At 46.3% G+C, this 66,715-nt stretch overlaps 2 protein-coding genes across 2 annotated transcripts; one reads left to right on the top strand and one right to left on the bottom strand.

Annotated features, from left to right (window-relative positions):
• The first annotated feature begins 6,362 nt into the window (after window positions 1-6,362).
• Window positions 6,363-33,739, top strand: LOC123188502 (receptor-like protein 4). The gene is made up of 9 exons (XM_044600651.1): window positions 6,363-6,744; window positions 7,526-8,584; window positions 8,967-9,114; window positions 31,248-31,319; window positions 32,548-32,619; window positions 32,694-32,765; window positions 32,858-32,935; window positions 33,099-33,283; window positions 33,378-33,739. Exons 1-9 carry the CDS (start codon window positions 6,654-6,656, stop codon window positions 33,506-33,508), a joined length of 1,908 nt encoding a protein of 635 aa, XP_044456586.1. The 5' UTR covers window positions 6,363-6,653; the 3' UTR covers window positions 33,509-33,739.
• On the bottom strand, window positions 33,718-35,293 carry LOC123188504 (GTPase activating protein 1). Its single transcript, XM_044600652.1, has 5 exons — window positions 35,081-35,293; window positions 34,884-35,000; window positions 34,496-34,675; window positions 34,317-34,412; window positions 33,718-34,201 (listed from the first exon to the last, which is right to left on the bottom strand). The coding sequence occupies exons 1-5, from the start codon at window positions 35,291-35,293 to the stop codon at window positions 33,914-33,916; spliced, it is 894 nt and encodes a 297-aa protein (XP_044456587.1). The 3' UTR covers window positions 33,718-33,913.
• Between the last annotated feature and the right edge of the window lie 31,422 nt (window positions 35,294-66,715).

Here is a 66,715-nt window from a genome sequence, read left to right as displayed (position 1 = left end):
CGGGGGCTTAGCTGCAGTCCAGTACTTGCCTAAGTTTGAAAAATCCTCCCGAGTGGTGAGCAACCCTCTCACTCGGAGGCTTAGCTGCAGTCCAGTACTCGCCTAAGTTTAAAAAATCCTACCGAGTGGTGAGCAACCCTCTCACTCGGGGGCTTAGCTGCAGTCCAGTACTCACCTAAGTTTGAAACACATCCCTATCCGCAAGGGCGATGAGATGCAGGTCGACTGCAACCTTCTCATCGGAGCTGCGCCACAAATACAATGTGCGGACCATCCTCATCCGCAAGGATGATGAGGTGCAGGTCGACTGCAACCTTCTCTTCGGAGCTACGCCACAAATACAACGTGCGCTCCATCCTCATCCGCAAAGACGATGAGGTGCAGGTCGACTGCAACCTTCTCTTCGGTGCTGCGCCACAAATACAACGTGCGCTCCATCCAAATCTACAAGGTCGGCGAGGTGCAGGTCGACTGGGACATCCTCCTCGGAACTGCATTTCAAGTACAAAGACTATTCCGAGTGAAGAACAAGTTCCACTCGAAGGCAAACACAAGCACATTCAGAAGATAAACCAAGTTCAGACAAATCCTAAAGTTCCAGAACGCAAATAAAAGTACTCAGCATCAGGCCCAAAGGAGTTTAACGGTTACAAAGTCACTCGGCATTCCGAGGCAAATTTAAGGCGAGATATAAAGTTTGTCCACTCCGCAGGAGGAGGGCTTGCAGGCTCGATGAACTCGTCTAGATCGATTTCGTCAGCGATCCGAGTGGCGGTAGCAATGAAGGTTTCCATGAAGGATTGGAAGTCATGCCTTTTTGTGTTGGCAACTTTGATCGCCACCGGCTTCTCTTCTTGGGCTTCTTTGCAGTGGACCCGAACCAGCGACAGAGCCACGTCAGCACCACATCAGGCAGAAGACTTCTTCCATTCCTGCACTCGACCAGGAACCTCATTGAGTCGAGTCATCAGGGACTCGAGGTCATTTTGAAACGTTGCCCTTGGCCAAAGTGATGTATCAATGTGCGACACCGCCACCTTCAGGCGAGCAAGATAGCTCGTAACACTGGCAACACGAGATTCCAGTCAGAGCACGTTCATGGCAGCCTCATCGCCGACAGGAGAAAGGATGGGGTCCAAGCCTGTCTCGATCCGTCCAGTTTCTTCTTCAAAGTTTTGGCAGAATTCTGCAGATTCGAGGAGTTAATGAGTCGACCGGTTCATGGTGACTTGCAAATAGTAAATCACTCGGATAAAGAAAAATACCTTCGAGCATAAGGAAGAGCTTCTTGGCGAGTGCTTTCAGATAAGCTTCTAGGTCGTTTCTCCTACGAGACATGCTTTCTAGCTGCTCGTTAAGAGTCACCTTATCTTTCTTCAGACGAGTCGCCTCTCGATTGGACTCGGCAAGAGACGCCTTCAGCTTGGTGATTTCCTCCTCTAGCGCACCAACCGAGGCCAGCTTTTTGTCAGCAAGTGCAGTCTTCTCCTGAGCCTCCTTTTGCGCAGCTGCAAGATCGAGGTCCTTCTTCGCCAGAGCCTGCCTCATTTTCTCTGCAAGATATACACTTGGGTCAGACAGAAGAAAGAAGAGATAACTTGAGGGATGATTAAGATAAACAGTCGACAGGTCGTTACCTTCTGTACCAGCTACTTCGTCTTTAGCCTTTTCAAGTTCTGATTGGCCAGCTCCAAGTCAAGGTTGAGTTGTCTCTGCTTTTCCTCGAATTCAGCAAACTTGGAGATAAGTGCACATGATTTCTGCAATCAGTAAAAGATATGTCAATGGACAAGGTCAAAGATCATTCGCCTCCAAGGGTATAAAACTCTAAGACTACTGCAGAATCAAAACATTCTATAGTAGTCTCGGGGACTACACCCAGTGGGTGCACTTATCGTGCCCCCACTAGTTCAGATTCCACTTGACATGGTCCGCCCAGACCGAGTGGAAGAAAAAAGAAGAAGAAGAGAGACATACTCAGACCCCAACTGACTGCCAGCAGTCGACTGCGGTCTCGGGGACTACACCTAGTGGGTGCACTTAGCGTGCCCCACTGGTTCAGATTCCACTCGACATGGTCCGCCCAGACCGAGTGGAAGAGTGAAACAACAAAGATATCAAACACCCACTGGGTGCGCAGATGCGAAGTGCAGAATAACAAGAAATTGCACAGAGAAAGGTTTTTAGGTAGCATATCCTAATAGAACAAACAACAAGATAAGAGTTCAGCCGGAAGCCAACTTACCTGGACATTGGCTCGAAGGGCCGCGCTGGCATCATAGGTAGCCTTACTATTTTCGTGCACCGCCTTCACTCGCTCCATCATTATGCCAGCTTGGCGAATGGCTTCTACAGCGGCGTCCGCCTAGCTTTCCGGAACGTGATGAGTGGTGAAGAATGGGACTGACGGTGCAGATGTAGCAGCTTGAAGTTCCGAGGCATGAAGCTGGACGGTTGAAGCAAACACTGGTACAGTCGACGATGTGGGGCGTTCACTCTATACTGGATCAGCGAAAGTAACAGAAGCCCGAGTCACATCTTCAGGCTGTTGAATCGTTGGCTTTGTCACCAGCACCGATTGGAATGTCTTGCCAGTTGATGCCTTCTTGTTACTCCTGGGCCTCAGCGGCACGTCCTCATCGTCGTCTGGAAGTTCAATAACATTGGGAGGAGCTGCAAAAAGAATCAATCGCCAGAATTTAATCGACCGATAAAATGACCGAGTAATTGAAGACAAGATTACGAGAGTTATACCCGGGTTGGAAGTGACTGCATCTTCCATTTCTTCATCTTCATACTTGTGGGTGGAAGTCACGAAGGTAGAAGCACTGCAAATTTCAAGATTCAGTCGGTCATGTCTATCACGGTGGGTCGACCAAAACTCGATTCGTACTAAAACAAGGAATCCGGTCCGACTATTACCCGAAAACAGTAGGAATGGCCACTTTGATCTTGGGCAAGGCCTTCTGCGGTTTTGACAACACAACTTTCAGTTGTTTCGGTGCCTTCTCAGTCGGCGCTGGAGATGGCGCAGCTTTCAGTTGCTTCGGTGCCTTTTCAGTCGGCACTAGAGAGGACGTCCGAGGGCGCTTTGACGACTGCCCAGCCGGCGCAGTCACTTTGTCATGGATGCTTGCCGGGTCGTGAGTGTGCTTGGATCGCCTTTCCCTACGGGGAGGTGAGTCAACCTCTTCTTCATCACTCGGGTCGTCACTCTCCTCATCCTCCTCTTCATGAGAGTGCCACTCGCCGCTCTCGCCTCCGCTCTCGTCCCCCTTCGGATCTTGCTCCCGCTCCCCGTTGGGCATCGAGTACATATCAACAAGGGCCTAAAAGACAACAAGCGAAGAAAAAATTAGTCGGTTGACAACAAGAAGTTATATGATAAATCAAGAGAACACTCGGCAATTTAGAGTTGGACCTTGTCTGGTTGGCGCGAGTTGTCGAGTGGAGGGACTCTCCTAGACCCTCTGGGGTTATCTTTGTTGCCAGTGATACCCCTCAGCCACTTCTCCACTGTATCCTCGTCGACCTCTTCTGGGTGGATCCGAGTGGAATCCTCAATGCCCGAATACATCCACATCGGATGGTCACGAGTTTGAAGTGGTTGAATGTGTCGCTTAAGGAAGACCTCCAATAGATCCATGCTAGTCACGCCATCACGGACGAGTTGGACCACCCGCTCGACCAGCACCTTCACCTCCGCTTTCTCCTCTGGAGTCGCTTTCAAGGCGGAGGGCTTCTCGACTCGAGCCATGGAAAAGGGGGGAAGTCCGGTCGACTGACCTGGAGTCGGCTGGTCTTTGTAGTAGAACCAGGTCGACTGCCACCCTCGGACTGACTCAGGAAGGATCATGGCTGGGAAAGTGCCTTTACCTCTCATTTGAATCCCAAGACCCCCACACATCTGGATCACGTGCGTCCTCTCATCACTCGGGTTGGCCTTCTTGACCGACTGAGAACGACACATGAAAATGTGCTTGAAGAGGCCTCAGTGTGGTCTACAACCCAAGAAATTCTCGCACATGGACACGAAGGCAGCGAGGTACACGATGGTGTTGGGGGAAAAGTGGTGGAGTTGTGCTTCAAAGAAGTTCAAGAAACCTCGGAAAAAAGGATGGGGAGGCAAAGAAAACCCGCGGTCAACATGGGTGGCGAGAAGAACGCACTCACCCTCCTGTGGATGCGGTTCGGTCTCGCCCTCCGGGAGTCGCGCCGATTCCTAGGGGATCAGTCCCCCTCAACCAGATCATCGATGTCGTCCTGGCGAATCGTCGACCGAATCCAATCGCCTTGGATCCAGCTGCGCGGCAGGCCGGACCTCGACGAAGATCCGCCCCGGCTGGACTTCTTCCCCTTCGCCTTCGCCGTCGCCTTCTTCACGTGCTCCAAGGCCACCATCTTCTCCTTTCCCATTGCAGCGGGCGGAGCTCGAACAGAGCGGCGGCACCGGGAGCAGAGGTGGATGTGGCGGAGAAAATGGGGGAGAAAAAGGATGAATGGGAACACATTGTGCAAAAAACCCCGATCCGGCACCTTATATGAGGTCGTTTCCGAGTGGCTGACCAGTGGGTCCAGACGATCCTATCGAATCCCGCAACAGTCGCGCGCGCGATACGTGGCGAAAAAGGTGGCGCGGTGATTGAGGCGACCCTGCCTTATCCAACCCGATTACTGCGGCCTCCTCCGCCCCCCGCGCTTCCCAAAATTCGAATCCCACAAGATCCGCGAGCAGCAGAGCAACCTGTCAGACGGAAGATTTTTCCCATATTAGCACTCGAAGCTTAACAGTAAAAGTTCACTCGACAAAACCAAGAATGAATCAAGGCGACTGAAAAAGAAGTTGAAGTCATCGTGATTGCTCATTTGGTCCCAATAAGACGCTTTCGAAGCGCGAAATTGAGTAGGAGGTGTTCTCAACTCCTTCTCCACTTGAACCCTAAACCATTCGGGGGCTAATGATGAAGCTATGTACCTAGGGTAGGGTCATAGGCCTAACCTAGACACCCTCCCCTAGGACGTCACCCTAAAACCAGAAGCATTCGAGGGATAGCATAATCCACTCGACCTCAAAGCATTCCACTTGGAAGACTCGAAGTCACTCGACCACGACAACTATCACTCGATGGACAGAAGATCTAAAGTCACTCTGCACGACAACGGTCGGACGTTTACTTCAGACTTAATAGGCATTTATGTCACTTTATTGCTAGCGTTACCAGTAACGCCCCCTCTTGATGTACCTTAAAACCTTTGTAACATGGGCCGGCTGGGGTCCAGGCGCACTCTATATAAGCCACCCCCTCCACTGGCACAAGGGTTCGCACCCCCTTGTAAACACACATACATAATCCAGTCGACCGCCTCCGGGCACCGAGACGTAGGTCTGTTACTTCCTCCGCGAAGGGTCTGAACTCGTAAACTCGTGTGTACAACTTCGCCATAGCTAGGATCTTGCCTCCTCATACCTACCCCCATTCTACTGTCAGTCTTAGATCCACGACAGTGCGCCCCCCGAGCTTGCGCGGCGACAGCCCGCAGGGCAGCTCCAGCAGCAGCCGCAGCTCATGGGACGGCAGCTTGGGTCTGGTGGTCGCCGGCCTCGAGGCATTCTGACAAGGTCGCACTCAGGGAAGACCGTGGCGGGAGCTGAAAGTTCACTCCCGCCAACCATTTATTATTTTGCAGGTCCATGCAAAAATTGCCCCCAATCTCGTAGATACGAAGAAAATGAGCTCGCGGATTCAAGATCCCATATAATTTTTTTGGATGGCCGAATTTGTGGGATCTATTCAATCCGGGTTTACAGGCTCCGTCTTGTAAACAATGATTATTTTATCGGATGGCCCGGTTTATGGGATCTGCTAGAGATGCTCTAACGTGCTTGCATCGATGGGTTCCCTAATTTTTGTTGGGTTGATGGGGTGCACGACATTTGTCCCCCAAGCGCTTAACTCGCCGCAACAATTGGGTGAGCTGAGCATGAGCCTTCTTCTTCTACTAGTACAGTACTGGGGTACCCGTGAATCTGCCCTTTGTTTACGCCACGGCACGCGCATTAATCACCGCCGTACCAGTGGACGAGACTATGAACTGTACCTGTGCGCACGTCTCAGCTGCGTGCAAGCGCCCAAGATCCGGCTCGGATGGTTGTGCCGCACTACAGCGCTACTGCGTCCATCCAATATTGTTAGATCCAGGGGGTGGTGTGTGTGTCTCATGACTTCGTGAGTTGTGGATCGTGGCCAAGAGCGTGACCGGCTCCCATGCCTCCATTAAAACGGTGAAAAAGGGATACACAACAACCGCTGCAATCATCATTATTAGGGCATCTCCAACAGTACCATGTCATTGTTGGTTAGCCATTGCTACACAAGCCAAATGCTAAATGAAAGGGTAATATAATTCTTACTACATGCAAGCCAATGCAAAAGCCAAATCCTACTATGTGAAAGAGTAATCTATTGTCCTGATCCATTTTCAGTCTCAGCTTTAGACAGCTCATTCTGATTTCCCAGGCCAGGCCTTTTGCGGGAGAAGAAAAAGCAAAAGAGATACTAGTACTATCTCGGACTGGACTGGCGTACCAAAGCAAAGGAGAAAAGGCTCGTCTTTCTTAGAGAGGGAGGGGGAAGGGGCGAGAGGGAGGCGCGATGCACAAGAGATTTCTTCTGTGTCCGCTGCTGCTCGCTGTCTCCGCATCGTCAGCTCTTCTTGGTGTTCTCGCGGCCGACCTTAGCAAAGGTGAGCTTTCTTGCTTCCTCTTTCCTTTCCCTCAAAATTTGTTATTTCTGCTCAATCCTGCTAAATGTAGCATATTGTGAGGTATGTTTTTGCATTTATTTATGCGACCGATATTTGCAGTCTTACCAAAATCAAGAATCCAGAATCCAGATTGAGTAATTTTGTGCCTACTTTGCCATCCTGCTTTCCAAGTTTGCTGATGTAACGTGAGGTGGATCTTCCCCAAATTGATAGATTATCCGCCGTCCTTTTCTACGGCTAGCGAAAATTAGAGGCCGTTTGGTTTCAGGCTAGCCAATTTCTTGGAATACCATTCCGTTTCTAGATTTGCGGAGAGAGCTCCCCCTTCCTCGCATTTGGGGCGCTATTAGCACTGTGATGTTTGACGGAATGAAGAATTTGATGGAGACACATTTTCACAAGTTTTGGACACCCCCACCCCACCCACCCACGAATTCTATCCATTTGCTCATGTAATCATATTGATAGCTTCCTTATCCCTCGAAAGTAGTCCATTTACCGCCCCTTCCCGCTCATATGTGCAATTTGGTTTGCTAAATAGTAGTATGTCATTTAAAGATAGATATGCTCAGGCTAGGAAGGAGGCATGGGAAATTTAAGTAGGAGGAAACGAAAGAAGACGTCCAAGCTTTAATTTATTTCTCTACTATATTGTACTTTCATGATTCAATGAACCAAATGGTACATTGATTTTACAGTAATTGCTTACTTGATGCTTCCTAGCATTGCTATTCAGTTCTAAATGCTTGCTTGTTTTCAGAACCTTTTACCATCCGTATAAGCTGTGGGAGTTTCGACGATGTCCACACGGCACCTACCAACACGTTGTGGTACCGAGATTTTGGTTATACTGGTGGCAGGTTTGCAAATGCCACTCGCCCGAGCTTTATTGTACCCCCACTGAAAACTCTTCGATATTTCCCTCTGTCTGATGGCCCTGAAAATTGTTACTACATCAACAATGTTCCCAATGGGCACTACCAAGTCAGGCTTTTCTTTGCCCTTGTGGCTGATCCTAATCTTGATAGTGAGCCAATATTTGATGTTTCTGTTGAGGGCACTTTATTCAGTTCTTTGCTTTCGGGCTGGAGTAGCGATGATGAGAAGACATTTGCGGAAGCCCTGGTTTTTGTTCAAGACTCAAGCTTATCGATTTGTTTCCACAGCACCGGTCATGGCGATCCATCGATTCTTTCTATGGAAGTTCTCCAAATAGATGATAATGCCTATAAGTTTGGTTCCCTTTGGGGAAAGGGAACAGTGCTTAGAACTACCAAAAGATTGACATGTGGTTCTGGAAAGCCAGCTTTTGATGAAGACCTAAACGGTATCCACTGGGGTGGTGACAGATTCTGGTTAGGGTTGAAAACTTTATCATCTAGTTCTGATGATCAACCTATATCAACTGAAAATGTTATAGCAGAGACATTGCTTGCACCAAATTTTTATCCTCAAAGTATGTACCAATCAGCTATTGTGGGCACTGATAGGCAGCCGACGTTATCCTTTGAAATGGATGTTACTCCAAACAAGAACTATTCTGTATGGCTTCATTTTGCAGAGATTGATAATGGAATAACTGCAGAAGAGCAAAGGGTATTTGATGTACTTATCAATGGTGACACTGCTTTCAAGGATCTTGATATAATCCGCATGACAGGAGAGCGTTTTACTGCGCTTGTTCTGAATAAAACTGTTGCTGTCAGTGGGACAACGCTAAAAATCACCTTGCAGCCTGTTGAAGGGACACATGCCATTGTTAGTGCGATTGAGGTTTTTGAGATCATTCCAGCTGAAATGAAGACCTTGACTCAAGAAGGTTGGTGCTTGACACTCTCCAAATTATCTTCCTTTTATTTCAAGCAATAATAAGTTTATGTTATATAGTAAATATGCTTGTTGCTTGGAGACCTTTTTTATTGGTGAACCATATGAAACAGGCATTTGCAGTCCTTGGTTGACATTCTTGCTATACATAATATGGTTCAGAAATCATCTAGGATATTTTCCATTTCAGGGTGTAATAATCAATTGATGGTTGACAAAATCTACTTTTCAATAAAGATGCTTTTATTAAATGCAAACAAGTAGGACAGCTTTTCTCTGTCTTCAGTTTACAGCTATTCGAATGAGTATCACCAGAGGCCAGAGTTTAGCAACTAGGTATCTATATTGAGTCTCTCCTTTGCCGTGCTCTGTAGTGACTGCTCTGCGGACTTTGAAGGGTTCACTTGGTCTTCCTCTTCGATTTGGCTGGAATGGTGACCCCTGCATTCCTCAGCAGCATCCGTGGAGTGGAGTTGATTGCCACTTTGACAATACCAAAAGGCAGTGGGTCATTGATGGACTGTATGTTCTCTACCTCATACCACTTTATATCACAAGCATTTGTAGTCTTTTATGATCAGGATGCTAAACTTCATGTGTTGTATTCAGTTTGTTAATTTTGTATGTGTTAAAATACCTGTGCAATTATCCCTAATCTATGCAAATAACACAGTGATGATATGCAGGGACTATCTGCTTATTGATTTGAGGTTGAAAAATCTCCCTGTTGGTTGGGTTTCTGTTACTTGAAACTAGACTTGTCCATGTGCAGTCTGACCAAAAGTCTGACTCAGCTGCAGCCAAATAGATTTTGCAAATATATAGACATAATGTGTTATTTAAGATGAAAATAAATTTCATATTACATATAACATAAATAAATAGGAAATAAAGACTTCTGGGTTCGGATCTAGCGTGTACAAGCCATGCATTATCATGCCTGGCCTGGGTCATGAAAACAGTACACAAGTACTTGAAAAATAGTGCATTGGTGTGCTTTACATGAGCAAGATTAAAGATGCAATGTGAATTGCCAACTTCACCATCAACAAAGGGCTTATAAGACCAATGAGCAGAGACAAAGATTGTACCTAGGTGCACTAGTCATCAACTAACAGCCCTAGTTTTCAATGAACTAACACAAATGACATCACTTACAAAATTCCATGTATATTGTGAAGGCTGTGGTAACTGGTAAGCTTAATGGAAGTTGTAGCACCTATTTTTTGTAGAATACTAAATATAAGAGCTTCATCATGTGTTTTGGGAGTTAACAATTTATTGTCCATCTGATATTCCATTGGGCTTGCTAGTGAAATTTTAGGTCTTACTTTCTTGAGAAATGCAAAAGCATCACATGACACATGTTGATGCACATCAAAATATCAGGGCTTCAATTGAGAGGTTTGGGGGTTTTGATCATGGGAAAATTGCTCTCATTATTATTTGAACCCACTTCACTCGCATGGCAGCATGGTGCACGTAGCTCCCTCTCATGCATGGTCCGGAGAAGGATCCGACCACTTTGGGTCTTTTCTATGCAGCCTTTCCCTGCATTTTTGCAAGAGGCTGTTTCCAAAACTCGAACCCGTAACCTCATGGTCACAAGGCAACAACTTTACCGCTGCGCCAAGGCTCCCCTTCACTTCACTCGCATAGCGTTCTCGGAAAATGAGTTTGCTAAAATAACCCTACTTAATCGCATCACTATGCTCTGTCTTCCCTTCACTTAGTCTTTCCTCTCCCCTCCCTCCCCCCCCACTGCCATGTAGGAAATGTGCAAGGGCAAGGCTGTCTTAATCCCTTTGCTCTCTCCTCACCACTGAAAAGTAGTCCAGATGAAGCCAAGAAGAAGTCCGAAGCCAACCTCCATTGACGTGATGGCTCATGCTGTTGCTCCTGTGCCTAACCTTCTCTTCTTCTCCCATGGTGATGCGGTCTGTGATCGTGATGTTGATGTTGTCGAAAGGCAATAATGGCTGGCATGATCTCGTCGGCATATGGCTCCTTCTCTGCTTCACATCGAGCGTGTATCTTGTTAAAATATGTGCTGAATATTAGTTGTACGAGTTGTGCTCCAGTTCGACTTGTAATTAGCAGAGGGTTAGGTGTTTTAGTCGAACACGTGTAACCCGGGCCTATTATATAAAGGCACCATGGGGTAGCCAAATATACTAGACATAAGCTGGTAGGCTAGATAGAGATTGTGCGATAGGTGGAAAGCGTCTTACCCTCGTATGAGAGGGCGCCGTGCATGTTTATAGGCAGGGGCGCACATCCCTGATGACAACGCATACAAGATTACATCCTTGGAGGAGAAGGGATAAGAGAGAATAAGAGGAGTTCGGTTTACAGAAGATAAGCTATCTATCCAGCCGAAGCACTTAAGCATCTATCTCTATCTATCCCTATGTCACGTACAATCCTACGTTTAACAACCTCCCTTAATCACAACTTCATCAAGTTGAGATTATGCTTGAAGTCTTCAAAACTCCGTGTGGGCAAAGCTTTGGTGAATCCATCTGCAACTTGATCTCTAGAGTGCACAAACCGAATGTCAAGTTGCTTATTAGCAACCCTTTCTCTGACAAAGTGGAAATCTATCTCGATGTGTTTTGTTCTTGCATGAAACACATGATTAGCAGATAGATAGGTAGCACAAGATTGTCACACCACAAACATGGAGCTTGAGTATTTCTCACACCAAGTTCCTTAAGAATGGATTGAACCCATATAATTTCTGCTGTTGCATTTGCCAATGCTTTGTATTCTGCCTCTGTACTGGATCTAGACACAGTTGCCTGTTTCCTTGCACTCCATGATATCAAGTTAGGACCAAAAAATACTGCAAACCCACCAGTGGAGCGCCTATCATCTAGGGCCCAATCAGAGTCTGAGAAGGCACTGACCAAAGTAGATGGTGACTTGCTGAAATTAAGACCAATGCTCAAAGTATTTTTGACATATCTAACTATACGTTTGGCAGCAGTCCAATGAACAGTAGTGGGTGCATGAAGGAACTGGCATACTTTGTTGACAGCAAAAGAAATATGAGGTCTCGTCAATGTTAAGTACTGCAGTGCACCTACCAAACTCCTGTATTTAGTGCTGTCTTCTTTACTTAGAGGTGTACCTTCTGTGAGAGACAGTTTCTCAGAACTTGACAAAGGAGTAGGTGAGGGTTTACAACCTTGCAAGCCAGCCTTTTTCACCAAAGTAGTGGCATATTTTTCCTGGAAGAGATGAAGCCCATCATCATGTTTCTTCACTTCAATCCCTAGGAAATAATGAAGATCTCCAAGATCCTTAAAAGCAAAATCTGCACTCAAATCCTTCAACAATCCAGCTATTGCCTCATCAGATGAACTTGTAACAATAATATCATCAACATAAATGAGGACAAATATGGTTGTGTTCAATTTATTGTAAATGAACAATGAGGTGTCAGACTTGGAAGGAACAAAGCCAAGTGTTTGCATCTTATGGCAGAGACGTGAGTACCATGCCCTTGGTGCTTGCTTTAACCCATAAAGTGCTTTGTCAAGTTTGCATACAAATGAGGGTGCATTTTCATTCTCAAACCCAGGAGGTTGTTTCATGTATACCTCCTCTTCCAGAATGCCATGCAGAAACGCATTCTGTACATCCAGTTGTCTGAGAATCCAACCCCTGAAAACAACAATGGACAAAACAAGACGTATGGTTGCAGCTTTAACAACGGGAATAAAGGTATCCTCATAGTCTATTTCATACCGTTGCTTGAAACCCTTGGCAACAAGTCTTGCCTTATATCGGTCAATGGTTCCATCAGGCTTCCTTTTTATTCTGAAGACCCATTTGCAATCAATAAGATTTTTACCTTGCTGTGGAGGAACAAGATGCCACGTGTTATTTTTCTCTAGTGCCAAAAATTCTTCCTTCATTGCCTTTTTCCATTTTTCATCATGAAGTGCTTCCTCAAGAGTGCTTGGCTCACCTGGTTCACCTGTGGAACAAAGTAGGCCATATTTCGTTATATGCTTATAATCAACAGGTTGGATCACACCTTGTTGTAGTCTTGTTCTTCGTTGTGACGGTGCAGCAGGATCAGTTGGTGCAGAAGATCCCGAAGCAGGGACAGGAGTTCTGGATGCTGCGACACCCGAGGCAGATTCGCCTCGTGCTTCTCCTGTATCTTCTGTGGCTGCATCTCGTGACCTAGGCGCTGTAGAGGCTGCAGAAGATCCCGGCCAGCCGACCGGCTCATCATGGGCTCATGATTGCGCGGGCCCGAGCAGACCAGCACCGGATCCAGCGCCTATCAGCCGCGGCTCAGCGCGCCGCTTGTAGCAGCGCGACTCGTCGGGGAAGCGCGTGCCGCGTTGGCCACTTGGGGGCTGCCAGGTGTGAGGCGACGAGCGGAGTGGAGCGGGCGCGGGGCCACCTCCAGCTGCGGTCGGTTGTGTGGCGCGTGCGGAGTCGCTGGCGGTTGCGCGGGCGTGCGGCGCAGCTGTCGGCTTTGGCGCGTTAGCCCGCACCGATCCCGGCGCAGATTGCCTGCGCTGCTGCTCTTGCAGCAATCCCGAGGCGGATCCAGCGGGTTCCAAGGCAGATTTGCCCTCCACGCCATGACACATGAAATATGGCATTTGGGAAGTGATTTGTGCATCATTTTCTTCTCTGTTTTCACTGCTGTTTTCTCCTACAACATCACAAAGCTCATGGGTATGGTTAAGAGGGTTAGTCAGCATCTGATCAGCATAATTATTTTCTCCCACGTGATCAAGGCCGGATAGATGAGATGGCAAAAGAGGAATTGATAGGTGTAGGATTTTGAGTTGAGCATCACTTGGAAAAATTTTCTTAGTATTTCCTAGACCTCCTTTAACAGTACGGTGTTTCCTATGACTCAAGAAAGAGAAAATGAAACTACGAAAACAAAAGTCTTCACGTTTCATGTTCCTCGAATGAATACCAAGTCTTCAGAATCACACCAATTTCTTCACTTTTAAAGTCTTCAGAAAGTCTTCAGTCGAAGAACTTCATTTTTAGGGGCCGACTTTCTCTGTAAATATCAAACTCCTCATAGACTTATAGACCTGTGTACACTCACAAACGCATCAGTCCCTTAACCTATAAGTCTTCAATACACAAAAATCAATAAGGGGCACTAGATGCACTTACAATCTCTCCTTTTTGGTGATTGATAACAATGTAGGTTAAATTTTCAACGGGGATAAACATATTAAGTGTAAGTACTGATATTGAGGAATTTGATTGCAAGATACAGAAAAACTCCCCCTGAAGATGTGCATAGTGAGGAATTAACTTTTGAAGCAATGCACACTTAAAGAGTAGAATCATGGAGATCTCCCCCTATATCTTGTAATCCATACATGCATTTAACATATAATATGAAGAATTTGAAATGCATGATGAAATATGGTGACTGATGTAATTCAGCATGCGTGCATTAACATATATGAGGAATAAGCATGCAGAAGAACACAACAAAAGTATCAGACCGCTATCGGGTTTAAGTTTACAACTCGATCCAGCAAAGTCTTCAAAAGAACGAGAGTTGTAACTTAGAAAAAAACGCCCATATAAGTAGACCCGCTTGAAGACTAACTCAAATTCCCCCCCTTTGTCATCGAATGAGCAAAAGGAACGAAAAATAAGGACTAACACCCCTGAAGAATATCATCACTGAGTCGATGAAGGAGCGCTAGCATTGTTGGGGTCGGTTGTTGAAGTAGGGCCTGCCGCAGTGTCGTTCAAGTCTTCATGTTCATCTGTCGCGCGTGATGAAGAATATGAGTTGTATACCAAGGAAGGAACTTTAGTCTTCTTGAATTTCTTCGTCGGTGGCGGCTGAGACCATTCAAGGTCCTGTTTGAAACCCATTTGCTTCAGATCATCTTCACCATACATATGTGACAAAACAGCCCAGGTGCGACCGAAGACTTCATGGAGCTAGTAATGGTTTTTCTTCACTGCATTGTGTGTAGCAGTCATGTTGTAGAGAATAGAACCAAATTGACGCTTAACCCATTTGTGGTTGCGATCAACCTTCTGGTGAAGACTGAGGAGAAGCTCACGATCAGTCGTCACCCTTGGAGCTGTGCCTTGAGGATTTTGATTTGAAGCATTTGCGTCAGGGTCATGAGTGGCAGAGTCATCATTGGTGAAGTAGGCTGCAGCTTTGTGGAACAAACCATCCAATGGACGAATGCCTTCATCAATAATTGCAGTAGCCTTGCCCTTTTCATCAGATGGGAAAAGTGTCCGCTTGAGAACTTCAATGGAGGGCAAATAACTGACATGATTCTGAAAATCAGCCTTGTAGTTGAGTGAAGACCTTGTTCTGAGGAATCTCATAATTCAAGGAGCATATAGGAGAGAGTGCAATATTAGCCCGAGTTCTCATGAAGAAATCATGGTAGTTGATAGGAATGCCATGTATAATATTGAATAGCAGATTGTTCATGATGCCAACAACTTCTTCATCATTTGAATCATGGCCTTTGATTGGACTCAATGTCTTTGTCAGAATGCGATAGACAGTTCGAGGCACAAACAACAATTCCTTCACGAGGAATTTGGTCCTTGGAACTTGACCGGGCTTCAGCTGCTTTATCAACACTTGCATGTAGTGAGCAGTAAATTCAGGTTCATGATAGATGCAACGAGCGCCTTCAAGGGGAGGACTGACAGGCAGGGCATGAAGTAATTCAGAGGCCGGTGCTTTGAAATATGTGTTCTCTGTCATTCAGTCCAATACCCAAGTGTTCACATCTTCAGCTTCTCCTGTGATGTGCAGCGTCGCATAGAACTGAAGAATTAGCTCTTCATTTCAATCAATAATGTCAGTGCAAAAGTTGAGCAGTCCAGCGTCATGAAGAACACTGAGTACTGGCATGAAGCAGGGCAGTGATTCCATGTCCACGTGAGGAATATGCTCATGGTCGAAGACTTTGTTTTTGTTGAACAGCAGTGAAGAATAGAAATTTGCTTGGCTGGCAGTCTAGAAGCGCTTCCTTCTAAGGCGAGCAGAGTCATAGGGGTTGTAGTCTGTGAAGAAAACATACTCGTGAAAGAAGTCATCAGACTTGAATTTTTGGTTCTTTGAGAAAGGATCCTTTGGCTTGGGTGAGGAGTGTCAGTCAATTGCATGACAACCTCAGGAATTGCGATCTCAGGTTCCGCAGGCTGAGAAATTTCAGTTTCTTCTTCAGTGGCAGCCTGGGTCTTCAATTCTTCAGCGGCAATGTCATCAGCACTAGTGGCTGGAATCTGTTTAGAGATGGATGGAGTGGGGTGTGGTTCTTTAGAACCCATTTGAACTTCAGTAGTCACTGACGACTAAGGAATTTGTTGCATGGAGTGAACAACGGAGAATTGGGGTGCTGACTTTCCTAAAAGTCATCATTCAGAACGGGCGTTGTGCACCCAATGTCCACATCCTCATTTTCTCCATTCATTTTTCTTCACCGCCGACCTCTTCAGCAGTAAACTGAGGCATAGATGATGAAACAACTGGGGTTGAAGGGATTGCATCCACTCCAATTTCTTCATCCAACTGCTCTGAGGAAGCAGCAGAAGGAATGTCTTCATCGGATCCGCTTGGAATAACGTATTCTTCATCAAAAGGAACGAATTCCTTTGATGGCATGCTTGAGGCTGGAACAATATCAATCGGATTGTCAAACGAGCTGGTCAATTTCTCCATCTTCTTCGGAGTTGAAGAGTTTGATGAAGTTGATGCTTTCCTTTTCTTCACAGCTGCACGCTCCGCAGCCTTGGTCTTCTTAGCTTCTAATGCAAAAGGAAGAATTGGACTTGGTGCAGGTGCAGGAGGAGCAGAGAAAATTGGGTCCATGTCTTCAGGCACAACAGATATGGTTGCCCTGATAGAAGCAGTTTCTTCAGGCACAGCGGTTCAAGCTTCAGTTGTCCTGGCAATTTCTTCAGGCGCAACATTAGAGGTGCCCTGACAGTTCATCAATGGCTGGAATGCAGTCATCAGCCCTGGTACTAGTATTTTCTTCAGCAGTCTGATTATTATCAGCAGTGCTGGCATTTTCTTCAGTAGGCTGAGCAGATGCTTCAGCCTGAGGAATTTCTTGTTGCGTAGGGGCTGTAACATTGATAGTGAATTTTTCAGTTATCTTTACAAATCTGACTTTGGCTCCAAGCCAGTCAGCATAGTAGCGATCAAATTCATCACTCAGTTTCTTGATCTCTGATTGCAGAGCTACAAGTTCGTCAGATGAAAACTTCAAGAAGTTTTGCTTCAGAAAGCGCTCTTTCTTGTACTGTGCTTTCTTCACCTTTTTTCCCTGTTCACATTTTCATTTTTCTTCGTCAATGAATTGAGTCAGCACATGACTTTGACCAGGAGTGAGGTTCAGCTCAGGCAGAGGTGTGTTGGGGTAGTTGTGCCACAAGTCAATGAAGTCGAGGATCAACTTTGGATCCAGCATCAATGGCACATTACTGCCTTTGGCTCTAGCGGCCCGGTGCTGCCTATCTCTGATGATTTTAGCGAGTTCTTCATCATCAGCTTCGTCGTCATCAGGCGGTACTTGGAAGACGACCTGCTTTTTTTGAGGGCTTGGTCTAGTGCCTCGTCCTGCAATGGCCTTGGTTTTCAGTAGAGTGGGGTCAGTTGAAGAGTACAGAGGAGCTGATGAACTTGCAGAGGCTCCTGAGGCAATTGAGATGTCTGTTGTCCTTTGGCACGAGGCGAGATGCACAGGTGCTGAGGACTTGGAAGGAGGAGCTGAGGATTTTGAAGGAGCTGGTGCGGCTTGAGGAATTGGCCGTGAGGGCTTAAAAGAGCTTGGCCGTGAGGGCATTGAAGAAGAAGAAACACTGGGCTTGTGTGCGGGCTTCTTAGGCATGACCTTCTTTGGCTTGCTAGTAGAGGCCTCAGCAGTGGCAGCAGCAGCAACAGAGTCTTCATTAAATTTCCTCACTGCTTTTGTTGCTACTTTGGTCAACTTAGCTTGACGCTTGGCCCATTCATCAGGATAGTCCTCACCACGCTTGAGGCTAGTGGGATCAGCTTCTTGGCCAGGTGTCAATGGATGTCTTGGGCAAGGAGGGTGAAAAGCGATTTTTTTCATATATTTTGGAGTGACATAGTGATATTCCCTTCATTCCCGTGCCCATCTCATTTCTATCTTCTGTATGCGTACCTTGCGCTGATTTTTGGTCTTCTTGCCATGTTTGGCCTCGTCAGGTGTGCAATATTCATCATAGATATCCTCACGGATTTTAAATATAGTGTTGACCTCCAGTCTCTTGCCCCCTTATGAGGTTTCTTGCCATCTGCCTTTTTCTTCAGCTGACGGTTTTGAACTATTGAGTTTTCTGAAGAGGTATGCAACTTTTCTTCGAGGAACGCTGCAAATGAGTTAAGTTGATGAGAACCTGGAGATTTAGCAGCGGACATGTGTACCTGTGAACAGAGTATAAGTGCGAAGAATTTGAAGAGGTCATATGCGTTCTCAAAAGTTTTTGCAAAAAAAACAAGTTTAAGGAATTTGACCGGACGAGTCTCGAGGAATTTCACTAAGCGTTCTTTGACTTAGGTTCCAGAGTTGTACAGATTTGAAAATCCACACAATTAAGAAATCTTGAAGAAAAAAAATGTTGCTTAGAGAAACAGATTAAGAGCAGATGATATGTGAGGTGTTTAGTGTGTGTAGAGTTGAGGAATAAACACCTTTTGAAGATATAAAGAAAACATCAGAATAAAAAAGGACAGTAAAAGTAACTTTTAATTACCCTTGACGAAGAACACGATGAACTGTGAAGTGTAGATTTAGAAGCTCGTCAGTTCAGATCTTCTACACCCTAACTTGGCTGAGGAAGACAACTACGGCGACAGTGGAGTGAAGAAATCCACGGTCGGCATGAGTACGGCGGCGACGAGGTCGAGACAGTGAAACTCTTCCTCACTGGTGACGATGAAAGTAGCGGCGGCGCTAGGGTTTGAGAGCTCGAGCGAGGGAGTGAGATCGAGCGGAGTAAAAACAAAATGAGAAAGGGAGAGGGTATTTATAGCCGAGGTGAAAAACTACTTGTCCGAAGAAATTGGACGAACGTTTCCCTGACCCTTCTCATTCGCATGACATGTGTCATTCACGTACTGTGAGATGAAGATCGTGGGTGAAAAGATAAATATTATCGTGGAATGTGTAACGGTTTGAGCGACAAATGCCGAAAATTCAGATAAGATAAGCTTAAAGTTTCGTTTGCAATTTCTTCAGCTGACAAAGACACAATGAAGACTTTGAACGAGTTTCAAATAAAACGCACATGAAGAATTTGTGAATAGACTAAGTAGAGTTTACTATAGAGAGGGAAGGATCCGATCACATTCACTTAGCAGAACAAGCAACTTGAAGAAATAGCAATAAGTGAATGCTGTAGAGGAAAAACAAAGTTGAAGAAAAATGATGGAAAGAGTGAAGACATAACAAAGTTGAAGAACAACTGAGGAATTTCATAATAAGAAAAAACTCAGATTGAGGATTTTTAACTTTTAGTGGTGGCGTGACCCACCGTATAAAAATAATGATTTCAGACACTGCGTACAATTGTCGTAGGATTCTGAGAATCAAATTCTTTATTAATTTCTTCATACTTAGAGGATTAGTCTTCATCGATTAAAGAAAAACTTTACTTTGTGTATTGCATATCTAAGTCATCAATTTTGTATAAATGTTAGGATGTGTGTCCTTTTAAAAGGACATTCGAAGATTCTAGGATATTTAGCTCACACCTCAACTTGCTAAATCTCTTTTCATCCAAGGGCTTAGTGAAGATATCGGCTAACTGTTCTTCAGTCTTCACATGCTCAATAGAGATGTCGTCCTTCAACACATGATCACGAAAAAAATGATGACCAATCTGAATGTGCTTTGTCTTCGAGTGCTGAACTGGGTTATGAGCAAACTTGATGGTACTCTCATTGTCACAATAGAGAGGTACATTCTTCATGTTGACACCGTAGTCCTTGATGGTTTGTTTCATCCATAGTAATTGAGCACAACAAGAACCAGCAGCAATGTACTCAGCTTCAGCAGTAGACAGTGATACACAGTTATGTTTCTTCGAGGACCAACAGACTAAGGATCGTTCGAGGAAATGGCATGTGCCAGATGTTGACTTGCGGTCCACACGATCACCAGCATAGTCAGAGTCTGAATATCCAAAAAGATCAAAAGCCGAGCCCTTGTGATACCATAATCCAAGTGTTGGTGTGTGAGCTAGATATCGAAGAATATACTTCACATCCTTATGGTGTGATTCCTTCCGTGTAGGTTGAAGTCGGGCACACATGGAAACACTAAGCATAATATCTGGCCTAGATTCACATAAATACAATAGAGAAACAATCATGAAGTGGTATATCTTTTGATCGAAGTCAATACCGTTTTCATCAATGCATAGATGGTCATTTGTGGGCATAGGGACTTTGACTCCTTTGCAATCTTGCATGCCGAATTTCCTCGGTACATCCTTGAGGTATTTCTCCTGAGATATGAATATGCCATTTCGTTGTTGACGAATCTGAAGACCTAAGAAGAATTTCAATTCTCCCATCATAGACATTTGATATTCTTCACTCATTATATAGGCAAATTCATCACACGCCCGAGGGGCCTGCTTGAGGCCATAGAGGGCCTTATTGAGTCCGAAGACTTTGTCGGGATGCTTTGGATTTTCAAAACCTGAGGGTTGAGCAACATATACTTCTTCCTCAAGCTTACCATTAAGGAATGCAATTTTCACATCCATTTGATATAAGATGATATCATGATGGTTAGTATAAGCAAGTAATATGCGAATAGCTTCAAGTCTAGCAACAGATGCAAAAGTTTCATCGAAATCAATTCCTTCAACCTGTGTGTAGCCTTGAGCTACAAGTCGTGCCTTATTCCTCACCACAAGGCCATTTTCATCTTACTTGTTGCTAGGGATGGGCATAAAAACCGACGAACCGAAGACCGAACCGATGCCGAAACCGAAAAAACCGAAAGTTCAGTTTTTATTGTTCCTACAGAAAAATTCTGTTTTTAGCTATGTTAACCGAACTTAATTCCTTCGGTTCGGTATTAGCATGGTTAACCGAACAGGAAACCGAACATTGATGGGCGACACGTGAATCTGCAGCGATGCTCCCGCGCTAGGCAGCCTCGAGAGCGCGCGTGCGGTCGCGATAAAAAGATTCCATGGGCCAAACTGCCTGCCTGCATGCAGGCCCAAACTTACAAGCTATTATGGATTTATGGGCTTCTTTTTCACGTGAGGTTGATGTAGTACGCTTGCGCTGCAGTTTGATTGTTTAGTCCCACCTCGGCCAGCCACGCACAAAGAGGTGGATGGCTAGGCTATAAGACAACGCAGGTAGAATCGCTGGGAGGCACTCAGCCTATTCTTTGGCACATTCAGCAAATACGGTACAAACCGATTATCGAACCGAAATGCTCGGTTAACCGAACTATCGGTTAGCTCATTTTACAAGCTATTTTCGGTTTTTATCTTTGCTAACCAAATTTACAAAATAACCGAATGGCAGGAACCGAAAATTCGGTTTCTACCGAATGCCCAGGCCTACTTGTTGCGGTAGATCCACTTTGTGCCAATGATACTGTGCTTACAAGGATCTGGACATTTGACCAGTTCCCAGACGTTGTTGAGCTCAAATTGATGTAATTCCTCTTGCATAGCTTGAATCCACTCAGGCTTCAGAAATGCTTCATCTATCTTAGTGGGCTCTGTGATAGAGACAAAGGCAAAGTGCCCACAAAAGTTAGATAAATGTGAAGCTCTTGAGCGTGTGAGAGGACCTGGAATGTTGATGTTGTTGATGATTTTCTCAATTTGCACTTCATTTGCAACGCGAGGATTAGCTAGTTGTCGTTGAGGAATTTGATCAGCATTTTCATCAGCACCATTTTCCTCAGGTGCATCGGCATGACGTTCTTTATGTTCTGGAACGACTTCTTCAGCAGATTCTTCGGTAGGAATGACATCCTCAGTAGCTTTGAACTTAATAGATTCCCCAGGAGGTATTTCATCTGTCACAGGAGGTAGGTGCTCTCTTTGCGAGCCATTAGTTTCATTGAACCGCACATCTACAGTTTCAACAACCTTGTGGTGATATGTGTTGAAGACTGTAGATGCGCGAGTCCTTACCATAACCGAGCATAAAACTTTCATATGCTTTCGGTGCGAATTTAGAATTGTGATGAGGATCTCTAATCCAGCATTTAGCACCGAAGATTTTGAAATAACTCACATTGGGTTTCTTGCCAGTGAGAAGTTCATATGCAGTTTTCTTGAAGAATTCGTGAAAATATACCCTGTTGATGATGTGGCACGCAGTATCAATTGCCTCAGGCCAGAAGCGAGTAGGCGTCTTGTACTCATCAAGCATAGCGCGGGCCATCTGAACAAGAGTCCTGTTCTTGCGCTCCATGAGGCCATTCTGCTGAGAAGTATATGGAGCAGATAACTCATGAGTGATACCAAATTTATCAAGGTAGTCATCAAGACCAGTGTTCTTGAACTCAGTTTCATTGTCACTTCTGATGTGCTTGATCTTCACACCAAAGTTGGTTGAAACCCTTGCGGAAAATCGTTTGAAGATTTCCTGCACTTCAGTTTTGTAAGTGATGATGCAGCATTAGTAAATGTGGCATATATAGATGCAGCATTAGTAAATGTGGCATAGTGAGTATGGCCAAAGAGATCCACGTGAAGCAATTCAAATGGACGAGTGGTAGTCATGATGGTCTTTGAGGGATGCTTGGCCTTGGTCATCTTTCCGCTTCACAAGCTCCACACAAATGGTCTTTGAGGAATTTGACACCCTCGATGCTGATGCCATGCTTGTTCTTCGCGAGCGTGTTCAAGTTCCTCATCCCAACATGACCAAGTCGTCGATGCCATAGCCAGCTTTCTGAAGCTTTTGCAAGTAGACATGTAGCAGGTTGTGGTCCTGTAAAGAAATCAACAATATACAAATCTCCTCTTCTAAAGCCTTCGAAGACTTTGGAATTGTTAACTTTCATGATCATAAGACAATGATACTTGCCAAAGACAACAATCTATCAAGGTCACAAAGCATTGAGACAGACATGAGGTTAACCCTAAGGACTCAACAAGCATGACTTTGTCCATGTGTCGATCCTTTGAGATTGCAACCTTACCTAGACCCAATACCTTGCTTTTGCCTTTGTCAGCGTAGGTGATATGCTTCAGATGTGATGGAGATAAAGCAGAGTCCATTAATAAGCTTCTGTTACCAGTCATGTGATTTGTACATCCACTATTGAGGACCCACTCAGTGGCTTTGGGTTGATCATCTTGCAGATGAATTAGTGCAACTTACGAACTCATATACTTCATCAGTGAAGAATATGATATCAATTTCATCAAGCAATAAAACAGATAAAGCAGTATGAGGACGTGAGAAATGAAAATTCATTTCTTCATGATTAGCTTGCGTCCTTTCAAGCATATTCAGGTCTCCAGCAAATTCTTCAGACGATTAAGTTTGTTTGGAGACCTGGCCTTGCATAAGAGATTAGTTCTTTTTCTTCACCACCCACATCTGAAGGGGTGGCAAAGAGTTCATCATTCTGTGAGCTCCATAAGAGAAAGGTGGCATAGATATCAATCCACTTCGTTTCACATAAGAGGGATTAAGGTAAGCATAAGAGTAAGCAGAGAAATTCTTTGAGGATTTATGAACATAAAGATTTGAAGAATAATGCACATATCCATAATCCTTAGATCTTCCTTGCAAAACAGACGGGTTAGCACGATGATGCTCATATGAGGACTTTGATCCTTTTGAGGAATTTGATCCATGTGAGGAATTTGGTCCGTATGAGGACTTAGATCCATATGAAGAATTTGGTCCATATGAAGAATTTGATCTGGGTTTCTATTCTTCACAGGTGGTGTCATGATAACATCCACCTGAAGATTTTCAAGACACCTTTTGAGAACCCAGATTTTCTTCATAGAAGGACCGTTCCTGCAGTTAGTGCCAACATATCTAGCAAATACTTCACCATTCTGATTTTTAAACAGTTTATAGTTGTCAATTGACTCATCAGAAGAATATGAAGATTCACATGTAAAGCCAGATAAAGTAGATGGATCCACTGAAGGTCCCTTTGCAGCAACCCATGAGGTTTTGGGATACTGCTCAGGTTTCCAATAGGTCCCATTAGCATTAAGTTTCCTCTCAAAGGCAATACCCTCTTTTCTAGGGTTCCTGTTGAGGATCTGCTTTTTAAGCACATCACAAAGAGCCTGATGCCCTTAAAGGCTTTTGTACATGCCTGTCATATACAATTCCTTCAGCCCTGCATCATCAGTGATAGTAGCAATGTCCTCAGATGAGGAATTAGTGATAGTAGAGACAGTTGAAGAATTTGCAGCAATGAAAGCATTTGAGCATTTAGATGGAGAATTAGCAGATTCACGTTCAATGCACTTCAAACATGAAGGAATAAATTCTTCTTGAGTAGCGCTGATTTGTTGAGCAAGTAATGAATCATGCTCCTTCTGAAGATCTTCATTACTCACTCTTAACTGCTCAAGATCTTACTTTCTTTGAAAAAATTCATAAGAAAGCTTCTCATGATCAGATAGGAGAGTGTTATGATGACCTTGAAGATTGTCAAACTTGGACTGAAGTCTCTGGAGATTTCCAGTCAAAATTTTAGTGCGATTCATTTCCTCGCTCAACATATCATCGCTTTTATCTAGCATGTTTTGAACCCTTTCCAGAGCTTTTTGCAGTTTTACAGCAATCTTAGCAAGTTTAGAATAGTTGGGTTTAAGGTTTTCATCAGATTCATCCTCACTTGATTCAGAGGAGGGATATTTAAGTACCTTTGCATCTTTTGCCATGAAGCAATAGGTGGGAGCGTAGTCATCATCGCCGTCGTCAGTGGTGTTGGAGAGGTCCTTTTCCTCAGAGTTGAAGATGGACTTGCTGACGAATGCGGTAGCGAAGGCTAGGCTCGCCACACCAGAGTCTGACTCCTTAGATTCCTCCTCTTCCTCATTTTCCTCAGATTCAGCCTCAGAGTCCATTTCCTTGCCAATGAATGCTCGAACCTTCTTGGAGCTGCTCTTCTTGTGAGATGAAGACCTTGAAGGTTTTGATGAAGAGAACTTTGAAGATTTCTTCTTCTTCTTTGAATCCTCAGAACTATAATCCTTGTATTTCTTCTTCTTTGATTTCTTTTTTCACCGAGGACAATCTTGAATGTAGTGACCGGGTTTCTTGCATTTGTGACAGAGTCTCTTCTTGTAATCATGGGATGAGGAATCTGATCTTAAGTCACCACTTCTTAAGGATTTTCCAAAACGACCACGTCTTGAGAACTTCTGGAATTTCCTCACGAGCATTGCTAGCTCTTGGCTCAGTTTTTCAGGGTCACCAAGACTGCTACCAGAATCTTCATCTTCTAATTCAGACACTGTCTTGGCCTTCAGAGGTCGTGATCTACCATAGCTTGGTCCTTAGAGACCTCTCTTCTCAGCAAGCTGAAACTCATGAGTGTTTAGCCTCTCGAGGATATCAGCGGGATCAAGTGACTTATAGTCTTCATGTTCTTGTATCATCAATGCCAAAGTATCAAATGAGGAATCAAGCGATCTCAGCAATTTCTTCACCACCTCATGGTCGGTGATGTCAGTGGCACCAAGTGCTTGAAACTCATTTGAGATGTCAGTGAGGCGATCGGAGGTTTGCTGAACATTTTCATTGTCGAGTCTTTTGAAACGGTTGAAGAGATTGTGAAGAACGTCAACTCGAGAGTCACGCTGTGTTAAGACGCCTTCATTGACCTTGGACAGCCTGTCCCAGATAAGCTTTGCTGTTTCCAAAGCACTCACTCTGCCATACTGCTCTTTGCTCAGATAGCCACATATGATGTTCTTCGCTTGAGAGTCGAGTTGCTTGAATCTCTTCACATCAGCAGCGTTGATGGTGGGAGTGACAGAGGGAACATCATTCTCCACAACGTACCAGAGATCGTTATCAATTGCCTCAAGATGCATGCGCATCTTATTCTTCCAGTAGGGGTAGTCCGTCCCATCAAAGGTAGGATACCCAGTAGAAACCTTGATCATACCTGCGGTCGACATAACTAAAACTCCAGGCGGTTAAACTAAAATCACACAGAACAAGGGAGTACTTTGCTCTGATACCAATTGAAAGTGCATTAAGTCGACTAGAGGGGGGGGGGTGAATAGGCGATTTTTATGAATTCTTCACTGAGGAATTTCTGGGTGAGGAAATTCCTGAGCGAAGAACTACTTGCAGCGGAATAAGTACTCAGAAGTAAACAAAACAGAACATGAGCATGGTCTTCATGATGAAAGGAAAACAAGTGCGAAGTATAGAAAGCGTAAGTTCAGGATAAAACAGGATGAAGACAAACAGACTGAAGAAATTAAACTGAGGAAATTGAGAAAGTCTTCAGTCAAAGTCTTCGAACAGATATGAACAAGCACACAACACAGAAATGAGGAAATGGAAGGGTTGAGGAAATGGAACCAGTTAGCTCGGTGAAGACAATGATTTGGTAGACCAGTTCCAACTGTTGTGACAGTTGTACGTCTGGTTAGGGCTGCTAGGTATTTAAACCTGAGGACACACAATCCCGAACATCCAGTCCTGAACACGCAGTCCAGAACACTCAGTCCTCACCGTATTCCCCTTGAGCTAAGGTCACACATACCTCGTCCAATCACTCGTGGTAAGTCTTCAGGTGATTTCCAAACCTTCACAGACTCGGTCACTCGGCTATCCACAATTTCCTCTTGGATGCTCTAGACCATGACGCCTAACCATCTGGAAGATGCACAGTCTTCAAAGGTACCAAGCGTCGGATCCACGCAGGATCTATCTCTTCAGTGATGCTCAATCACTTTCGGTTTGTAGGTGTTTGGGTTTGGGTTTTCCTCACCTGATGATTTTCGCTCAAAGTCCTCGGAGGATGGGATGCTCTCAAATGACAAGTGTCAATTTCTCTTGGAGCAGCCAACCAGCTAGTGGTTGTAGGGGGCGGCTATTTATAGCCTAGGGAACAGCCCGACATGATAAGACATAAATGCCCTTCAATGATATGACTGTTAGGTGGAAGGGTATTTTGGGACAGTTGGCGCGTAGCATAGCAACAGTCGGAAATTTGACTAACAAATTCCTCAGGGCTATCATGTTCCTCACTTGTAGGCAATCCGCACTGGCGAATTCCTAACTCCTCAGTCAGAACAAATTCCTCAGAGACCAGAAGAGCTTCATCTCTTTCACTGAAGAAATTGACTGAACTGTATGAGATTTCTAATGGCTTCACTCGAAGGGATTGGTAGGTGTAGGATTTTGAGTTGAGCATCGCTTGGAAATTTTTCCTTAGTATTTCCTCGACCCCCTTTAACAGTACGATGTTTCCTATGACTCAAGAAAGAGAAAATGAAACTACGAAAACAAAAGTCTTCACGCTTCATGTTCCTCGAATGAATACCAAGTCTTCAGGATCACACCAATTTCTTCACTTTCAAAGTCTTCAGAAATCCAAAGTCTTCAGTCGAAGAACTTCATTTTTAGGGGCCGACTTTCTCTGTAAATATCAAACTCCTCATAGACTTATAGACTTGTGTACACTCACAAATGCATCAGTCCCTTAACCTATAAGTCTTCAATACACCAAAATCACTAAGGGGCACTAAATGCACTTACACCAGGGTTGTCCAAAGCGCATGCGTCGTGGTGATCGCGGTCACCTGCACCAACACCTCTTTGGAGAGATTATTGAGCAGGTACTCGAGCACTTGTTGATCCTCCCGGACCCAGATTGGGTGGAGAGGGTTGGGCTCGGTGGAGTCCTTGTCGTCCTTGTCCTTGCCAGGAAGGAAGCGGGCGTGCTGCTGTCAGCATAGCCGAAGACGCCAGCTCCCCTTAGCTGCGGCATGATCTGGACGCGCCACAGTACGTAGTTCGTACGGGTGAGCTTCTCCGTGACCTGGTTGTTGAGGCCGATCTGGGAGGAGCTGAAGGAAGACATGCTAGGCACTAATGGAGATTGGAAAAACTAGATGTATTGGAAGAGGGATGCTCTGATACCATGTGCGATAGGCGGAAAGTGTCTAACCCTCGTATGAGGGGGCGCCGTGCATGTTTATAGGCAGGCGCGCACATCCCTGAGGACATCGCATACAAGTTGTTAAGATTACATCCTTGGAGGAGAAGGGATAAGAGAGAATAAGAGGAGTTCGGTTTACAGGAGATAAGCTATCTATCCAGCCGAAACACTTAAGCATCTATCTCTATCTATCCCTATGTCACGTACAATGCTACGTTTAACAGAGATCACACGAGGGACGGTTCGGCACAAGTGGTAGGGATGGTCGGACCGGCCATGACAAGTGGTCGGAGACCTATCTGATGGCCTCAACGGGCTTGTCGTTGACTGTATCATGTGATTTGGTACATGGAGAGGAGCACCCATAGTCATGCCCCAGAGATGTAGCCATGTTGGTGAATCTCGTTAACAAATCTCGGTGTTGTGCTCGTGCTTTTGTGATTGCTTTTCCCCGACAAATTGACGCGCACCTCAGATTATTCTAACAAGTTGTACGAGAGCAAGGTTTTGATAAGGTCGCAAGTTGATCTAGAGTATGAATCGCGTTTGGTGCGAAGACGGCGTGTGGAAGAAACAGTTATTGAAGCTGATACTGGTCGGTTGGAGGATTTCTTCCATGGAAGTCGTCAGGTTGCGCTGGACTACATCGAGAAAAGAAGCAATTTGAAACAGTAGATTGGAAGGGCAGAAGCACGTGCAATGGCGGCAGCGTGTTCTATATCAATCTCGACGTGATTAGGTCGGGTCACGTGCAACAATGGGAGTCATCAGGATCTTAGAGTCGACAAGCGTTGTCGGCAACAGGAGTCCTGAGCGGTTCTGGCAGTGCAACACATAAGCAACATGCTACATGGGCCAAGGCGGAGCTCATGAATAATGGTTCAAATCCAAGGTACATGGAGGTTCGCGCATGGTGGCTTCAAGATGGCGGGGACATATTCGCCAAGGTATAGTGGAAAATATGTGTCGAATATTAGGTGTACGAGTTGTGCTACAGTTGGACTTATAATTTGCGGAGGGTTAGGTATTTGAGTCGAACACATGTAACCCGGGCCTATTATATAAAGGCACCATGGGATAGCCAAATAGACTAGACATAAGCTGGTAGGTGAGACAAAGATTACGAGAGGGACGGTCTGGCGCCCATTACAAGGGTGGCCGGGGACCTGTCTGATGGCCTCGGCCGGCTTGTCGTGGACTGTATCATGTGATTTCGTACATGGGAAGGAGCGCCCATAGTCATACCCCGGGGATAAAACTGTCCAAGTTGAAAAAAGCAACACAACCGGATAGCCCGTCCCCTCCCGGCCCGCCCCCCGCGTCGCCTCCCCGAGCGAGGCGACCGGGGGCCCATCTCCCCGCCCTCCAGCGCCTCCCCCTCCCGTTCCCCTCCTCCCGCCGCCGCCGGCCTGCGCCACCGGGCCCTGCCCGCGTGGTGTTGGCGGCGGCGGCGGCCGTCCCTTCCCCGCGCGCGGTGCCACGGCTCGGGTGGTGGCGTCCCGCGGCGGTGCTCCTCGGTCAACGGTGATTCCGGCAGCGGCGGCTGCTCCAGGCGGCGCAGCTCCGGGTGGCCTAGAGGCGGCGGCGCAGCCCCTTGGCGGCGCACTAGCGTGGTGGATGGTGGCGGCGCCCGCCCGGCCCAGATCTGGGCCCTTTTGGGCCCCATCTGGGTCTGGGCGGGCCTAACTCGGTCTCGCCTGCGGCGGCTCCGGCCGGGGCGCTGGTGGTGCGGCTCGTGCAGGGGGTGGTGGAGACGGCGTCACGTCTACTGCAGCTCGGCGACGGGTGCTTCACGAGCCCCTTTTGGGCTTGGCCGGGCCTCGAGGGCCTGGTATGCTCCCCTTGCCGCGTCCGGTCGGTGACCGCCGATGGCGGTGGAGGTTGTGTCCTCCGGCGTGGCTGCTCTCGTTGCCGTTCCTCGTTCCCGGCTGCTCCCTCTCGTCCTTGTCGGTCTCGCTTCGATGACCACGGTGAAGCGGCGGTGATGATGGCAAGTCTGTGGTGGCGCACGTTCGTGGGTGGCTTGTCTGGTGGTGCGCGTCGGACCGTTCGGGGTTGTGGGTGTTTGGCGGATGGGAGAAATCCGGGCCGGCTTGCCGGCCCCGACGCGGTGACGCCCGTGGGCGCCATCGTTCCTTCCTGAAGGGCGTCGGGTCTTCCCCTTCCCCACGCCTCTCCGCGTACCGGGGGAAACCCTAGGACCTGTCCGGGCAGCAGCGTCGTCGTCGTCGTCGTGTTCCTTCCTGAAGGTGCTGCTTGGTATGCGGAGGTTCGAGGTGCCTGGAGCGAGGTGGTACATCTCCGGTGGGCGCAACGGTTTTGGGTTATCATCGTTTTCGTCGATCCGACGCTGCGGACATTATTTTCTCTCTTCTTTCTCTTTTGTTTCTTTTGGGCATGCTTGTGCTGTTTGCCCCAGCATTGGTCTCTTTGTTGTATCGGGCGGTTGCTATATCAATATAGCGGGGCGAAAGCCTTTTTCGTTATACCCCGGGGATGTAGCCATGTTGCTAAACCTCGTTAACAAATCTCGGTGTTGTGCTCCTACTTGTGTGATTGCTTGTCCTCGACGAATTGATGCGCGGCTCGAATTATTCTAACATATCTTGGGATCATTTATGCAAATACTGTAGAGCATATTGTGCTAGAGGTGGCAAACCGTGCATGCGCTGGTGAGCGGAATTGCCAGAGGTGGCAAACCATGACATGCACCGGTGAGCGCGGGTGTAACGCTGCGGCCATAGCCACCGGTTCCCGGTCATTATGCCTGGCGGGATCTAGACTAGCCCCACAAACCAACACTAGTCTTTCCTGTGCACTTTACCCTCAGATGAGCCCTTCTGGGAGCAGCAGGGATGTCGTCAGCAAGAAAATCATTCTCATAGTGGAGGAGCCCTGGTAACCCAGACACCGCCGACTATACGCTCTAGTCTATGGCTTTAAGCTCGCTGGCAACATTTCACAAAGCACCGAGGTCATGTCCTCTACTACTCTACACATAACACCTCACAGTAATGTGCTTCAGCCGACCAATACAAGATGTGCTACATGCTTGGTAGGGATAAGCTCCTTTTGTGTGTTGTTAATATACAATGACCGTTACAGATCAGAGCTTCGTCACACTTCACAGGTTGGAGTTTTCTAAATTGGGGGTACTAAAGGTTGAAGAAGAGCATTAGATGTGCATCCCACAGACCCAAAGGGCAGTGGGGAAAGAGAGTGAGGTAGAGGAGATTTAGAAGACTGCAGATAGAGCATAAGTGTGATTATGTGGTGGTATTTTAGGAGTGCTCTGAGAGCGAAGTGGATTTAAACTTTAAAATAATTTTATGAGAGCATTTTCCCCTCCAATTATTTGTTGTGTTACCTTGTTTTAGGCCTTAACAGCACCTTTTGCGTTCTTATATTCATTACAATTTCATTAATCGCCCATTAATGTTAAGTTATTGTTACTGCAAGTATTTGAACTACTCCTTGAACATGCAGAGGTCTTGACAACCAAGGCTTGAGAGGAGTTATACCTAGTGATGTATCTAAGCTACAACACCTGCAAAGCATGTAAGTTTGTTTCACAACCCCAATATGAATGCATGGGTGCATGATTATTTTAGTTCTTAATATGAATTGAAATGTCATGGTTACCGTTATGCTTTGCTATATCTTGTAGTACTGAAAACCTGTAACACCATTAGCTACATTTACTGTTGATGGATGCATTTTCATAAACCCGTGCAACCAAGGTTTTTGAGTCGCCGAGTCAAGTCAAGTCACCATGCCTCCGGTTCAGCGATTAGCCGGACCTAGTCGGTGATTAGTCGCCACTAATTGCCCAAGTTGCTATCCTGCACCTTCTCGGTGATTAGTCGGCATCTAATCGGTGATTAGTCCGCGACTCAAAAACCTTGTGTGCAACATGAAGGATCACTGGAAATGGACTTAAGTATCTAGGGTGTGTTTGGATGGTGCCCCTGCTGGCCCTGCCAATCCGTGGGCTGCCAAAATATTGGCGCAGAATTCTGCCGCCCCTGACTCGCCAAAAAGTTGGCGTGAAACTAAACTACCGGTGCTACTTTGGGCAACGCGAGCCAAATTATTGGCCCTGATCCAAACATTCGCCCACGCCGGGTCAACTACCAATTTTTTGGTTGGGCTGTTGTAGGCTGCAATCCAAACAGCCTCCTAGAAACAACTTTGTAGTTGTTCAGTCAGATACAGAAGGGCTGTTCAAAGATCTGATTGCCTGGGTTCCATGCCTGATCAACAGAAATCAGCTATGCTGGAACAATTGCAACCATTTTATTTGAGTAATACAAGCCCTTGTTGCCGGCAAACAAAAAGTATAGTCTTCTGAAATATATGTTGCTATTTTTGAGCTGTTGGCGACTAGTTAATTCCTAATTACTTCATAGATGTGTTTGAATTTTGCACAAAAAAATGTAACTACTGCTCATAGCAAAATTTAACTATAAAATGAATCTTTGGGACAATTCTCGAGTGACATATGCTGAAAGTCAAAGTCTGTTCAAGCTTTGCATTACATGAATCATGCGGGATTCATACTCAAAATTCCCAATGCTGCAAACAGGCCAATTTCCATTGGCAGAATTAAATGGACTATGGACGCGATTATGTAATCAGGACCAAATCAATATTGTCAATGATCCTAAATTTGAGGATATCACTTAACGAAGTCTAAATGAAACTACCTGCCTTTCTTACTGTCTTAAGAAAGTACTGACACTATGATTTTGGCCTGACAAAGATAAACTTTCGTTTGATCAAACAGAAACTTCAGCGGTAATAGTATAAAGGGCAATATTCCATTGTCTTTGGGTACCATCCCAGGGCTACGAGTACTGTAAGTCTCTGCAACACCAGTATTGTGAAGTCCCAGTTTTTCATTTAATCCTTATTACGTAATCATATTTGTAGAGATCTGTCATTCAATGAACTCAATGGTTCTATTCCGGAGAGCCTTGGCCAACTGACGTCTTTACAGACACTGTGAGGACATCAATTGCACATTTTTTTTCTTCTGTTTGGGACTTACTTTGTGCTTCTTCCCCCTTAACTAGAGATACTTTCTCTTAATGCAGGAACCTAAATGGCAATGATCTTTCAGGAAGAGTTCCAGCCAGCCTGGGAGGAAGACCTCTACACAGAGTTAGATTCAAGTAAGAACCCACAGCATTTATTACTACAGATAGTTTGCATTCCAGTTACTCCTTTCTCCACATATATAGGAGCATAAACCCCAATCTAGATGTGCATTAGAGTTCCTGTTTGTCTTAATATTACTTGAATGTTTGGGAGGCTTACAAACTGTTGAAATGACAGCTTTACGGACAATGCTGGGCTGTGTGGAATTCCTGGTTTACATGAGTGTGGCCCTCATTTATCAGTCGCTGCAAAGATCGGCATGGCTTTCGGGGTACTTGTAGCTTTTCTGTTTCTAGTTGTATTTGCGGCATGCTGGTGGAAAAGGAGGCAAAACGTTATCCGTGGTCAGAAATTAGCTGCAGGTAAGAAGCTGTAGTAAACCATTTAAATCTGAATGCAGAGTATACAAATTTGTTTGATATAATGGACTAAGTTTTTTTTCCTCCCGTTTTGCAGCAAGGGAAGCTCCGTATGCTAAATCAAGGACCCAGTTTACACGGGATGTGCAGATGGGCAAGCACCACCGCCCGCATGAGACGAGCCCACGGGGTGGCAACAATGAAAGCTCGCCACATTTGCTTGCCTAGTTACTTGCCGCGATTGGTAATGCTATTTCGGTTGTGCGTCCTCTCCGGTATGCTCAGTTAATGCTGCTGTCAGCTTGAGTTGTAAAACAACTGTACATACTAGGTCAGGATGGTGTATATACTCCCTTTTTTCCTCCAAGTGTTCAGTCAGGGAGTATTGTCAACTGGGAAATAATCCAGATCATCCTATTTCTAGTTGAGATTACGTATATGCAGAACCAAAACTATAAACAGACATGACCCCCCAGTAGCATAAGTCTATTGCATGCCTTACATAACACCCACTGTAATGATCTGTAGATCTCACCAGGACGTTGCCTATTTTCATAGCTCAGAGGAAGCAACATTCCAGTCACAGAAAGCAGCCAGTAGAACTGCCTGACCACCATGGTTGGCCACTGAGGATCACTGCACCGTGCCTGGGATGTTAACCCACTCCAGGTGCAGGATGATCTCGCTGGTGTCGGTGTTCCCCAGCTTGAGGACAATGTTCTGAGAGACCTTGCCGTCTTTCCATGTGATGTGGCTCTCGGTGGAGAAGCAGTTGCCCTTGTCAGGGTGGATCGTCTTCATCACGGTGTCGTCAGGGACGTGGCTGAGGTCCTTCTTGGCGATCTCGACAAAGTTGAGGATGCTGAACTCTGCATCGCCCATGCTGTCATCCTTGGTGAAAGTATCATGGTCAAAGACTTCCTGTAAAAGTAATAATGAAAGTAAAACCCCAAAGGTTGGTTTCAGGAACAGGAGATCGACTGGAGATGTTCATCAGAGTAGAGTGTATTGGGATGGAGATGTTGATCGAACTTACAATCTTAACGGGGAGCGTCCAGTTAGTGATGGACAGGGTGAGCTCCTCGTTCCATTCCGGCTTGGTGGATTTATATTTGATACCGGACTTCACTTTCTGCACATGATTACATCTCGGTTTTAGATTTAGCACTCGATCGGCCCAGGCCCAGGCCCAGTGATGATCGGACAGGAAAGTACCTGCTGCCCGAGGCGGATGGCGACGTAGGGGTCGCTGCTGTGGGCGAGGGGGTCGCAGATGGCCAGGTTCACCCCGCTGACCACCTTCACCTTGAGCAGCCCAAGCAGGCGCTCCATGGAGGAGCCGCGGAGAAGAAGAAGATCGATCGCCGTGGACGTTTCTTTACGCGAGGGGCGCTGCTAGGCGTAAGCCGACTGATTTCAGGAGAAAATCAGTCAGCTCGTCAGCCGTTCGATTCAGGCCCCCACAGCCGTTGGATTGGTCTTTCTTATGCAACGCATGCCGCAGCTTCGTCCTCCTCCTGTGGTGAAAATTCCCCACGCTCTCAATCCTCTTCCACGCACACGGGAGCCCTGGCTACGGCGGCGAGCTCCCGGCAAGACATACCAACCAGGCTCGCAGTGCCATGTTCAGCCTTGTAGCAACGCCGCTACCGCCGGCACCAGAACCACCGCTGCGGGCGGCCGGAGAGCCGGCCCCTTGTAACACCCTCGGTGCCTCCTCCTGCAGCACCGCCACCGGCGAAGCTCCATTGAAGCACTCGGCGGCCTCGATGGAGCTTCATTGCAACACCGACGACCGACCGGTGAAGCTCCATTGGCAGCGACGGGTGCTGCGACGCAGCGCATGGTGAAGACGGTGAAAGTTGAGAATCTAATATGCAGCGCCGGCCATGGCGGATGCTGCGGTGCAACGTTGGCAGCGATGGGCGCTGCGACGCAACACATCGTCCATGGCGGAAACTCCAAGACAACGCGTGACGACAGCGAAAGCTGCGATGCAGCACCGGCGGCCATGGAGGATGCTCCGAAGAAATGTTGCCGGAGACAGGTGGTGCAACGCAGCGCGAGATGACACCGACGGCCATGGCGAAAGGCTGCGATGCAGCATGGGACGTGCGCGGTGCAGCGCCGTCGCCTAGGCGGGTGCTGCAATGCAGCTCGACGGCGACAGGAGCAGCGATGCAAGGCGACGGCGGATATCAGCGGCAATGGGTGACGAAGGAGTTAATTGCACAAAAGTACCACAATTGGGACATTACATGCGGATTGGTACCACTTTTGATAATTTTTACATGTCAGTACCAAGTCTGGGGCTAATCGTTACAAAAAGGTCTAAACAACGTATAAACATGCATTGACGGTGTATCTGACTGGCAGGGCCCGCTAGTCAGGTGCTGAGGTGGCATGTTTTTTGCAAAAATCTCCCTTACTTTGTAAGTAATTACATAAATACCCAATTTTTTTACAGAAAATGGGCTCGTATGAGAGGCTTTTTTTCCGTTCGTAATTTACATTGCCGAAGCGGGACTTGTTCGAAAATTTTCGTCGGCTTAAACAAATAAATAGACCAACTAAAAATTTGAAGGCTGCCGGATTCGAACCGGCGACCGGCCGTCTAGCAGCGACTCGCGCTAGCCACCACGCCACAGCTGGGCACGCGGCAGAGAACAGGCGAGACGCTTTTTATACTAGTCCCGTGACGCTGGGCCGGCGGTTGGCCCATCTAGGCTGCGCGCGCTGAGTTACTGTTTTCTAATTATTATATTAATAAATATATTAATTGCAATTGCATATTAGTGTTATCAAGTGTCAAGCACCAGACTAGAACACACGTATGGCCCAAATTTTACGTGTCTGCACTCAGGACCACAACCATGCATAATTATTGTGTATCCTCATTATATTATTCAAATACACAACTATCAAAAAAATTATATGCTCAACACACAGTTTTTTATTTGAGTTACCCATATATTGATTGTATTTTTTAAAAGGCACAGTTACTTAAAAAATTGACAACATGTATTAAAAATAAATGTGTAATCATAATAAATTTTAGAAATGCATTAAAACGGTTCAACTTTTATTAAAAAATCAACGTGTTTCTTGACATGCAAGAACGGTTTTATACAATAAGTGTTTAACACATGCTGATTTTTTTTCGAAATACATATAATTCACCATGTATTAAGAAAATATTCACCATAATGCTCTTGAAACTCATCGTGTATTAAGAAAATTTTCACCATAAATTAAGAAATTGTTTAATGATAATATTCTTGAAAATCATCGTGTATTAAGAAAATGTTCACCATAATGATGAAAAGTTCACCGCGCATTATGCAAAATGTCATCATATCTTAAGAAAACATATTCAACCCATATTACAAAAATGTTAAATTTGCATTTAAAATATGTTCAATGTATATGTATATTACCAAAAGTCATTGCATTAAATAAATGTTCACTGTTTGTAACGAAAAGTTCATCGTGCATTGAAAAATGTTCACTATATGCAGAAAAAGTGCTCAGCGTACAAATGTTCGTGCATAGTTGAAAAGATGTTCATCATATACTGAAACCCATCATAAAATATGTTCAGTAAATATGTTAAAATCCAGGAGAAAAACCAACCTACTGAATAAAAAAGGAAAGGAAAACCTAAAAATAAGCCCAAACCAGAAAAAGAAATAAAGCATAGTAAGAGAAATGAAACGTAAAGAAATCTGAACGAACGAGCCTCAACACGCGCGCCAGGTAAGTGCGAAAAAAAAATGAAGGCCTCAGTGGGCCGGCCCAGCGTTTTGCCATTAGTATAAAGGAAGAAACGCCTGTTCTCTATCGCGAGCCCTGCTGTGGCTTTGTGGCTAGCGCGAGTTGCGGCCGGACAGCGGATCGCTGGTTCGAATCCCGCCCAGGTATCAATTTTTAATTGTTTTATTTATTCTTTCAAGCCGACGGAAATTTTCAAAGGAGTCCGCTTCGGTAGTGTAAATTACGAACGAAAAAAAGCCTTTAAGAATTTTTTTCCCGCAAAATAATTGGGCATTTATGTGATTACGTACAAAGCAAGGGAGTTTTCTGTAAAAAATATGCCACGTCAGCACTGACATGGTGGGTCCAGCCAGTCAGATACACCGTCAATACGTGGTTTAGACCTTTTTTGTAACAGCTGGCCTCGGACTTGGTACTGACATATAAAAATTATCAAAAGTGGTACCAATCCGCCCAGGTATCAATTTTTAATTGTTTTATTTATTCTTTCAAGCCGACGGAAATTTTCAAAGGAGTCCGCTTCGGTAGTGTAAATTACGAACGAAAAAAAGCCTCTAAGAATTTTTTTCCCGCAAAATAATTGGGCATTTATGTGATTACGTACAAAGCAAGGGAGTTTTCTGTAAAAAATATGCCACGTCAGCACTGACATGGTGGGTCCAGCCAGTCAGATACACCGTCAATACGTGGTTTAGACCTTTTTTGTAACAGCTGGCCTCGGACTTGGTACTGACATATAAAAATTATCAAAAGTGGTACCAATCCGTATGTAATGCCCTAATTGTGGTACTTCTGTACAATTAACTCGTGACGAAGGGAATGAGATGCGTGTGTGGTCGAGACGTTTCGACCAGAGGAAGCAGGAAGAAGATAAGAGCAACGTGGGTCCCATAAAGGACACGTGGGAGGAGTAGGAGGCGGCTTGAAGGAGACGTGGGATCAGTCGGTTTAAAAGGAGTGTTTTCCTTACGCGAGTGGGGGAAAACACGGGGAGTCGTTAAAATTGTTGGGAAACCGGGTCACCGGGAGGGGTGGCCACGGCCGCGTGCGTATCGCAGGGGCTAGCCCCTCCCGGTTCCACACTTTATCTTAAGCCTTCTTTGGTTTGGAGGATTTTTGTAGGAATTTCATAGGATAAGATTTTGTAGAAAAAAAAAATTCTTTAGAGCCATTTGGTTTGTAGGAATGGAATCCTACTTCTATGAAGGAATTCTTTCTATCCTTCACAATTCATAGGAAAATAAACATTAGCCTAAACTCAATGAAAAAAAATTCTTGAAGTGAATCAAAGGACATCTTCTTTTCTATTCCTATTCATAGAATTTGAGATGCATGTCATCCCATTTTCTATAACTTTTCTATTCCTATAATTTCCCTACCCTATGAACCAAAGGAGATCTAAGTGGGTACCTATTCCTTAACCCTTTACCCCTATATAAAGAGACGAGGAGCACTCATTATAATGATTGATTATTGATTAATAAAGATAGTCTTTTTCATACTTCCCTGTGTTCATCTATTTTTGCGTGTTCGACTACTCCGCAACCTCGGACCGGACTCACCGGCGGAGTTGCGGAACACGTTATCAACACGCTTCGTTTCATCAACTCTCCGTCAAGCCTGCATCACGCAGGCTTTCGTCGATCCCGCGGAGGTATAAGATCTGATCTCCACTTTTGTAAAAATGGATTCCTCTCGCTACTGCGATTCCGTTTTTGCGATTAGTTTATTTTTCGGATTTATTTTACCTAAGGTGTGGATTTTCCTCCTAAGAACCGAGCTGACGAATACGTCACCGACCAATGTCGATGTTCTTGGATCAAGAGGAACTTGTTGACTGCACTATAGGGAGTCGGTACAAATTGTGACCCGGATGGTCACGGTACCGCCGCAAAAGCACCAGATGTGCCATGCGCCGTCAGAGTTCCGGATGAAGGCGACGAAGATTTGCATCCCGAGGCCAGCGTCCAGATGATGCCGTGCCAAGCCATCAACGGCGTCGCATGGCCCTGCTGGCCCCGCGCCGTAGCCATCTGCCGGCCGCGACCTTGCTGGTTGCGCGCGCCGCGCCGCGTCCCGCCGCCGCCGCCGCCGTCCCGCTGGACGGCTTGTCGCCGCACCCCGATGGCCCGCCGCCGTGCCCTGTGTAACACCCCGGATGTAACTTTCCCAATTTGTACTCCAACTCTTGCCGTTTCCGGCGTTAAGTTATTTTATTTCCTTGGGTTCGGGTTTTTGTCTCCGTGTGTTGTTGTCTTTGTCATGCATCTCATATCATGTCATCATGTGCATTGCATTTGCATACGTGTTCTTCTCATGCATTCGAGCATTTTTCCTGTTGTCCGTTTTGCATTCCGGCGCTTCGTTCTCCTCCGGTGGCCAATTCTATCTTTCTTTCGTGTGTGGGGATTAAACATTTCCAGATTGGACCGAGACTTGCCAAGCAGCCTTGGTTTACTACCGGTAGACCACCTGTCAAGTTTCGTATCATTTGGACTTCATTTGATACTCCAACGGTTAACCGAGGGACCGAAAAGGCCTCGTGTGTGTTGCAGCCCAACACCCCTCCAATTTGGCCCAAAACCCACCAAACTCTGCTCCATGTCCTAGAGCGTTCGATCACGATTGCGTGGCTGAAAAGCGCACCTCATTTGGACTCTCCTAGCTCCCTCTATGCCTATATATACACCCCCATTCTAAATCTCGGATTCTCTCCCCCTAACCCTAAAAAAAACCTCTCTCCGCCGCACCGGACGTGTCCGGACGAGCCGGACAACGTCCGGATCTCACCCGCCGCTGCCCGCAGCCAGTGGCGTGCCGCCACGTGGCCGCCGCCGTCCCTCACCCGCCGCGGCCCGGGAGGCCCAAACCGGGCCCCCGCGAGCCCATCCGCCGCCGCCCGCGCCTCCCAGTGCTCGCGCCTGAGCGCCGCCGCCTCCCTCGGCTCCGGTGGCCGGCGCCTCCGCGCCGCATCGCCGGACTTTGCCGCTCGCCGCCTTCTCTGCCTCGCCGTCGTCGCCGACCACCGCGGCGACCCGAGCCGCCGCCGCCCCGGTCTCCGCCGCCTCGGCCCCGCTTCGTCCTCGCCGTTCGGCGACCTCGGCCCCCCTCTCTCCGGCCAGCTTCGTCCGATTCCGGTGAACAGGAGCACGAACTCCGGCGAGCTCAGATCTGGCCTCGGTTCGCGCGCCGCGAGGAACCCTAGATCTAGCGGTTAACTTTTCCCCTCTCCCGTCATTTTTATGTGATCTTTGACCTGCTGTAACTTTGCATCCGTTGCTCCAATTTGGGCATATAGCATATCAAAATGTTCGCCTCGACGAGTACATCATTTCATTCCATTGCATCATTTTCATTTGAGCTCATATTGATGCCCGAAATGCTGTTAGAAGAGGCCTTTGTGAGTTAATTGTCAGATCTGCTAGTTCATCTTAGACTTTTGTCATTTTGGCCATGATTATTGTGTGCATGATATGCTTGTGAGTCCTTCATATGTTTTGTTAAGCATCTTGTTATCTTTCCAGAGGTGCAACCCATTCATTTTTGTGATGTGTGTGGTGACTTATGCAAGCTTGCAAAGTGAGGCACCCGGTGAATCTTTTTTCAGAGACTTAGTAGTTTTCACTAAGTCTGGGATTATTTAGTTCATGATGCCATATGTTCTTGTTGATTCCTAGTGATCCGTGCCTCTTTTGAGGATGATCAGTAAGGGAGTTTTGTTAATCCTGTAGTGCTCTATCCATCCATGTCTTTGTTTGCAATTATGGAGGACCCTAGCTTGAGTCAATCGAGCTCTGATTTTGCTTCGTTGCGAATATGGGCAGATCGTCAACTTGTTTGCAATTTTGCCGATGCTATTGTAGTTGATACATGCATGCTATGTCTTTGTTCTTGCCATGTCTAGCTTGTATTTTGTGCCTTCTTAGTGGATGTATGCTTGCCTTGCCATGACTTGCATCTTAGTGAGTGCATCGAGCTCGTAAACATGCCTTCGTGAGTTATATTTCAGCATGTCCCAGTTTTCACTAAGTCTGAAAACTGATTATGTTTTTGCTATGTTCGTGTGCTTGTTACTATATTTTGTGATCCCTTTTGGCTCAAGGTCACTAAGGGACTTTTGTTAAGCTTGTTTAGTAGCTCCATGCCATGTCTTTCTTTGTCATGTTCAGGTCCTGTAGCATGTTGTTTTGTTGCTCCGAAGAGGACTATATGATCTGAAATTCCAGACAAGTGTTAATTTCACTAAGTCTGAGATCTGTTTTACCATTTGCGTTTTTGCCATGCTTGTTTGAACCTGTTAATGGATGATTTGGCCGTAGCTCAGTGCTAGACTTTTGTTAAGCATCTTGTGTGAATCCCTGCCATGTATTTTGTTGTCATGGTTGGTGGCTGTAGCATGTTCATCTCATTGCATTTAGATGCCTACTTGCTGTAAATCGCAGACCGGTGTCATTTTGAATCGCTTGCCATTTCCAAACCGTAACTCCGATTCCGGCGTTCTTTATATCGTTTTCAAGCGATTTCATCTCATCTTTCCAGTGGCACCCTTGCAATTCCAAGTTGAGGCCAGGTTCATGCATTTCCTGTCATATCTTGCATTTGGCATCCCGCATCGCATCCCGCATAGCATATCATCTTTGCATCGAGTTGATTGAGTTTGCACGTGATTAATTGTGTCCTTGTTGCTTGTTTGTCTTGTTTGGGTAGAGCCGGGAGACGAGTCAATCAAGCTCTACTTTTGCTTCGTTGCGAATCTGGGCAGATCGTCAACTTGTTTGCGATTTTGCCGATGCTATTGTAGTTGATCCATGGATGCTATGCCTTTGTTCTTGCCATGTCTAGCTTGTATTTTGTGCCTTCTTAGTGGATGTATGCTTGCCTTGCCATGACTTGCACCGTAGTGAGTGCATCGAGCTCGTAAACATGCCTTCGTGAGTTATATTTCAGCATGTCCCAGTTTTCACTAAGTCTGAAAACTGATTATGTTTTTGCTATGTTCGTATGCTTGTTATTATATTTTGTGATCCCTTTTGGCTCAAGGTCACTAAGGGACTTTTGTTAAGCTTGTTGAGTAGCTCCATGCCATGTCTTTCTTTTTCATGTTCAGGTCCTGTAGCATGTTGTTTTGTTGCTCCGAAGAGGGCTATATGATCTGAAATTCCAGACAAGTGTTAATTTCACTAAGTCTGAGATCTGTTTTACCATTTGCGTTTTTGCCATGCTTGTTTGAACCTGTTAATGGATGATTTGGCCGTAGCTCAGTGCTAGACTTTTGTTAAGCATCTTGTGTGCATCCCTTCCATGTATTTTGTTGTCATGTTTGGTGGCTGTAGTATGTTCATCTCATTGCATTTAGATGCCTACTTGCTGTAAATCGCAAACCGGTGTCATTTTGAATCGCTTGCCACTTCCAAACCGTAACTCCGATTCCGGCGTTCTTTATATCGTTTTCAAGCGATTTCATGTCATCTTTCTAGTGGCACCCTTGGAATTCCAAGTTGAGGCCAGGTTCATGCATTTCCTGTCATATCTTGCATTTGGCATCCCGCATCGCATCCCGCATAGCATATCATCTTTGCATCGAGTTGATTGAGTTTGCACGTGGTTGATTGTGTCCTTGTTGCTTGTTTGTCTTGTTTGGGTAGATCCGGGAGACGAGTTCGCTACGGAGGAGCCCATTGAGTTTGCTTGTGAGGATCCAGTCAACTCTGGCAACTGTGCAGGCAAGATGATCATACCCTCGAAATCACTACTATCTTTGCTATGCTAGTTTGCTCGCTCTTTTGCTATGCCATTGCTACGATGCCTACCACTTGCTTGTCAGCCTCCCAAATTGCCATGTCAAACCTCTAACCCACCATTGTCCTAGCAACCATTGATTGGCTATGTTACCGCTTTGCTCAGCCCCTCTTATAGCGTTGCTAGTTGTAGGTGAAGATTGGAGGCCGTTCCTTGTTGGAACATCTTTTATTTACTTGTTGGGATATCATTATATTGCCTTGTTATCTTAATGCATCTATATACTTGGTAAAGGGTGGAAGGCTCGGCCTCTCACCTAGTGTTTTGTTCCACTCTTGCCGCCCTAGTTTCTGTCATATCGGTGTTATGTTCCCGGATTTTGCGTTCCTTACGCGGTTGGGTTATAATGGGAACCCCTTGATATTTCTCCTTGATTAAAGCTTTTCCAGCAATGCCCAACCTTGGTTTTACCATTTGCCACCTAGCCTTTTCTTTCCCTTGGGTTCTGCAGACTCAAGGGTCATCTTATTTTAACCCCCCTGGGCCAGTGCTTCTCTGAGTGTTGGTCCACCTGTCAGCTACCGGTGGCCACCAGGGGCAACTCTAAGCTGGCCTACCCGTACCTAGGACAATCTGAGTGTGCCCTGAGAAAGAGATATGTGCAGCTCCTATCGGGATTTGTTGGCACATTCGGGCGGTGTTGCTGGTCTTGTTTTAACTTGTCGAAGTGTCTTGAGTTACCAAGATACCGAGTCTGATCGGAACGTCTTGGGAGGAGGTCTATTCCTTCGTTGACCGTGAGAGCTTGTCATGGGCTAAGTTGGGACTCCCCTGCAGGGATTGAACTTTTGAAAGCCATGCCCGCGGTTATGGGCAGACGGGAATTTGTTAATGTCCGGTTGTAGATAACTTGAACCTTAAATAATTAAAAATGAATCAATTGAGTGTGTTACCGTGATGGCCTCTTCTCGGCGGAGTCCAGGAAGTGGACACGGTGTTGGAGTAATGTTTGCGCAGGCTGCCCTCTAGTTTCTCGCTCGTGCTTTGCCTCCTCTTCTCGCTCTCTTTTGCGAATAAGTTAGCCACCATACTTGCTAGTCGCTTGCTGCAGCTCCACTCATATTTTACCTTGCCATACCTATAAGCTTGAATAGTCTTGATCGCGAGGGTGCGAGATTGCTGAGTCCCTGTTGCTCACAGATTACTATTACACCAGATGCAGGGCCTGATGATTCCGCTCTAGGAGACGCGTATGGGCTCAAGTGGGAGTTCGACGAAGACTCTCAACGATATTATGTTTCCTTTCCCGACGATCAATAGTGGTGCCCAGTTGGGGGTGATTGGGACCGTGTCGCATGTTGGGTTCTATTTTATTTTGGCGCCGTAGTCGGGCCTTGAGTGTATGGATGATGTAATGTTATTTATGTACTTGATTGACGTGGCGAGTGTAAGCCAACTATGTTATCTCTCCTTTATTATTCATATTATATGGGATGTTCTGAAGATTGCCTAACTTGCGACATATGCCTTCAATGCGATTATGTCTCTAAGTCGTGCCTCGACACGTGGGAGCTATAGTCGCATCGAGGGTGTTACAAGTTGGTAATCAGAGCCTTCCCCGACCTTAGGAGCCCCATTGCTTGATCGTTTTTAGCGGCCGAGTTGTGTCTAGAAAAAATGTTTTGAGTTATATATCGGAGAGATTAGGAATTCTTTTTTACTTCCCAGTCTCCTCATCGCTCTGGTAAGGCATCCTGACGTAGAGTTTTGACTCTTCTCTTCTCAAATTTCACCAAATTTTTTTTAGGATCACGTGGGTATCTTGGAATCGTTCCGATGGTTTTATGATGAGAACATTGTCTTGGTGCCTCCTGTCAGGGGTTTAGTGGAAGTGTCCCGGGGAGTTGAGCTCTAAGGTGTTGTCATCATAATTTTATCGTTGCAATTCTGGAATACCTGAGTCTAGTACGCCGACATCGAAAATCTCTTTTATGCAGTTCGTTAGTGAGATAACCTCGACGCCACCCAGTACTGGGGCGGGAGTTCAGGAGTATCGCCATAACTTGTATAACGGATGCTTTTCGAAGGTTGAGGTAGATGGTTTCCGAAGGTTTCTTGGTTATGTGTTGAAGGATGGATACAACTAGATGTAGGAATTGCTAGTTTGGGTGAGATATTATGCTTCCCCTGTATCCCCAACACCTGATTGCATAACCGGAAAAGTTCGGGAGTTTCATAGGTGGGAATTCTAGTAGCTCTAGTTCTTCTTCCACGGATATTGGTTTGAGATTGGGATTTCTTACCGATTATTCGTTCTTGATCCGTACCTTGTTGGTTTATTTCTCTACCTTAACTCTACGTGGCTTCTCAATTTATGGATATGTGACCATTTCAAGAGGAATGCATTCGTTCATTTTGTTCGGATGTGAAGACTATATGTTGCAATTTTCATTCTGTTGGATTCAGCTTCAATATTTGTCTGTCAATGTGCTAATGGTGGTCAACCTCTTCAGGATGGCTCCTCCAACGCGCACGACTCCGAATCCTGATCCGCCACCACCTCCACCTCCTCCAGAGGCATGGCAAGCTGTGATGGCCGCAACCAATGCAAACACACAACTGATCATGCAAATTCTCCAAGAGCGCAATCAAGGCAGTCAAGGGAATCAAGGCAACAATCAGGGTCACTTTGCTACACTCAACCAGTTCCTTGCTAACGGGCCAAAGACTTTCAGCAATTGTGTTGAGGCAACCGATGCTGACGATTGGCTTGTGGATCTGTGTAAGCATTTCGAGTGCAGTAACGTCAGGCGCGAGGACTTTGTTAAGTTCGCTTCCTTCCAACTCAAAGATCAAGCTGCAGAATGGTTCCAGCAGTAGAAGGATTCTAGAGGTGGACGTGCTATCACTTGGGATGATTTCCGTCGAGATTTTCGAGCTCATCATATTCCGCAGAGCGTGGTTGAAAGCAAGCGTGAGGAATTCCGCAATCTGAAGCAAGGCTCTTTGTCTGTCTACGACTACAACAAGTTGTTCTAGAAGCTTGCCCGCTTTGCCAAGCAGGACGTCTCTGATGAGAAGAGCATGATATATCAGTTCAGGGGTGGTCTCAGAGAAGAAATTCAGCTCGCTCTTGTTCTCTTTGAGCCCTTGAGGTACGATGAGTTCTACAACATGGCACTGAAGCAAGAGGCTGCTCAGTTGAGGTGTGATGCTTCCAAGAAGTGAGTCAGAGATGTTACTCCTTCTTCCTCTACTCAAGTGGCCAAGCAGCAGAAGTTTTGGCTTCCTCCTCCTCCATTCCGTCAGCCGTATCAGCAGAAGAGCAAAGGTGGCAGTGGTTCTTCCCACCCACCCAACCCTGGCTTTCAGAGCAAGACTTCGTCTCAAGCTCCAAGATCGAGTGCTCCGTATCACCGTCTGCTTTCAGAGGTCACGTGCAACAAGTGCCAACAGAAGGGTCACTATGCCAACAAGTGTCTCAACCAGAGGCGTCTTCCTCCTCCTCCTCCTGTCAGATCGGCAAGTACAGCTGTGGTCAAGCATAATCCCAAGCATGCCAAGGTCAATTTGATGAATGCAGCTCAGGCAGAGGACTCGTCAGATGTGATCATGGGTAACCTTCCTGTTAATGATATTCCCGCAAAAGTTCTTTTGAAACTGGTGCATCGCATTGCTTCATCTCGAGACCGTTTACAAATAGGCATGAATTGGTTTCGCAAGTTTTGCCTAGTCTTTTAGCAGTTATCTCTCCCGGTAAGCGCATGCAGGCTAACTCCATCGTTCCGGATGTTTCTATCACTTTGGGTGACTACAAGTTCTTGGCTTCTCCTGCGGTTCTCGGTGACTCTGATATTGATCTTATTCTCGGAATGGATTGGCTTTCTAAGCACAACGCTCAGCTTGATTGTGCAGCCAGGCAGATTCAATTGACTCATTCGTCTGAGGATATAATTGTCTTTGCCGCTCGTGATGATACCATTCGTCTGTTTTCTCTCAATGAGAAGGGTGAATTGGATGCCATCTCTCAAATTCCAGTCGTTTGCGAATACCAAGACGTCTTTCCAGAAGAGCTCCCTGGAATGCCTCCGCACCAGCCAGTTGAATTCGTTATTGAACTTGAGCCTGGCACGGAACCTGTGTGCAAACGTCCTTACAAGCTCGGACCTGAAGAGTTGAAGGAGCTGAAGAAGCAACTCGATGAGCAAGAAAGAATGGGTCTCATCCGGCCTAGTTCTTCTCCGTGGGGTTGTGGTGTTCTTTTTGTGAAGAAGAAGGATGGAACGAACCGACTTTGTGTTGATTACCATCCAGTGAACAAGAAGACCATCAAGAACAAATACCCACTTCCCAACATCAATGAGCTGTTCGAACAACTCAAAGGTGCCCAAGTATTCTCCAAGCTTGATCTCCGTATGGGTTATCACCAGATTCGCATTCGTGAAGAAGATATTCCCAAGACAGCATTCAGAACAAGCTTTGGTTCATATGAATACACTGTCATGTCTTTTGGCCTCGCCAACGCTCCTCCGACGTTCTCTCGCATGATGAACTTCATCTTCAATGCCTACACCAATGACTTCGTTTTGGTCTATCTCGACGACATTCTGGTTTTCTCGAAGAACAAGGAAGATCATGCCAAGCACTTGCGTTTGGTTCTCGATAAGCTGAGGGAACATCAGTTCTACGCCAAGTTCTCCAAGTGTGAATTTTGGCTCGATGAGGTTCTTTATCTTGGTCATATCATCTCTGCCAAGGGCATTGCCGTGAATCCTGAGAAGGTGTCTGCAATTGTGAATTGGGAACCTCCTCAGAACGTGAAGCAACTCCGCAGTTTTCTCGGTCTCGCAAGCTATTGCCGAAGATTCGTTGAAAACTTTTCTAAGATCGCGAAGCCTCTCTCTAATCTTCTTCAGAAGCACGTCAAGTACGTTTGGTCTCCGGAGTGTGATATTGCTTTCAACACTTTGAAAGAGAAATTGATCACTGCTCCAGTTCTGACTCCGCCTGATGAATCCAAGCCGTACGAGGTCTTTTGTGATGCCTCTCTCCAAGGTCTTGGCGCAGTTTTGATGCAAGAGAAGAAAGTTGTTGCTTATACATCTCGCCAGTTGAAGCCTAATGAGAAGAACTACCCCACTCATGATCTCGAGTTGGCGGCAGTTGTGCATGCTCTTTTGACTTGGAGACATCTTCTATTGGGAAGAAAAGTGGACATTTTCACTGATCACAAGAGTCTCAAGTACATCTTCACTCAGCCTAATCTCAACCTCAGGCAAACTCGATGGGTCGAAATGATTCAAGAGTATAATCCGAGTATTGAGTATACTCCAGGCAAGGCCAATGTGATTGCTGACGCTTTGAGCAGGAAAGCTTACTGCAACAGTCTGATTATCAAGCCTTATCAACCCGAGCTTTGTGAAGCTTTCCGCAAACTTAATCTGCAAGTTGTTCCTCAAGGTTTCCTCGCCAACCTTCAAGTCTCTCCTACCTTGGAAGACCAGATTCGCCAAGCCCAGCTTCTTGATGCTATGGTGAAAAAGGTGAAGATTGGGATTGCCAAGAGTCAGTCCAAGTACAAGTGCTACCGCCTTGATGACAAGGACACTCTCTTCTTCGAGGATCGTATTGTTGTGCCCAAAGGTGACCTCCGTAAAGTGATCATGAACGAGGCTCACAATTCTCTCCTCTCCATCCACCCTGGGAGCACGAAGATGTATCAGGACCTTAAGCAAGCTTATTGGTGGACTCGAATGAAGCGCGAGATCGCTCAATTCGTGAATGAATGTGATGTCTGCAGAAGAGTGAAGGCAGAACACCAAAGGCCAGCTGGTCTCCTCCAACCTCTTGCCATTCCAGAATGGAAGTTTGACCACATTGAGATGGACTTCGTGACTGGGTTTCCAAAGTCCAAGCGTGGCAATGATGCTATATTCGTTGTCATCGACAAACTCACCAAAGTGGCTCATTTTCTGCCTATCAAAGAGTCGATCACTGCAGCTCAATTGGCGGAACTCTATAGCTCTCGTATTGTCTCTCTGCACGGTATTCCTCAAGTGATCTCTTCAGACCGTGGCAGCATCTTTACCTCGAAGTTTTGGGATTCTTTCCAGAAGGCCATGGGTACCAACATCCGCTTCAGCACAGCTTTCCATCCTCAAACAAGCGGTCAAGTCGAGCGTGTCAACCAGATTCTTGAAGATATGCTCAGGGCTTGTGTGATCTCCTTCGGCATGAAGTGGGAGGATTGTCTTCCTTATGCTGAATTCTCCTATAACAACAGTTTTCAAGCAAGTTCGGGCAAGGCCCCTTTTGAAATTCTGTATGGCAGGAAGTGTCGTACCCCTCTCAACTGGTCTGAAACCAGTGAACGTCAGCTTTTGGGTAATGACTTAATCACAGAAGCAGAAGAAATGTGCAAAGTCATTCGAGATAACCTCAAAGCAGCCCAATCCCGCCAGAAGAGCTACTATGATAGTAAGCACCGTGATTTGGCTTTCGAGATCGGAGATCATGTTTACCTCCGTGTCTCCCCTATGAAAGGTACTCGTCGCTTTGGTATCAAAGGGAAGCTTGCCCCTAGATACGTGGGACCTTTCAAGATTGTCAGCAAGAGAGGCGACCTCGCCTATCAACTCGAGCTTCCTTCAAACTTTGCAAATGTTCATGACGTGTTCCATGTCTCTCAGCTTCGAAAGTGCTTCAAGACTCCTGACCGCACCGTCAACTTCGAGGACATTGAGCTCCAAGAAGATCTCTCTTATCGTGAGCACCCAGTTGCTATTCTTGAAGATACTGAACGCAAGACTCGCAACAAGTCAATCAAATTTCTCAAAGTCAAGTGGTCACACCATTCCGACCGTGAAGCTACCTGGGAACGTGAGGATCACCTCCGTTCTGAGTACCCGGCGTTCTTTCAGTCCTAGATCTCGGGACGAGATCTTTTCGTAGTGGTGGAGTGTTGTAACACCCCGGATGTAACTTTCCCAATTTGTACTCCAACTCTTGCCGTTTCCGGCGTTAAGTTATTTTATTTCCTCGGGTTCGGGTTTTTGTCTCCGTGTGTTGTTGTCTTTGTCATGCATCTCATATCATGTCATCATGTGCATTGCATTTGCATACGTGTTTTCTCATGCATTTGAGCATTTTTCCCGTTGTCCGTTTTGCATTCCGATGCTTCGTTCTCCTCCGGTGGCCAATTCTAGCTTTCTTTCATGTGTGGAGATTAAACATTTCCGGATTGGATCGAGACTTTCCAAGCGGCCTTGGTTTACTACCGGTAGACCGCCTGTCAAGTTTTGTATCATTTGGACTTTGTTTGATAGTCCAACGGTTAACCGAGGGACCGAAAAGGCCTCATGTGTGTTGCAGCCCAACACCCCTCCAATTTGGCCCAAAACCCACCAAACTCTGCTCCATGTCCTAGAGCGTTCGATCACGATCGCGTGGCCGAAAACCGCACCTCATTTGGACTCTCCTAGCTCCCCCTATGCCTATATATAGACCCCCCATTCTAAATCTCGGATTCTCTCCCCCCTAACCCTAAAAAAAAACCTCTCTCCGCCGCACCGGACGTGTCCGGACAACGTCCGGATCTCACCCGCCGCCGTCCGCAGCCAGTGGCGTGCCGCCACGTGGCCGCCGCCGTCCCTCACCCGCCGTGGCCCGGGAGGCCCAAACCGGGCCCCCGCGAGCCCATCCGCCGCCGCCCGCGCCTCCCAGTGCCCGCGCCCGAGCGCCGCCGCCTCCCTCGGCTCTGGTGGCCGGCGCCACCGCATTGCCAGACTTTGCCGCTCACCGCCTCCTCCGCCTCGCCGTCGTTGCCGACCACCGCGGCGACCCGAGCCGCCGCCGCCCCGGTCTCCGCCGCCTCGGCCCCGCTTCTTCCTTGCCGTCCAGCGACCTCGCCCCCCCTCTCTCCGGCGAGCTTCGTCCGATTCCGGTGAACAGGAGCACGAACTCCGGCGAGCTCAGATCTGGCCTCGGTTCGTGCGCCGCGAGGAACCCTAGATCTAGCGGTTGACTTTTCCCCTCTCCCGTCATTTTTTATGCGATCTTTGACCTGCTGTAACTTTGCATCCGTAGCTCCGATTTGGGCATATAGCATATCAAAATGTTCATATCGACGAGTACATCATTTCATTCCATTGCATCATTTTTATTTGAGCTCATCTTGATGCCCGAAATGCTGTTAAAAGAGGCCTTCGTGAGTTAATTGTCAGATCTGTTGGTTCATCTTAGACTTTTGTCATTTTTGCCATGATTATTGTGTGCATGATATGCCTGTGAGTCCTTCATATGTTTTGTTAAGCATCTTGTTATCTTTCTAGAGGTGCAACCCATTCATTTTTGTGATGTGTGTGGTGACTTGTGCAAGCTTGCAAAGTGAGGCACCCGGTGAATCTGTTTTCAGAGACTTAGTAGTTTTCAGTAAGTCTGGGATTATTAAGTTCAGGATGCCATATGTTCTTATTGATTCCTAGTGATCCGTGCCTCTTTTGAGGATGATCAGTAAGGGAGTTTTGTTAATCCTGTAGTGCTCTATCCATCCATGTCTTTGTTTGCAATTATGGAGGACCCTAGCTTGAGTCAATCGAGCTCTACTTTTGCTTCGTTGCGAATCTGGGCAGATCATCAACTTGTTTGCGATTTTGCCGATGCTATTGTAGTTGATCCATGCATGCTATGTCTTTGTTCTTGCCATGTCTAGCTTGTATTTTGTGCCTTCTTAGTGGATGTATGCTTGCCTTGTCATGACTTGCATCTTAGTGAGTGCATCGAGCTCGTAAACATGCCTTCGTGAGTTATATTTCAGCATGTCCCAGTTTTCACTAAGTCTGAAAACTGATTATGTTTTTGCTATGTTCGTGTGCTTGTTACTATATTTTGTGATCCCTTTTGGCTCAAGGTCACTAAGGGACTTTTGTTAAGCTTGTTGAGTAGCTCCATGCCATGTCTTTCTTTGTCATGTTCAGGTCCTGTAGCATGTTGTTTTGTTGCTCCGAAGAGGGCTATATGATCTGAAATTCCAGACAAGTGTTAATTTCACTAAGTCTGAGATCTGTTTTACCATTTGCGTTTTTGCCATGCTTGTTTGAACCTGTTAATGGATGATTTGGCCGTAGCTCAGTGCTAGACTTTTGTTAAGCATCTTGTGTGAATCCCTGCCATGTATTTTGTTGTCATGGTTGGTGGCTGTAGCATGTTCATCTCATTGCATTTAGATGCCTACTTGCTGTAAATCGCAGACCGGTGTCATTTTGAATCGCTTGCCATTTCCAAACCGTAACTCCGATTCCGGCGTTCTTTATATCGTTTTCAAGCGATTTCATCTCATCTTTCCAGTGGCACCCTTGGAATTCCAAGTTGAGGCCAGGTTCATGCATTTCCTGTCATATCTTGCATTTGGCATCCCGCATCGCATCCCGCATAGCATATCATCTTTGCATCGAGTTGATTGAGTTTGCACGTGGTTGATTGTGTCCTTGTTGCTTGTTTGTCTTGTTTGGGTAGAGCCGGGAGACGAGTTCGCTACCGAGGAGCCCGTTGAGTTTGCTTGTGAGGATCCAGTCAACTCTGGCAACTGTGCAGGCAAGATGATCATACCCTCGAAATCACTACTATCTTTGCTATGCTAGTTTGCTCGCTCTTTTGCTATGCCATTGCTACGATGCCTACCACTTGCTTGTCAGCCTCCCAAATTGCCATGTCAAACCTCTAACCCACCATTGTCCTAGCAAACCGTTGATTGGCTATGTTACCGCTTTGCTCAGCCCCTCTTATAGTGTTGCTAGTTGCAGGTGAAGATTGGAGGCCGTTCCTTGTTGGAACATCTTTTATTTACTTGTTGGGATATCATTATATTGCCTTGTTATCTTAATGCATCTATATACTTGGTAAAGGGTGGAAGGCTCGGCCTCTCGCCTAGTGTTTTGTTCCACTCTTGCCGCCCTAGTTTCCGTCATATCGGTGTTATGTTCCCGGATTTTGCGTTCCTTACGCGGTTGGGTTATAATGGGAACCCCTTGATATTTCGCCTTGATTAAAGCTTTTCCAGCAATGCCCAACCTTGGTTTTACCATTTGCCACCTAGCCTTTTCTTTCCCTTGGGTTCTGCAGACTCAAGGGTCATCTTATTTTAACCCCCCGGGCCAGTGCTCCTCTGAGTGTTGGTCCACCTGTCAGCTACCGGTGGCCACCAGGGGCAACTCTGGGCTGGCCTACCCGTACCTAGGACAATCTGAGTGTGCCCTGAGAAAGAGATATGTGCAGCTCCTATCGGGATTTGTCGGCACATTCGGGCGGTGTTGCTGGTCTTGTTTTAACCTGTCGAAGTGTCTTGAGTTACCGAGATACCGAGTCTGATCGGAACGTCTTGGGAGGAGGTCTATTCCTTCGTTGACCGTGAGAGCTTGTCATGGGCTAAGTTGGGATTCCCCTGCAGGGATTGAACTTTCGAAAGCCGTGCCCACGGTTATGGGCAGATGGGAATTTGTTAATGTCCGGTTGTAGATAACTTGAACCTTAAATAATTAAAAATGAATCAATTGAGTGTGTTACCGTGATGGCCTCTTCTCGGCGGAGTCCGGGAAGTGGACACGGTGTTGGAGTAATGTTTGCGCAGGCTGCCCTCTAGTTTCTCGCTCGTGTTTTGCCTCCTCTTCTCGCTCTCTTTTGCGAATAAGTTAGCCACCATACTTGCTAGTCGCTTGTTGCAGCTCCACTCATATTTTACCTTGCCATACCTATAAGCTTGAATAGTCTTGATCGCGAGGGTGCGAGATTGCTGAGTCCCTGTGGCTCATAGATTACTATTACACTAGATGCAGGGCCTGATGATTCTGCTCCAGGAGACGCGTATGGGCTCAAGTGGGGTTCGACGAAGACTCTCAACGATATTATGTTTCCTTTCCCGACGATCAGTAGTGGTGCCCAGTTGGGGGTGATTGGGACCGTGTCGCATGTTGGGTTCTCTTTTATTTTGGCGCCGTAGTCGGGCCTTGAGTGTATGGATGATGTAATGTTATTTATGTACTTGATTGACGTGGCGAGTGTAAGCCAACTATGTTATCTCCCCTTTATTATTCATATTATATGGGATGTTGTGAAGATTGCCTAACTTGCGACATATGCCTTCAATGCGATTATGTCTCTAAGTCGTGCCTCGACACGTGGGAGCTATAGTCACATCGAGGGTGTTAGACCCTACCAGCGCGTGCTCGCGCGCAGCCCGCCCCGCCAGCCGCCGCGCACTGCCGGCGCGCAGCCCGCCCCGATGGCCAGTCGCCGCGACCCGCATGTCCTGCCGACGCCGCGACCCGCACGTCCTGCCGACGCGGCGTCGCGTGGCGTGGCGCCGCCGCGGCCGTCGCCGTCACGTGTCGAGGCGGCCGCCGCCGTTGCCGCATGGCGCGGCCACAGCCGCTGCCGTAGCATGGCGTGGCCGCCGCCGTTACCGCATGGCGCGGCCACAGCCGCCGCCGCAGCATGGCGTGGCCGCCGCCGTTGCCGCATGGCGCGGCCACAGCCGCCGCCGCACCATGGCATGGCCGCCGCCGCCCTGCCCACTCAGGTGAGGAACCCTAGCGCGCCCTCTCCACTCGGGTGAGGGCCGGGTGGGCCGGCCTGGCACTAGCGGCGGGGCCCGGATGGGCCACGGCCGGGTCTTCTCATAAAAAAAAGAGGCGGATGGGCCGGCTGGTGCGCACTAAACGGGCCGACGACCCCTTTTTCGGCCTGCAGCCGATCCGGACCGAGCCGGATTGCATGTGCGCGGGGGTTCTTTGCATTTTAGCCCCTGCAGTTTTTTCTTTTTACACGCATTATATTTCTGCTGTAATATTTCGTGTAGAAGCCCCTGTAACTGTCTTTTTCACTGAAAAACGCATCTTTGGGCTATAAAATGTCTCGGGAATTCATTTTTGGGCTAGTTTTCACGTAAGAAATGCGCTTAACATGCTATATTTTGTAAACATGTTTTTATTTTATGATTTTATTACTGTAGATTAATTGTTTAGCACTCTTAATCATTAAGTAAGTCATATAAGAACGTGTTTTAAAGAATGGAACGTTATTTTTATTGAATAACTTTATCAACATCGCATTTGTGCAAAAGATTACCTGCTGTAATCTCATGATTTTTGCATAAATCACAGATGGCCGGAATTGTCAACAAGGAGTTTGCTGAGTTGGCCCAGACGGGGCTGAACTACCTGTCATGGGCCTCGGACTGTGAGATCTTTCTCCAGGGCAAAACCCTCCTGAGGGTGACCGGTAAGGGGACCCAGCTGGCCCCCACTAATCCCAAGTTCGAAATTGAGAATGCGCAGGCTCTGCATTTTCTCCGTCATCACCTGTCACCTACTCTGAAAGACGAGTATATGGTTGAGCGGAGTGCTTCTAGCCTTTGGACCGCTCTTAAGCAGCGGTTTGAGCGGCTGAAGTACACTGTTAAGCCACGTGAAGAGGCAGAGTGGATCCGTCTGAGGTTTGCGGACTTCAAGACAGTTGGGGAGTACAATTCGGCTCTGCACCGGATTTGTACGACTCTTCAGATGTGTGGCACTGAGATTACCGACACTCAGAAGATTGAGAAAACCCTATCCACTTTCCACCCTGACGTGGTCCTGTCCGCACAGAACTACCGCCAGGGAAACTACACGAGGTATTTAGAGTTGATTGACGTCCTCCAGGTGGCAGAGGCACAGGACGAGGTTTTGAAAAAGAACTTTGTCGCGCAACCACTTGGGGGGAGTTCTCGCCAGGAGGTGAATGCTCTCAAAGTACGCAAGCCTCAACAGAAGAAGAGGGGCCGCAAGGGCAAGAAGGGCCCTCAACCCCCCGCCCCGGCTAAGCAGCAAAAGCTGGGCAAGGGGGGGTAGAGGCCTCAGGACTGCTTCCGGTGTGGCTCGGTGGAACATTTCTCCCGCCAGTGTCACGCGCCACAGGAGGCCGTTGATGCATACAAGGCTCGCAAGGCGTGTGAGACGCACCTCGCCTTGGTTCAGGAGGGAGCACCACCGGTGCCCATGGCGGCACCCGTGATGATCTCTACGCCCCTGCTACGCCCATCACGGTGACCCCTGTGGTGCCCATCGCGGCGGCTTTGGCGGTCTCTAGTGACGCCAACGTTGCCATGGAGGTTGACCACATGGTCACCTCGGTGGTGCCGCAACTAGATGTTGATGCTGCCTCCAAGATGATTTCTAAGGAGGATCAGCTCACTAGTATGGAGATTGCGGCTGAGGTCAATGGCTTCTTCACCGAGTCTACTTAGCATACCTCTTTGGTTATCATGATTCCGTGATTTGATACAATAAATTCGAATAAATTTGATTTGGTTGTAAGCTCTATGAGAGCATAAATTTATTCTTTACTTTGGCGATTGGATGACATTTATTCATTTATTTCATTATTTATACATGATAGTATGTTATGTTCTGGAATGTGTGCATTTATTATTAATGCAGCGTCTTCCTCATTACGTTAATTATATGTCATATTTTAGAACACGTGTGGCGCCCGAATGGAGGAAACGTGCCTTGCCGATAGCGCAACTACACATACTATTTTATGAGAAACTAAGTACTTTGAGTCTATTAAAAAATCTCCGGAAAGTATTATGACAATCGCCGGCTGCGGTTTGCACATAGTTGGCTCCGGATGAGCCAACTATTATACTTCCTATGGGAACAACTTTGATCATTAATGATGCGTTGTTGTACCCGGAGTCGACTCTGTTGGGGAACGTAGTAATTTCAAAATTTCCCTACGCACACACAGGATCATGGTGATGCGTAGCAACTTGAGGGGAGAGTGTTGTCCACGTACCCTCGTAGACCGTTAAGCGGAAGCGTTATGACAACGCGGTTGATGTAGTCGCACGTCTTCATGATCGACCGATCCTCAGTACCGAATGTATGGCACCTCCGCGTTCAGCACACGTTCAGCTCGGTGACGTCCCACGAACTCACGATCCAGTAGAGCCCAGGGAAGAGTTTCGTCAGCACGACGGCGTGGTGACGATGTTGATGAAGTTCTGCAGCAGGGCTTCGCCTAAACACCGCTACAATATGACCGAGGTAGATTATGGTGGAGGGGGGCACCGCACACGGCTGGGAGAGATCTTTGTGATCAACTTGTGTGTCTAGAGGTGCCCCCTGCCCCTTTATATAAAGGAGCAAGGGGGAGGCCGGCCGGACCTTGTTGGCGCGCCTAGGAGGAGGAATCCTCCTCCTAGTAGGAGTAGGATTCCTCCCTTTCCTACTCCTACTAGGAGGGGGAAAGGCAGGGAGTCAAAGAGAAGGAAAGGGGGCGCCGCCCCCTTCTCCTAGTCCAATTCGGACAGGGGAAGGGGGCGTGCTGGCTGCCCTAGGCCGGCCCTCTCTCTTTCCCTTATGGCCCAGCAAGGCCCATTAGTCCCCGGGGCGTTTTGGTAACCCCTCCGGTACTCCGGTAAAATCCTGATTTCACCCGGAACTATTCCGATGTCCAAATGTAGGCTTCCAATATATCAATCTTTACATCTCGACCATTTCGAGACTCCTCATCATGTCCGCGATCAAATCTGGGACTCCGAACTACCTTTGGTACATCAAAACATATAAACTCATAAAACCGAATGGTCACAGAACTTTAAGCGTGCGGACCCTATGGGTTCGAGAACTATGTAGACATGACCAAGACACGTCTCCGGTCAATAACCAATAGCGGAACCTGGATGCTCATATTGGTTCCTACATATTCTACGAAGATCTTTATCGGTCAAACTGCACAACACTATACATTGTTCTCTTTGTCATCGGTATGTTACTTGCCTAAGATTCGATCGTCGGTATCCCAATACCTAGTTCAATCTCGTTACCTGCAAATATCTTTACTCGTTCAGTAATACATCATCCCGTAACTAACTCATTAGTTATCATGCTTGCAAGGCTTATAGTGATGTGTATTACCGAGAGGGCCCAGAGATACCTCTCCGACAATCAGAGTGACAAATCCTAATCTTGATCTATGCCAACTCAACAAGTACCATCGGAGACACCTGTAGAGTACCTTTATAATCACCCAGTTATGTTGTGACATCTGGTAGCACACAAAGTGTTCCTCCGGTATTTGGGAGTTGTATAATGTCATAGTCATAAGAACATGTATAAGTCATGAAGAAAGCAATAGCAGTAAACAAACGATCAAGTGCTAAGCTAACAGAATGGGTCAAGTCAATCACATCATTCTCCTAATGATGCGATCCCATTGATCAAATAACAACTCATGTCTATGGTTAGGAAACTTAACCATCTTTGATCAATGAGCTAGTCAGGTAGAGGCATACTAGTGACACTATGCTTGTCTATGTATTCACACATGTATTATGTTTCCGGTTAATACAATTCTAGCATGAATAATAAACATTTATCATGAAATAAGGAAATAAATAATAACTTTATTATTGCCTCTAGGGCATATTTCCTTCAGTCTCCAAACTTACACCCATGGAGCCTTGGTGTTGATCATGTTTTGCTTGTGGAAGAGGCTTAGTCAATGGGTTTGCAACATTTAGATCTGTATGTATCTTGCAAATCTCTATGTCTCCCACATGTACTTGATCCCGGATGGAGTTGAAGCGTCTCTTGATGTGCTTGCTTCTCTTGTGAAATCTGGATTCTTTTGCCAAGGCAGTTGCACCAGTATTGTCACAAAAGATTTTCATTGGACCCGATGCACTAGGTATGACACCTAGATCAGATATGAACTCCTTCATCCAGACTCCTTCATTCGCTGCTTCCGAAGCAGCAATGTACTCCGCTTCACATGTAGATCCTGCCATGATGCTCTGTTTAGAACTGCTCCAACTGGCAGCTCCACCGTTTAATATAAACACGTATCCGGTTTGCGATTTAGAATCGTCTGGATCAGTGTCAAAGCTTGCATCAACGTAACCATTTACGATGAGCTCTTTGTCACCTCCATAAACGAGAAACATATCCTTGGTCCTTTTCAGGTACTTCAGGATGTTCTTGACCGCTGTCCAGTGATCTACTCCTGGATTACTTTGGTACCTCCCTGCTAGGCTAATTGCAAGGCACACATCAGGTCTGGTACACAGCATTGCATGCATGATAGAGCCTATGGCTGAAGCATAGGGAACACTTTTCATTTTCTCTCTATCTTCTGCAGTGGTCGGGCATTGAGTCTTACTCAACTTCACACCTTGTAACACAGGCAAGAACCCTTTCTTAGCTTGATCCATTTTGAACTTCTTCAAGACTTTATCAAGGTATGTGCTTTGTGAAAGTCCAATTAAGCGTCTTGATCTATCTCTATAGATCTTGATGCCTAATATATAAGCAACTTCACCGAGGTCTTTCATTGAAAAACTTTTATTCAAGCATCCTTTTATGTTGTCCAGAAATTCTATATCATTTCCAATCAACAATATGTCATCCACATATAATATTAGAAATGCTACAGAGCTCCCACTCACTTTCTTGTAAATACAGGCTTCTCCAAAAGTCTGTATAAAACCATATGCTTTGATCACACTATCAAAACGTTTATTCCAACTCCGAGAGGCTTGCACCAGTCCATAAATGGATTGCTGGAGCTTGCACACTTTGTTAGCTTCCTTTGGATCGATAAAACCTTCAGGTTGCATCATATACAACTCTTCTTCCAGAAATCCATTCAGGAATGCAGTTGTCACATCCATTTTCCAAATTTCATAATCATAAAATGCGGCAATTGCTAACATGATTCGGACGGACTTAAGCATCGCTACGGGTGAGAAGGTCTCATCGTAGTCAACTCCTTGAACTTGTCGAAAACCTTTTGCAACAAGTCGAGCTTTTTAGACAGTAACATTACCGTCAACGTCTGTCTTCTTCTTGAAGAACCATTTGTTCTCGATGGCTTGTCGATCATCGGGCAAGTCAACCAAAGTCCACACCTTGTTCTCATACATGGATCCCATCTCAGATTTCATGGCCTCAAGCCATTTTGCGGAATCGGGGCTCATCATCGCTTCCTCATAGGTAGGTTCGTCATGGTTAAGTAACATGACCTCCAGAACTGGATTACCGTACCACTCTGGTGCGGATCTTGTTCTGGTTGACCTACGAGGTTCGGTAGTAACTTGATCTGAAGTTTCATGATCATCATCATTAGCTTCTTCACTAATTGGTGTAGATGTCACAGGAACCGGTTTCTGTGATGAACTACTTTCCAATAAGGGAGCAGGTACAATTACCTCATCAAGTTCTACTTTCCTCCCACTCACTTCTTTTGAGAGAAACTCCTTCTCTAGAAAGGATCCATTCTTAGCAACGAATATCTTGCCTTCGGATCTGTGATAGAAGGTGTACCCTATAGTTTCCTTTGGGTATCCTATGAAGATACATTTCTCCGATTTGGGTTCGAGCTTATCAGGTTGAAGCGTTTTCACATAAGCATCGCAGCCCCAAACTTTAAGAAACGACAACTTTGGTTTCTTGCCAAACCATATTTCATAAGGCGCCGTCTCAACGGATTTTGATGGTGCCCTACTTAATGTGAATGCAGCCGTCTCTAAAGCATAACCCCAAAACGATAGCGGTAAATTAGTAAGAGACATCATAGATCACACCATATCTAGTAAAGTACGATTACGACGTTCAGACACACCATTACGCTGTGGTGTTCCGGGTGGCGTGATCTGCGAAACTATTCCGCGTTGTTTCAAATGTATGCTGAACTCGTAACTCAAATATTCTCCTCCATGATCAGATCGTAGAAACTTTATTTTCTTGTTACGATGATTTTCCACTTCACTCTAAAATTCTTTGAACTTTTCAAATGTTTCAGACTTATGTTTCATTAAGTAGATATACCCATATCTTCTTAAATCATCTGTGAAGGTGAGAAAATAATGATACCCGCCGCGAGCCTCAATATTCATCGGACCACATACATCAGTATGTATGATTTCCAACAAAATCTGTTGCTCGCTCCATATTCCGAAGAATGGTGTTTTAGTCATCTTGCCCATAAGGCATGGTTCACAAGTACCAAGTGATTCATAATCAAGTGATTCCAAAAGTCCATTAGTATGGAGTTTCTTCATGCGCTTTATACCAATATGACCCAAATGGCAGTGCCTCAAATAAGTTGCACTATCATTATTAGCTCTGCATCTTTTGGCTTCAACATTATGAATATGTGTATCACTACTATCGAGATTCAACAAGAATAGACCACTCTTTAAGGGTGCATGACCATAAAAGATATTACTCATATAAATAGAACAACCATTATTCTTAGATTTAAATGAATAACCGTCTCCCATCAAACAAGATCCAAATATAATGTTCATGCTTAACGCTGGCACCAAATAACAATTATTTAGGTCTAAAACTAATCTCGAAGGTAGATGTAGAGGTAGCGTGCCGACGGTGATCACATTGACTTTGGAACCATTTCCCACGCACATCGTCACCTCATCCTTAGCCAGTCTTCGCTTAATCCGTAGTCCATGTTTCGAGTTGCAAATATTAGTAACAGAACCAGTATCAAATACCCAGGTGCTACTGCGAGCTCTAGTAAAGTACACATCAATAACATGTATATCACATATACCTTTGTTCACCTTGCCATCCTTCTTATCCGCCAAATACTTGGGGCAGTTCCGCTTCCAGTGACCAGTCTGTTTGCAGTAGAAGCACCCAGTCTCAGGCTTAGGTCCAGAATTGGGTTTCTTCTCCTGAGCAGCAACTTGTTTGCCATTCTTCTTGAAGTTCCCCTTCTTCTTCCCTTTGCCCTTTTTCTTGAAACTGGTAGTTTTATTGACCATCAACACTTGATGCTCCTTCTTGATTTCTAGCTCCGCAGCTTTTAGCATTGCGAAGAGCTCGGAAATTGTCTTATTCATCCCTTGCATATTATAGTTCATCATGAAGCTTTTGTAGCTTGGTGGTAGTGATTGAAGAACTCTGTCAATGACACTATCAACAGGAAGATAGTAACGCCCCGTATGTAACTTACCATATTTGTACTCCAACTCTTGCCATTTTCGGCTCTAACTTATGATATTCCCTCTTGGTTGAGTTTTGTCTTTGTTTTGCATTTTGTTCATGTCATGCATTTCATATCATGTCATCATGTGCATCACTTTTGCATACGTGTTCGTCTCATGCATCCGAGCATTTTCCCCGTTGTCCGTTTTGCATTCCGGCACTCCTACGTCCTCCGACGCCCCTTTTTGTATCTTTTCATGTGTGGGTGTTAAACATTTTCAAAATGGACCGAGATTTTCCAAGCGGCCTTGGTACACCACCGGTAGACCACCTGTCGAGTTTCGTGCCATTTGGAGTTCGCTTGATACTCCAACGGTTAACCAGGGAACCGTAAAGGCCTCGTGTGTGTTGCAGCCCAACACCCCTCCAAAGTGGACCAAAACCCCATCCAAACCCCCTCCATCCTCCCGGCCATTCGATCATGATCGTGTGGCCGAAAACCGCACCTCATTTGGACTCTCCTAGCTCCCTCTACCTATAAATAGGTGCTCCCCTCCGAAATCCTCGCGCAGATAAACCCTAGAAATTCCCCTCCGCGCCGCCTCACACGTCCGGGCGACGCTGAACAAAATCGCGTCGCCGCCCTCTGCTCCTCCTGTCGCGCCATGTGGCCCCGGCCACCGCGCGCCGCCGCCGGCCCGCCAGGCCCGCGCGCCCCGCCACCGGGCGCCTCCGCGCCCGCGCCGCCCGCTCTCCACCGCTTGCCCGCCGGTGCCGCCTTGCCGCCACCTCGCTTGCCCCACCGCCGAGCGCCCGCAGCTGCCTCCGCCTCCGCCGCCTCGCCCACACCTCGCCTGCACTGCCGTCGAGCGCGCGCCGCCGCCTCCGCGCCAGCTCGCCGCCGACCAAGCTCGCCGCCGCCTCCTCCCTCCGCTCCGGCCACCGCGTGGAAAGCCCCGGCAAGCCCGCTCTGGTCAACATCAGTCTCCGCGCCGCCCAGATCTGGATCAGGAGAACCTAGGGTTGACCCCGAGATATCTCTATGTCTTTTATTTTTACATCCTGGAGCATCTTTCATCATGCCATATCTCTGACATCCTAGCTCTGTTTTGGGCGTGTGATATATCAAAATGTTCGTTAGGATGTCCTCTTCATTTTGTTCCATTGCACCATGCTTGTTTGAGTCCATCTTGATGCTCTAATGACTGTTGCGAGAGTGCTTCATAATGTTAGTTCCTGATTCTTATCAGTTTATGAGCATTTGTCATTTTTGCCATGATTATTGTGTGCTGCATATGAACTTGAGCCGTACATGTGTTTTGGGCTCTGCCATGCCATCTTTACAGGGGTGTATGCCATGTATTTTTGTGATCAATGTGGTGACTAGCACAAGCATGCAAAGTAGCTCTCGTGATATTGCTGATTTCAGGGACTTAGAATTTCACTAAGTCATTTCCCTGCTGTTATTTTAATGCCATGTATTCATGTTGCTACAGAGTGATCCATTCTTCTTTTGAGTATGTCCAGTAAGGTTGATTTGGGCATATGGTTATGCTCGATCCATCCATGTCCTTGTTTGCATTTATGGAGTACCCTAGCATGACTAAATCTTACTCTACTTTTGCTATAAAATGTTCTTGGCAGATTGTTTACATGTTAATCAATTTTGCCAAGGTTGTTGTAGTTGATCCATGCATGCTATGAGATTGTTCTTGCCATGGTTGACTTCTTGATCATGTCTTCTTGCTGGTAGTATGCTTAGCTTGTCATGGAATGCCTGGTGTTGAGTGCATCGAGCTCGCAAACATGCCTTCATAACTCTGTTTTTGCCATGTCTAGTTTTCTGCTAAGTCTTAATCTGTTAACGAAACTTGCTATGTTTACATGGACGCCATCATATCTTATGATCCTTTTTGACTTATGGTCAGTAAGGGACCTTTTTATATGCTTTGAGTAGATTCATGCCATGCCTTGTATTGCTATGATCTGATCCTGTAGCATGTTGTTATCTTGCTCTAAACATTGCTTCCTAATGTTAATTCCTGACATGTTAGTATTTTCACTAAGTCTGTGATGCTGTTATCTTTTGCACTTTTGCCATGCTTGTTTGAACCTGATCTTGTGTGATTTTGCCGTAGCTCAGTGTTCATCTTTTGTCAAGCATCTTGAGTAGATCACTGCCTTGTGCTTTGTTGCTATGTTGGAGTGCAGTAGCTTAGTTTCTTGTTGCATTCTAGATGGCATCGTGGTGTTAATCGCAGAATTGTGCCATTATTGTTTTGCTTGCCATTTGCAAACCGTGCATCCGATTCCGGTGATCTTTATATTGTTTTCGACCGAAATCAACTCATCTTTCCAAAGGCACTCTTGGTTTGCCAAGTTGAGGCCTGGTTCAATTTTTTCCTTTCGGAGCATGCATATGCATTGCATATCACATCCCGCATATCATGCCATGTTTTGCATCATGTTGCTTGCGCATTGCACCGTTGTTGATTGTGGTTTCCTTTGCTTGTGTTCTTGCTTTGGGTAGAGATGGGAGACGAGTTCGTGATCGAGGAACCCGTTGAGTATGATTACGAGGATCAAGCTTACGTCAACTCGGAGAACTTTGCAGGCAAGATGACCATACCCTCGAAATCACTTCTATCTTTGCTTGCTAGTTGCTCGCTCTATTGCTATGCCGCGATACCTACCACATGCTTTATCATGCCTCCCATATTTCCATGTCAAGCCTCTAACCCACCTTGTCTTAGCAAACCGTTGTTTGGCTATGTTACCACTTTGCTCAGCCCCTCTTATAGCGTTGCTAGTTGCAGGTGAAGATTGGAGTTTGTTCCTTGTTGGAACATGTTTATTGTTGGGATATCATTATTATATCTTGTTTACTTTAATGCACATATATACTTGGTAAAGGGTGGAAGGCTCAGCCTTATGCCTGGTGTTTTGTTCCACTCTTGCCGCCCTAGTTTCCGTCATACCAGTGTTATGTTCCTTGATTTTGCGTTCCTTACGCGGTTGGGTTATAATGGAAACCCCTTGACAGTTCGCCTTGAATAAAACTCCTCCAGCAAGGCCCAACCTTGGTTTTACCATTTGCCACCTAAGCCTTTTCCCTTGGGTTTCGCGGACTCAAGGGTCATCTTTATTTTAAACCCGCGGGCCAGTGCTCCTCTGAGTGTTGGTCCAAACTAGAGCACCGTGCGGGGCCGTCCCTTGGCAACTTGGGTTACGTTGGCTCCAGTACGCTTAGCTTATACAGTGTGCCCTGAGAACAAGATATGTGCAGCTCCTATCGGGATTTGTCGGCACAGCGGGTGGTCTTGCTAGTCTTGTTTTACCATTGTCGAGATGTCTTGTAACCGGGATTCCGAGTCTGATCTTGTCTTCCTGGGAGAAGGAATATCCTTCGTTGACCGTGAGAGCTTGTGATGGGCTAAGTTGGGACACCCCTGCAGGGTTTTGAACTTTCGGAAGCCGTGCCCGCGGTTATGGGCAGATGAGAATTTGTTAATATACGGTTGTAGAAAACCTGACACCTAACTTAATTAAAATGAATCAACCGCGTGTGTAACCGTGATGGACTCTTTTCGGCGGAGTTCAGGAAGAGAACACAGTCTCGTGTTATGCTTGAACGTAAGTAGTTCCAGGATCACTTCTTGATCTTTATATCTTCTCGACCGTGCTTTGCTTCTCTTCTCGCTCTCATTTGCGTAAGTTAGCCACCATATATGCTAGTGCTTGCTGCAGCTCCACCTCACTACCTTTTCCTACCCATAAGCGTAAATAGTCTTGATCGCGAGGGTGTGAGATTGCCGAGTCCCCGTGACTCATAGATCACTTCCAAAACCAGATGCAGGTGCCGATGATGCCAGTTCAGGGGATGCGACCGAACTCAAGTGGGAGTTTGACGAGGATTCAGGCCATTACTATGTTTCCTTTCCAGACGATCAGTAGTGGAGCCTAGTTGCGGCGATCGGGGATCTATGCATTTGGGGTTGTCTTTATTTTGGTTCCATAGCCGGACCTTGATTGTATTCTGGATGATGTATTGTTATATTTATGTATTGTGTGAAGTGGCGATTGTAAGCCAACTCTTTATCTCTTTCTTATTCAGTACATGGGATGTGTAAAGATTACCCCTCTTGCGACATGCCTACTATGCGGTTATGCCTCTAAGTCATGCTCCGACACGTGGGAGATATAGCTGCATCGTGGGTGATTCAAAGATTAACTCCTAGTTGAGTCAAGTGATTATGATACCCAGACATTTTGAGTATATGCTCACTGGCAGAACTATTCTCCTCCATCTTGCAGCTATATAACTTATTGGAGACTTCATATCTCTCAATCTGAGCATTTGCTTGAAATATTAACTTCCACTCCTGGAACAACTCATATGCTCCATGACATTCAAAACGTCGTTGAAGTCCCAGTTCTATGCCGTAAAGCATGGCACACTGAACTACCGATTAGTCATCAACTTTACTCTACCAAACATTCTTAACGTTGTCAGCAGCATCTACAACAGGCCTGGTACCCAGCGGTGCTTCCAGGACATAATATTTCTCTGCAACAATGAGGATAATCCTCAAGTTACGGACCTAGTCCGTGTAATTGCTACCATCATCTTTCAACTTTGCTTTCTCAAGGAACACATTAAAATTCAACGAAACAACAACACGGGCCATCTATCTACAACAACATAGATAAGCAAAATACTATCAGGTACTAAGTTCATGATAAATTTAAGTTCAATTAGTCATATTACTTAATAACTCCCACTTAGATAGACATCCCTCTAATCATCTAAGTGATCACGTGATCCATATCAACTAAATCATAACCGATCATCACGTGAAATGGAGTAGTTTTCAATGGTGAACATCACTATGTTGATCATATCTACTATATGATTCACGCTCGACCTTTCGGTCTC

This window comes from Triticum aestivum, chromosome 2A (assembly GCF_018294505.1).
Source record: "Triticum aestivum cultivar Chinese Spring chromosome 2A, IWGSC CS RefSeq v2.1, whole genome shotgun sequence".
NCBI lineage: Eukaryota > Viridiplantae > Streptophyta > Magnoliopsida > Poales > Poaceae > Triticum > Triticum aestivum.
The sequence above is the reverse complement of the archived record's forward strand: the minus strand, read 5'-3'. Positions and strand labels throughout refer to the sequence as shown.

Excerpts from the sequence above, each read along its gene's own strand:
- LOC123188502 (XM_044600651.1), top strand. The coding sequence starts at position 6,654 with ATGCACAAGAGATTTCTTCTGTGTCCGCTGCTGCTCGCTGTCTCCGCA. Across the intron at positions 6,745-7,525 it reads CGCGGCCGACCTTAGCAAAG|AACCTTTTACCATCCGTATA; the intron begins GTGAGCTTTCTT and ends GCTTGTTTTCAG. Across the intron at positions 8,585-8,966 it reads GAAGACCTTGACTCAAGAAG|TGACTGCTCTGCGGACTTTG; the intron begins GTTGGTGCTTGA and ends CGTGCTCTGTAG.
- LOC123188504 (XM_044600652.1), bottom strand. The coding sequence starts at position 35,293 with ATGGCCGCCGGTGCTGCATCGCAGCTTTCGCTGTCGTCACGCGTTGTC. Across the intron at positions 35,001-35,080 it reads CTGCCAATGGAGCTTCACCG|GAGGAGGCACCGAGGGTGTT; the intron begins GTCGGTCGTCGG and ends GCGGTGCTGCAG. Across the intron at positions 34,676-34,883 it reads TGGCACTGCGAGCCTGGTTG|CAGCGCCCCTCGCGTAAAGA; the intron begins GTATGTCTTGCC and ends GCTTACGCCTAG.